This window comes from Camarhynchus parvulus, chromosome 3, assembly GCF_901933205.1.
Source record: "Camarhynchus parvulus chromosome 3, STF_HiC, whole genome shotgun sequence".
Lineage (NCBI taxonomy): Eukaryota > Metazoa > Chordata > Aves > Passeriformes > Thraupidae > Camarhynchus > Camarhynchus parvulus.
This window is the reverse complement of record NC_044573.1, coordinates 51,825,566-51,888,282: the sequence shown is the minus strand read 5'-3', so window position 1 is coordinate 51,888,282 and position 62,717 is coordinate 51,825,566. Positions and strand designations below refer to the sequence as shown.

The following is a 62,717-nucleotide window of genomic DNA, read 5'->3' as shown; positions in this document are numbered from 1 at the left end:
ACTTCCTTGATAAATGCAACAGTTCATGTTCAAGCCCTGCGCCTTCAGTATCCCACAGGTTATGCTGAAAATTATAAAACTGTATTTAAAAAAAAAAAAAAAAAAGTAAAGCCAAATCCAAGTTTCCAAGTCAGGTGATCAGAAAAGATGCTCTTATAACACAGATTAGGGATTTTTCTGTTTTTCCACATGCTTGCTGCACAGTCCTGGGCCATGCAAGTCTCTCCACCATAAAGATTTAGCAAGTGCACCTGTGCAGCTGTGCCTGTGATTCACCTACCAGATTTCTTCAGCACAAGCAGTGACCAGGTGAGAAAGCAACCATATTATCATTCAACAACTTTACAGGGCTGTACTCTGAAGAGTACACAATGTTACACAATACAATACAGAGATGCACACCCATCTTGTGAGCTACAGACACCAGAAGACATGGCATTTGAGAAGTCCTTGGGTGTGAGAAAGATCAGAGCAGCCACTACTTCTCCACAGGTCATCAGGAGGATAATTTTGAGATGAAGACCAGAGACTCGTAGTTAGGAAGTTCAGCATCTGGATCTGCTTTTTCCAAAAGGCCTCATACCCGGTGCAGTTTTCAGACTGTGCAGTTTATCTCAAATTAAGCATGGGTGATACTGATCTGCCTCCCAGAGATGTTATAAAGGGCAACTTATATCAAGATGTAAAAACACCAAGACTACAGTGAAGGAGAAGCAGAAGCAGATCTGTCTTATTTCTCACTCTGCAAGTTTAGTGCAGTTGCACCATTGCCCTCAATACAGGGAGCTGCAAAATAAGGAGGCAGAGCTTCCAGAGGTGAAAAGATGGAGGGGGAGAGCCCTGTTCAAGGCAGGGAGAGGTAAGAAGGGGCTGGAGCAGGCTAGCAGCACACAGTCTATTTGAGCTTAAATAGGAAGGTCACCAACAATTGATTTTCCATTTGATAGTCTAATGAATGACAGTTTAAAATTCAGTGTGCTCCACTCTCTAAAGTGCTTTATCACCCTTTCACAGTATTTTCTAGTCACTCTCTCTGAAAGCACATGGTGGCAAGAGTCAAGAATGCAGCCTGAAGAGCAGGCATACTGAAAAACAAAGCTTGTAGGGAACATGGAGGAAAGGCAACCTAGGGAAAATGGTGCTGAGAGTCAGAGGGTGAAGTGTAGGGGGAAACAGCCTTGTAAATTTTGGCTGGAAACCATGATTAATTAGTTCTGTTTTTTCACTAGTGTTGGAGAAATTAAGGTCTTGAGAACTGAAACTTTCCAGTCCTGCCCAACCCCACAAACTCAGAACTGGAGTCAAGAGGAAGCTGTGCTGCTACACAGAAAAGGAAGCTCAATAATTTGGGTTGAAGATATGAGTGATAGGATCTCCTTTCTTTTCTACTAATGTTTATGTATCATTATTAACAACCCTTATTAAAAAAATATTGATGGCACCAGCAGAACTCAAGTTTAGCTCTGGTATTTATTTTTCCTTATGTGTCTCTCATTTGAGAGTCAAAACTCCCAGGTTGGCACATTATAATTTTTTTAAGCTGAGTATCTCCCTGTTGGGACCAGGCCTGTTTACCTCTGATGCTCTGAGCCCAGTACCCATGAACAGCAGCAAAGACACCATTGGCTGGCAGACACCAGTGATACAACACTGACACAGTATTTGCTAATTCTCTCTGATCATGTCACTGCAGCAAGCTGAAACAGGTTTCACGGCACTTCTATTAATTGTTCTCTCACAGCATCAGCACAAGTAGTACATACACACCTCACTTGGCTCTGTGATTTTTTTATCTTTGTAGTCACACTGATGGCTCTCCATGTCGGTGCTCTTTGTATTTCCATCAGACATCTCAGGGCATTGATTAGCAGTGGCATGATGATTTCTGGGATTTTCAAGGCTATTTCAAACATCTCCATCCCTGGAGATTTTCAAAAGCTGGCAGAAGGCCCTGACCAATCTGATCTGTCTTTGAATTTGTCCTGGCTTAGGCAAGAGGGTTACACTAGAGACCTCCAGAGTCCCTTTCAGTCTAGACTACTCTGTGATTTTTGATGTCTACTTGAAAGCAGTGGCATTTTGGCCTCAAGTAGAGTTGCTTTCAAGACTGGGAGATCCACGTCTTTAACTGCAGGCTCAAGGGGGTAAGACTCACCAATTAAAGTTCCATTTCAGGACCATGGAGAACCAAATCTAACCCAAATTTCATATAATTACACAGTTTTACACTAGGAAAGCATTCCTGTGATTTTATAAGCAGCCATGGTCCTCCTCCAGACAGAAGACAATGCTCTAGCAAGGCATTGTGCCCCTCCCTGTCCTTTTGGACAATTAAGCATTATGCCTAGATCCATAAACCTGCTTCCTTTCTTAATTATGAAATGCTGAAGAAAGTTAAGGAGGTGAAAAGTGGACTCAGCTAGTCTGCTCAGCATTGTATTGTGTAATGAATTATGGCAGAAAGTTTCCCAGTCTAGCAACATCCAAGCTAGAGCCCCAGGAAGACCCAGGCTCAGCTCTGCAGATCCCTCATATTGCATTTCAAGGTGTCATTCACTAGTTACAGATGCATCCCAAGTGCTGCAGGAAAGAGTGGGTGTACATCTTCTGTTACTACACACTGACACCTTCACATTTGCTTTGCTGTGAATAAACTTGTTTCACATCCAAAAAAAGAAAGCCAAGGGCATGCCATAAGGCATGGTAGAATGCCAGGAAATTCTTATGAAAACAAACAAAAAACCAAGTATGTTCAAAGCCTTTTAACAGACCCACAGCAAACCTGGAAGGAGATAAAACCCTCCTTCTGCAGCTTTCAAGTCAGCTGAAGGCACTTCAAAAGTGCCTTTCTTAGCTGCCATATGGGAGATGGGCTGATTCATTCCTTGCTAGCTAGGCCCATTTCCCAGGCAGCACCTCTGGCACTGCGATTGTGCAGGTCCAAGAAAATCCTCCAAAGAATATGTGAAAAAGATATTGCTACTCTAAGATCCAGAAAGCAACAAATGGCAGGAATCTGATTACAATCAATGTGGTTTTGGACCCTGCTCCACTCAGTCTTGTGATGACACAAAGTGTTCCAAAATTCACCAGGTATTTTTAGAAAAAAAAAACAAAACAAAACACCCAAAACCAATCAACCAAAACAAAAACAAAAACAAAAAAACCCCCAAACCCCCAAAAAACCCCCCAAAAGCCACACCAAACCAAACCAACCAACCAAACCAATCCCAAAGAACAAAAAATCCCAAACCAAACCAAAAAAAAACCAACCCAACAAAAAAACCCCAAAACCAACAAATAAGCCCCCAAAAACCAACCAACCAACCAACCAACCAACAAAAAAAAAAAACCAGCTCAAAAGAGGGCAAGGGAGAAAAAGTGCCTTTTTTTTTTTTTTTTTTCCTGGGAATGGCTTTGTCACTTATAAACCTGCAGAGACCTTTGCACTGAACTGGTAACTCAGGAGGTAGCAGTGTTTCACAGAGGAGAGTTGCTGCCATTCAACCAGTGAACATATCAGGTGAATGAGAATTCTCCCAAAAAGTGAGACACCAGCTGGGGCCAGCTTAACAAAATGAACTTGTGATGCAACACCTTCCTCTTCACAAGATTTGTGGTCAATAAGGAACAGGCAACTCCTCAGGAATCCTTGCTCCAGTGGTTACAGGCTGTTTTCTTGTTGTCTTCCTATCCAGTCCATTCCAGCCAAATTTCTAGGCTTATTCAGCAAGCATGCTCTGGACAGCTTTAGACTGACATTTTTTAGGCTATGCTGCAGCTGTTTTTCACATGAAGAGAAACACCAGATCTGTAACAATCCTGGAAAGGTCTACCCAGATTTCCAGTAACCAGTCTAAAAGCAGTATAGCCAACTATATAGCCAAACTTAAATTATCAGAAAATATGAGTCAGGTCTCCAAAATCAAAGGATTGTATTGGTTCAGGTCAAATTTAAGGACCATAGTGCTCTGACTTGACTGGACTGAGAACCCATTCATTAACTTTGCTTGCCCAGACACAAGCAAATATTGAAGGACTGCCTCAAGAGGGTTTTTTGTTTGTTTGTTTGTTTGTTGTTTCTTGAGGGTTTTTGTTTTGTTTGTTTTTTAGTTCAGTGTGGGTTTCTTAAACTTGTTTTTCAGTTTCTCCTGCTCCACAGCTTTCCCCATGTTTTTGAGGCCTCCTGTGAAGTACTTGGGGTGCAGTGGAGCACAGATGTCTGCAGCATTAACGTAACTGAGCTGAAATAAATAGAATTTAAAACAAGAATTACATTTAAACCAAAGGTTTCAGAAACAAAGGGCACGGGCTATTTTATATGCTAAGTCTTGCTAAAAGAATCAAGGCATATCCCTATCCACACAGGTTTAAAAAAAAGGCTATCACTGTATCAGTAACCCTTCAATGCTTTTATGTTTCTCTTAATGGGAATTTTTCACAGAAGCTGAAAACACGTGCTCATGATTTGCCCTGGCAGGGAGCGCAGCTCACCACGGGTGGGACAGCATACTGCGGACTCACCTCATCTTCTCTCCGCCATCATAGCACACCTTTACAGAATCCAAATCTCCAGCTTACGTGGAAAACACAAATTTGGGGTGCAGCTGTTCGAGCCGCTACTTCCAGGACACCGGTACTGAAGCCACCAGCACGGTATCCAACAGCGTTTCGCATCCCCCCACGCCAGTGCCAGGGCACCTCGCGTGTCCCTGGGAAGCTGCGAGTCCCTGGGAGTTGTTCGGAGGCAGCGGGAGGACGGTGACACCTCGCGGTCCGACGCCCTCATTGCCTCGGCCGGGCGGGCCCGCAGCGCTGCCGAGCGAGCACGGAGCCGCGGTGGGTGACGGCGGCGCTTTCCCGGGCCCGGCGGGCAGGCACGGGCCCAGGCCTGGGCTCCGTGAGGGCGAGGGCCGCGCACCGCAAAAGGAAGGCTCCGGGTGTCCTGTCCGCCGCATTCCAGCACCGGAGAGCCGACAAGAGAGCTGGAGGGGGGCTTATTACAAGGGCATGTAGTGACAGGACAAGGGGGAATGCATTCAATCTGAAAGAGGGTAGATTTGGATTAGATATTAGGAAGGCATTGTTTGCTGGGACGGTGGTGAGGCACTGTAGCAGGTTGCCCAGAGTGGCTGTGAATTGCCCACCCTGAAAGTGTTCGAGGTCGGGCTGGATGGGCCTTTGAGCACCCTGTTCTGGTGGGACGTGTCCCTGTCCACGGACGATCCTTAAGGAGCCTCCCAGTCCCAGCCATTCCGTGACGGCCCGCGGCCGCCGGCCCGCGCACGCGCGGTGCGTTGCCCGGGAGACGGACGCCGTTAGCGCTCCGTCAGGCGCGCCCGCCCCGCGGAGCCGGAGCCGCAGCATGGAGCCCACCATGGGGCCCGTGCAAGCGGCCGCCGACGGGCCCTACAGCTTCTCCAGCCAGCCCCGCTCCCTGCCCTCCCGGCCCAAGTACCGAGAGCAGTCCAGTGCCGCCGAGACGTGAGTGCCGGTGTCCGGCGGGCCGCTGCCCCCCTGCCTTCCGCGCCTTTCCCCTCGGGCCAGCTCCTTCCCGAGGAGCGCAGCCCCCGCCTTGCCTTTCTCCCGCCGGCCGGGGGGAAGCCGCAAGCGGCTCTGTCTGTGCTGTGCCGCAGGGAGAAGGTGCGATACGGCAACATCATGATCGACCCGAGAGTGGTGCGCGGAAACGTTCTGTCCGCCCGTCCTTCCCCCACCGCAGGTACGGGGGTTCGCTAAAGTGCATCACGCTCCAGTTTTGTTGGAAAGTCATAGGTAGGGCGGCGAAGCTGTTCCTCATCTATAATGAAGCTGTAATTTAACTTTCAATGTTTCACGTAAGCCACAGGCTCTCCAGTTAAACCAGCCTGTGACTGTTTCTAGCTACTCTTTAAAGCGCCCAGTTTCATATGAACTTCTGCAGTTCTGATTTTTTACCCCACATTGAGTACTTGATGCCTTTATTTTCTTTCTCTGTTTCTTTAGGGTAATGGTCCTGAGCACAAGTCATTACTCCATAATCTGTTATCCTATGCAAGGTGTCTTCAGGGGGAATTGCAGCTCTTGGGAAGTTGAGTCGTGGGGTAGATTTTGGTTTATCCTACCACAGAAGCAGAGCTAAATGATCCAACTGTATGCAAAAGCTGCTTGTGAGGATGCCAAATATTTTGTTTGTATTACTGATATATTCTGATATAATAGTAAATCATAGAATCTTAGAATGGTTTGGGTTGAAAGGGACCCTGAAGATCATCTAGTTTCAACCCTCTGCCACGGGCAGGGACAACTTCCACTGGTCCAAGTTGCTCGGAGTCCCACCCAAATGTGATCCTTTGTTTTCAGAGAATATTTCTACATAGATATTTGATCATACATGAATTTAAAACAATATTTTTAAAAGCTACTGTTTGAAAATAGCTTTGTGTTGTTAAGTAGCCATTTCTTAGAGTAAATTTTGTTTAAGAAGTTCAAAGCTGATGTTTATCTCAATCTCTAAGTAGAAAACTGAATTTAAATGTTATTATGAGTTTCTTTTGTTTCATCTGCAGTAATTGGTCTATAATTTTTATCTAGCAAACAATTCTGTTCATAACATGATAACTGGACTTAAGTCCATTTGACCTCTCAAAATTTGAAAACATACCATTTTAATATACTTTATCTAACAAAGTTCTGTATACAATATTCACTTTCAAATAAGAAAATAATTAATTATTACTCTTAGCATGAGATGCCATTATTGTGTGCCTGTAGGCAGCTAGCATAATTTATTCATTTCATGCCATACAGTCTTTAAGTCTGTGAAAATTTAGGGCCAGGACCCAGGAAAGTAAATCCAAAATGCTAGATAGCTATCATTAAAATCAAAGAGCAACCTTCATTTTTCTGTAGAGGCAATTGAATATAATTTTCAAGTATAAAGTGTATTCTGTTTTGTGGGTATCTTTCTTCTTCACCCCTGCTCAGAGTACCGAGCCCCTTACCCTTGAGGTTAAAAGGCAGAAGAGAGCACAGAAACACACACAGGCCAGAAGGCTTACACAAGAGCAAATTCGACCAGGAACGCCGGAGCCTGTGGAGGGCAGAGTACATGTTCACGTGCAGACAGGTAAAAGGCTGCATTTTTTTTGTATCTGTCTGAAAACAAAAGCTTGTTGATCTATATTCACTTGCTAAATTGGTGATGAAGTTGGTTGAATCACACAGTTTAAAATCCTAGAATGCTGGAATCAGAGGTTCTATATTTGTCTAATTAGTGACATTTTCCCAGAAGGTCTATTTTTCAGTGTACATTCTTGAACACTAGTCAAAACTGCTTCATTTATTCTTTCCATTTTCAGTATAATTAGAGAAATTTCATATATGCTTAAAATGGAAGGTTTTAAAACTTCTACTTAAGGTGAACTACTTCTGTTTTTGGAATCACTTCCATGAAGTGCACCTGACATTACAGAGAACACAGCATCAGATGGCCTTTGCAGCAAATTGTCCTATGTTTTGAGAGGCCTTTTTTCTAACTTTATAAAAAGCATTTTATTGCACTCTTTAGATGTAATTCAGAATATAGAGTCATCAAAAACAGTTGAAAGCTAGAATGAAAGAAATCCCATGTTGAATATTCATTGTGCTTTTGTTTCTAGAACTGTATTTGGAAGAGATTAGTGATCGAATAATAGAGGTTGATGGAGAGTGTCAAACAGATGAATTTTTGGACAGACCTCCCACTCCACTCTTCATACCAGCCAAATCAGGAAAAGATGTGGCCACGCAAATAGAAAAAGGAGAGGTATGAAGTCAGGTCCACAAGTGCTGTCAAAATATCTCTCCCATCCAAAACACATTTCTGATGCAAAATTGAAGTAGAAACAGAAAGGAACAGAAAGCAGTTTCCTCACAGAACATGCCAAAAAACCCACAACCCACCCAAACTCAATTCACCAGGGTTTGCTTTGAGGTTAAGTGCAAAATTAAGGAAGATGTGTTGCCATGTGCACTGGTTCTGCTGCTTTCAGCTAAGCGATACTGTGTTGAGAAATGCTCTCTTCTGTAAAACATGTCCAGCCCAAGAAGGGACTGGGAACACAGAAATATGGTCTAGGCAAGTGCTTAGCTTCTCCCTTGCAGTCCCCACAGGGCCTGTGGGAGGCTCTGTGGTGTCTCAGTCCAGCCCACTCACCACTTAACCCCCAGCAGCACTCATGATTCTCTCTGCCTTAGCTGACACTGGTCCCCCACCTGCACTTCCCCAGCCTGACTTTGGTACAAGGGCTTTGTTCAGCCTCCTTTTCTCCTTGCCAATCCTTGTTATGAGTAATTGTGATCAAGGGACATTTATGTCTGTTTCTCTGACTCTCATCCTCAGTTGTTTGACTTTGATATTGAAGTTAAGCCGATCCTGGAGGTGTTGGTTGGAAAAACAGTTGAGCAGGCTTTGCTGGAAGTCATGGAAGAAGAAGAGCTGTCCCAGCTGTGGTCACATCAGCGTGCCTTCGCAGAGCTGCGTAATGCAGAGTTTGCTGAGTTACAGCGCTTGGAAGAGCAGGACAGGCGAATCAGAGAGGAGAAGGTAGGACTTCCTAAGGGACTTCCTGTCAGAAGGGAGAAAAACATTTCCAGTACTGAACAACAGCCTGTGATATAAGCTGGATATGCCCAAAAGGATCCTGTCAGCTTTGACATACCTTAAAGCATTCTGATGACATACAGCTGCACTCTGCCACTTGCACTCATACAACAGCTCCACACTGTTGTGTTTATTTGGAGCAGTCATGCTTGAGTGACTTGGTGTAGTTGACCTGGTCAAAAGGTCAAAACCAACAGCATTTTCTTCTGTACCTGGTACAGCTGTTTCTTAAGCCTTTTTGCTATAATAGGTGCTAAAAAAATAGTCAGAGTGCTTAGAAGTAAGAGAGACACCTCCTGGTCTTACACACAATGCATGCTCTACTCTATGTGCACACGTCCATCTCAAGATTGGAAAGTATTATGCCATATTAGTAATATTTAGTAAATAGGAATAAACAGAGAAGGCAAGTGTTAATTACTAGTAAATTATTATTTATCAGCCTTGTATAATTGTGTTTTCTAATGGTTTCCTGAACCAGTTTGAGTTTTAATCTTTTGGTAGTTGCAATAAGATATAATATTGGAAGATAAAATGTTTGGGAAATATTTATCCAAACTTCATCGTATTCCAAGGCAAATAACCAGCTTGATCTGCAATAATAAAGCAAAAAGTAATGAGATTAATGTATACTAAGGCATCAGAGAACGGTTTCATTTGGCCAGCTGCAATGCCCTTATTTTACAGACTTGTCAAATTCAGAAAAGGAATACTACAGAAATGGCTTTCTCTAATTTGGGGTATTTTAATACTCAATAGATTAAGTACAAACTTGCTTTCAAGCACTCTTTCATGTGAGGAATTTCAGTGGAAGTTAGAGGCTGCAAATACCAGGTAGAGATCATACTATCTTTGCTATTTATGGGACACACACAGTGATAATTCTTCAAAATCTAGATCAAAGGAGTCACAGCTAAAGGCCTCTAAGTTTTACATGCATAATTGCCTTGACAGGAACGTCGCAGGCTGGAGCACCTGGAAAAGCTGCGGAAACAGAAAGAGACTGCAGAGAAAATTGCAGCTCGGGCATTCGCTCAGCGTTACCTGGCTGATCTCATTCCCTCAGTCTTCAACAATCTTCATGACAGTGGGTTTTTTTATGACCCTATAGAAAGAGGTTGGTTTTGTTTTTTCTTTTTAAATACATGAGCAAAGTTATATAAAGCTCAAAATAATCATGAAACATAGCATATTATCCTATTATTTAGAATAATGTCATAAGACTATTCATTTACATTTGTGGCTGAACACAAAAACCATTATTGCTCATCTGTACAAATAGTGAAGAATAAGCAAGAGCTGACAGTGTGACAATGAGAAGAGCTACTTTGGAGCTAGACAGAAATAAATGGGTGGTTAGGATTGGGTGAGAGATCCAAACTGAGGTACATTTTTATAGATCAGACAAAGAAATCAGTATGTCATTCTGAATATTTTTTAATGATTATCAGAGCAAGTGAAAAATTAGTCAATTAGAATTAGGCCCTGAAAATAATATTGGAATTGTATATCAGTGACTTCCAAGCCCTTAGAATCAGCAGCATTTCTTATGAATGGAGCTATCTTGCTACATCCCACTTCACCAGTCTCCACACTGGCACAGACCACAGCCTGGGAATGGTTACACTCTCTCCAGGGTAAATCATGAGGTCAATGCAGAAACTGAGTATCTTTTGCAACCAGGGCGGGCTTTGGGATCCCAGCGTTCAAAAAGTATCATTTGAGAAACACATAAGTAAGCAAGAGCTCCTTAGTCAGAGAGAACAAATGCCTTCAGCAGACCAAATGTCTTTGGAAAGCAAGGCAGGAAATGTTATTCTTCTGACTTGTTCAGGATAGTTATTTGGATCTCACTAGAACATGACTGTGTGTCTCACCTGTGCTAAGCCCTTCAAGGGTACCAGACCACTTTGAAAATAACTGCAGTTGAGAGGACTCTGCTCTGAATCTATAATGATCATGAACCTAAGTAAGAGAGGCTGGAGATAAGAAACCAAAGAACATCTGAGAGATTTCATGTGACTCTTACAGAACAAGTGCATTTTGACAGGGGGGTGGGGGTGTCATCCCTTAATTGTCGTAGCAAATAAAAAACAGCCACCAAGTCCTGTTGGTCATCCTTTATAAAGTGACAATTTCCCTTTGTTTCTTCCTGCTAAATTCTGACAGATATTGAGACAGAATTCCTTCCATGGCTGATGTCAGAAGTGGAAGAAGAACTACAGAAGAAGGTTCTGGGAAGGACAATGCTTGACTGTAAGTTACCAAATCCTGGAATGTAATCTGGGCTGCCTGATATTCTTGATTGTTTTTTTGCTGGTCAGAACAAATGTCACGTTTATATGGTCGCTGTGGGTTAAGGTAGGAAGTGTCATTTTAGGAAAAACTCCTTGGTCTTTTGTGTTGGGAGTTTTGTTTGTTTGCATTTTTTGTTGATTTGGTTTGTTTTTTTAACTATATTAACATGTTTTAATGTTGGAAAACTACTACTACATACAACTAGGTAACTGATTTTCAGCTGAAATAATGGAAGTGTCAGTCATGCAGCACTATCCACTCTCTTCTGACTTTATGCTGTTTGAGGTTTGTTAATGCTGGGAACCTATTGTCAGGAACAGAGTGGTTAAAGAACACAATTATTTTTTCAGCTATAAAGCTTCTACTTCCTCTGTGTTACACTGCTGGAGTGTTCTCTGTAGTGCAGCTGATTGTGCCAGTGGGAACAGAAAAGCCCATCTTGTGTATTGCCACATGTATACCATGAAAGTGTCTTAATTTGCTTGTGTAACCTCATGGAGCTATGGATTGTTTTCCTGCATTAAAAGGAGGATGATGGTGGGCCACGGCTGACTGAGAAGTGAGGTGACCAATATTTTTCATCAAAACAAGGGCTTACCTCCTTATCAGTCAATAATCATGTCCTTGATTTTGAAATAGATTGAAATACCAGTCTTCTTTGGTTAATTCAAGCTAAATATTTGGCCTTTTTATTAGTTTAGAGGCTATAGTTGAAACATCTGAAAAACCTGGATTCTGTCTTGTGTAGAAACACAAAAGTATGGTATATCTGTGCTCTGCAGTGCACTCCTAGATCAAACCACTTTTTTACACTTTTATATAACATCTTCATTCCTATAGTTTTCCTCTTGCTGGTATTTTGGGTTTGTATTACAATTATGTTTGCTTCCTTTGGTTTATTTTTAGTTTAATTAGGACCCTGAATTTTACTTGTTAAGGTATAATATGATTTGGACAATTAAAGCTGGCATGTTAGGTATTTTATGCTGATACATGTACACTCAAGGATCACTTCTTCATATAGCTCTTCAGAAGAAAGGGAAATGTCTCTTCTTTAAGAAAAAAATATTGTATGTGACTACTGAATAAACATCCTAAGGAGAATGTTGCTGCAGGATATAATATTGATGAGAATATCTATCGTATTCTTGTTAAATCTGTTTAAGTTTTTAACCAGATACCATTATCTTGCTCCAGTCCTTAGATATTTCTTAATTTTCAGAGTTATTTCAGGGTTATTTCCCTATTTAGGGATTTATGGGTCAGTAATATATACAAAAAATTCTCAAATTATAGGGTTTTTCCTCTGTGGTTGTAAATGGTGGCTATCTCTGTTTCAGCTTTGATTCGTATGGTGGTGGAAACACGCTTAGATGAATTTAGCCGTCCACCTCCAGCTGCTCAAACAAAGGGACCTGCTGAAGAGCCTGGGGCAACAGATGCAGCTCCCAAGATGTCTGGTGAGGAGGATGCTGCTGACCAACCAGCTGCAGAGAAAGAAGAGACTGACCAACCTGGTGCTGAGGAAGAGCCTTCAGATTCCAGTTAGAAGAATAAGGTCAAGAAGGAGCAGCAGATTTGGAAACTGAGTAACAAACAGGCAAGTCATCAAGTAAATGGAGACCAGTGGCTTAGAAATAAGGAATTAATTCCTATCTATTTACAGGTGTTGTGCCCTAGCCATGCTGAAGGGTGAACCTAAGCAACAGTAGAGCATTAAAACATGTTTTCCGTATGCTGGAGTTGCTGATTTCAGGCTGCTAGAATCAAGAGAGAAGTTACAAGTGCAATGAATGGCATGGAAATTCTGTCTCCTTTTACAGAATCCAATCCATCAAAAGTTGAAAAGTAATGCTGTCCCACACCCTGTGCTAGAAGGTCATGAGAAGGATGTTGAGAGTATCATAATAATCTTTGCAAATGCTTTGATAATGTTGTTGGAACAATATTTTCTTACTTTCCTTATTTTGAAAGGTAGTTACTACAGCAATTAAATAAATTGCTTTTGACTCATGTTAGTCTTTCCTGTCCTCACAAACTTGAATGGACATCTCAGCAGGTAATAGAGCCAAAGCAGCTGTTCCTCAGGCTTGCTAAGTTCAAAGAGTTACCTGCCCCTGGGAATTTCTGGCTGTGCAAAATCCTTCTCTCAGAGCTCCTCCTGGAGGTGAGGGGCTGGAGCTACACGCTAAGTCCAGTCTCGGTTTTCTTTGTAATCGTCCTTTCCTACCGGTTCGCTGGAAGCAGTACCAGACATGACTGACAAAATGCGCCTTCACTGCCACCATGTGTGGTTAGTTAGTTGTCCGTTCACAGGCCAGTTCCTCAGGTGGGGCAGTCCCCCTCACAGAAGTACGTCTGTGCTACATTGCAGCAGCAACGTGTCGTTGCTGGATCAGTGTTCCCAGCAGCAGCTGTCCCCGGCAGGCACGCAGGGTGGACAGCTCTGCACCCACGGGGGTACGGGGGGTGCACGGGGCTCTGCAGCTCCTGGGTGCGTGAGTGCAGGAGGGAGCCGACAGAGGCCGGGGGGAGCGGGCGCTGCAGGCACTAGAGGGCAGGAGAGCCCGCGGCAATCCGGCTGGAGAAACGCCGGGAAGGACGCTGCTGGTGTCACCTTTTCACATTGCACACCCTGCGCTAGTGACGCCCGTCTGAAGTTCCCTCCTCTGCTGAACGCCAATGATGTCGAACTTTTGCAAAATTTACTAATTTATAGCATGAGGAGCCAATACTTGAATCACCCAGTGCAGTCCGCACTGGCTCATGGAACGACAGAGTAGTTTGAGTTGGAAGGGGCCTTGTAGATCATCTGGTGCAATCCCACGCCTACCCTGAGCAGGGACATCTTTAAGTAGGACGAGTTGCTCAAAGTCCCATCCAGCTTGGTGGTAACGGAGAAGGTGGAATCATCTCCTCAGGGCTGACCCGTGACAGTACAAGAAACAGACACGGGTTGCTTCAGGGGAGGTGCACACCTGCTGGGGTGCGAGTCTGACACCGAACCCCAAGCAAAGGAAGCAAAATCGGGACGTGCGTGCAGGACATTACAAAGGTTGTGAATTGCCTTCCTGGGAAGTTGCTAACCACCAGCAGTGCAAGTCAGGACGTTCTGTGGATCCTCACAAGCACGGGCAACTCCGCGGCCACGGCAGGGGCGGTATCGACAGCCGCGGCACCCGCGCTCCCCCGAGAACGAGCTTCTCGCTAGCGCCGCCGCACAGCGAGCGCCCGGGTCCCGGCGGCGGCGGGGCCGCATTTCTGGGCCATCCCCGCGCTCCGCCCGGGGCTCACCCCCCGCCCGTCCCGGCGCTCCGCAGGGGCGGAGCAGGGAGGGGAGGTGGAGCGGCCGCCCCTCGTCTCGGCCCTCCCCCGGCCCGCCCGCCACCGCCCCGCCGCCAGGCGTCTCCCCGGGGCCGGGCAGCGCCGCGGGGACGGGAGGAGCCGCCACTGCCGCCGCTGCGCTCCCCGGCCCGGCGCTGGGGGAGCGGGCGGCGCCCGCGGAGCTGGGCCATGAGGTGAGCGGGACCGGCGTGCGGGGCCGGGCCGGGGGCGCTCCGCCGTTCCGCAGCGCTGCCGGGGCGCTCGGGGGAGCGGGGGACCCGCTCCGGGCGGGGCGCTGGGGGGCGGGCGCCGAGCGCCGGGGCTGTCGGACCGGGCCCGCCGCCGCAGGAAAACTGTGCCACAGTGTGTCCGCCTTCAGGAGGAGAGTTTCGTCTTTACTTACTTATTTTCCGCTTGTCCCCCTCGACTTTCCTCACGCCTCTGCCGTCGTGCAGGCTCTCCCGCTTGTCCGCCCGCAGCGCCGCGCACCGGAGCCCCTGGATGGGCGTCCGCTCCGGCCGCTCTTGCCTCTGGGCACAGAAAGGCCGCAGGACCGCGAATTTGGAGGACGGGACATCTCATCTCTCCTTGGTGCCTCTCTCCAGCCCCGCAGCCCTCACGGGGCTTTCGGGGCAGGGCGTGGGGCGGCGGGCGGTGCTGTGACCCGCGGGCGGCGGTGGCACCCCCCCCGTGACGAGAGACACGGGTCGCGGTGCGGGAGGTTTGTTCCCGCGTGGAAAAACAACTGCGGCTCCAAAGGTGCGCTCGCCGCTCGCACACGGGTCTCGACGGCTGCATCAAACCCCCGCCGACAGAAGCCGCCGCAGCAGGGTTTACACAGTTTTCCGTCTCTCTTCAGGAGGCTGACAGCTTGCCGAGGTCAAGCTTTGAGCTGTCATTGACTCCTACGGGACACGCAACTTTTAAAAAGAAATATTTAATTTTTTTCCTGTGTAGAAAAGGGATTTACTACATTTACTACATCCTACAACATAGGATTTGTTTTTTTCCTGAAGTACATAACTTGGTTAAAATGTAACTTTCAGTTGTTTTTTATTTCTCTATTGGAAGTTTCTGTCCCTTAGTCAAATGACAGTTCATTTTTGAGAAAGGTGAATATTGGACAGCCAAACTTTTCTCTGAGAGCTGTTGCTTCCTGTCTGACTTTAACACATGTATGTTCCACCTTGCAATGCATGGCCAGTAAGGCAAACTGCTTTTGTAGAAGGTGTTTAAAGTAGTTGATGAAGAGCAAAAGTACTAGCTGCCTTTAAAACGTGAGTTAAAACACAATCTTCCCACCTCAGCTGATCTTTTTAATTTATAAAGGGTTATATAGGACAGAATCCAAGCCATGTTTTTAGGTACATGATGTATCTATATGCATGTTTGTGGCCACTTTGTCTAACATGATGAGGATCTTCATGAATAAATAGAAATGACACATACGTCCTATTTCCAGGAATCAGTAGGAGAGGATGTGCCTGGCATTATTACCAGGAGATTAGCAATCCAGCTCTGACACAATGGGGAAGAGGTTTCCAGTCTGAACACTCAGATTGGATTGCATTGCAGTCATAAAATTAATGTCAGCAGGTACAACCTGATTCTCCCCTGATTCTTCACCTGATTTTGTCCCAAAGCTTAGCAGAAAATCTGGCTGTTTAAGCCTGAGATACCTAATTACATGCAGCAGCACAAGGTGTCCTGTCCCTTCTTGGCACTTTGCAAGAGTGTCCCTTTTTTATTGTGAGGTCTTCAGTATGCCATTGACCCTGCAACAGCTCTCACCCTTCATCGGGGAGAAATAAAGATGCTGTCATTGGGAATTTCCCTTCACTGGTCCTTCCTGTCCCTGTTGTTGTTGTTGGTTTGGAGAAGCAGCTCGAGGAGTGGTCACACGGCACAGCACAAAATGGGGCTGTGCGGGGCAGGTGGCTCTGGGTGGAACACAGGGACTTGTGCTGAACAGAAGTACAGGTACAGTCACAGGATTGGTGACAAACTGTGGTTTTATTCCTTGATATTTTGTGTGCTTGCTGCCCTGGTGCCGCTGTATCTGCAGTATAGTTTCTACCATTAGTGTGTTACTTGCCCTGAATTGTAAGTCAAAGCAGTGAAAATCTCATTTGCAAACCTAATGGGAGCTGAAATAGATCCTGGAGTACTATAACTGTGTAATGGGCTGACTGCCACCACTTTTTGAATTGCTCAGTGCTCTGACGTGTAAATAGGACCTGGTTGTTCTGATCATGCAGATGCTGAAAATTGATAATAGGATTATTTGTGTAAGAAGCAGAAGATGGGATGAGCAGAAATAAAAGAGAGAAATAAGATTAGAAGGACTGTACCAGTCCCTCTGGACCTGTGTATCAGAGTGAGAAAAATAGTGGGAGGTTTGGAGAGTCTGGTACAAAAAAATCACATAAATACAAGAAAGTAATTATTTCTTTCCTAAAGGGGGCCATTAAATTGTGTAGTTTATTCTCTAAGTTTAACCAGGGCAGGTCACAAATTCATGCTCTCTAACTAAAGTCAATAACTTCTATTTCCTCTAATTTCTATCATTTTCTCTGCATCAAGAACCTCCTGTTGTGAAGTTCTGTGAGCACTTGCATGTCTTCTTTCAGTGCTCAGTGGAAAGGAAGTATCATAAGATAATTCCCCTCCCCTTGACTTGAGACACATTTAATCTACAGTGTATTGCCAGGGCTGGGACCTGCTCTGCTGTCACTCCCTCAAATTCCTAATTTCTTGAGTGATGATTAAACCCCAAAAACATCGATCCCCCACTCTGCCCATAAGTGAATACACACACTATACTTGAGGCAGTCATCTTAAGTTTGATGTGTTTGAGCACTTGACCTTACACCTAACTTTATGAATCTAAATCATCCTCTTCAGTAAGAGCAACCTGGCTCACAAAATGTTTTCAAAACTAGAGTATTGCCAACTAGTTCCCTACTGGCCCCTCTGAGCTTTTATTTTAAGATGTTCCTGCTTTCAAAGATAAGCATGAGGCCAACAAGACTGCTCCAAACACCAAGGGATCAGCAGTCACACACTTCTACTTCAGCCTGTGCCACGGTGCAGGCGGCTGCATCTTTTAATTGTCACTAAACCCAGAAGAATCTGTTTGTTCTTTTCTTGCGTTGTGTGGAAAGAAGTAGGAAATCTCTTTGAATGATGCCAAGGATACTGCTATTTTGTGATAACTAGCAGGAAATAACAAGAGTTAGGACAGAAAGAAGGTCAGTTGACTTGAATTCTGTATGGGAAAATCTTGAAAGTTGATCATAAAATTTAATTGCTTACGTATCCTGGGGATAGTCAAATAAATATTTTGCTTCTAATTTTGCTTTTATTTGCTGATTTATCTCTATGTTCCAATGCGTTCTTCTGTATATGGGCTATTTGCAATTTGCTGTGAGAGAGTGTTTTGGGTTCCAGATGTCTCTGACATGACAATCCAGAAGCAAGAGCTATTTCCAATGGACTTTACTGTCTCTATGTTTCTCACATTTCCTCTTTTTTCTTGCTTTTTCTGCTTGTACTGATTGATCTTTTGTAAAATGGCATGAGTTTCAGTGCTAAATAAGGATCAAGGATGCCTTTGCAAACTACTTCTGTCTTGGAGGACAGCTTTTATCTTTCTGTGTCGTGCACCTAGAGCACTATTTTAGAAGCTGTTTCACAAACAACTTGGGATAGAAAAATATAAGCTTAGGAAAGCACTTAGGAAAATATTAGTGTAGCAGTATTTAACCTGTGCTGACATGCGCAACACCAAGGAAATGTAGTGCATTGAGCAATATGAAACTTTGCTCTTCCACTCACTCTCTTGTTTCCAGGTTTCTGTTGCTATTAATGGTGTTGAGGGACTCTTGAGGAGAAGCAAGGATGTCTTCTGCATGAGTGACACTTGCCTTTCAGGGAGAACCACAACAGCAAGAGTCCCATGTGATTTTTTTTTGTCATAAACTGTCACTGCAATTTTGTTGGTGTACTTTAGCTGGAATGTTATTTCAGTCACTGCAGCTGTAAAATGTGATTGACAGCTTTGGTTTGTCCTGTCCTGCAGAAATAAGTAACTTTAGATTCAGTATGGCTTTTTTAAAGATTACAATAAAAGTGCTGTACAATTGAGCAACAAACAAGTTATTTATATAGCATTAGAATTGTATTTCACCAGTGCCTTGATGCCCAAAGAAGACACCAAGTGTCTAATCATTATATTGTCCTGCAATAATAAGCAGTGGAAGGACTGGTGAAGCACATATTAAAGGCATAACTAAAGTAGTTCAATGCTTATTTTGTCCCCAAAGAGGTAGATATTACCTCTTTCCCATGAGCAATTGTCTCTAGAGTCATTGTCACAGATATGGCACACAGAGAACCAAGAGGAGTTTGAAAGGAAGGGAAGTAGAGATGCTCAACAAAGATCTGCAAAGAGGGAGTATACAAAAGGCAGAGGGAAGGTAGTAAAATGCTGAAAAGTATTAACTAAGAAAAAGAAGTTACTAAAAACATAGCTGATGTTTGATTGGCATAACAAAAGAGAAGCTGGTAGATAAAAGTACAAAACCCCCAGAGATATGTTTTGTAATCACAAGTTCTATTTCAATTTATTTTTCATTTAGTCTTAGCAACCAGCTTAACTTTCTGCGCAGAGAGGCAGCCTTTGTAATGCTCCAGAAATATTCCATATAGTTCTAGGATGTTTTCTGACTATTGCTTTTTTTCTTTTTCATGTGCTGAGAAGCACAAAAAGACATTAAACCCTTTTAAAGTGATTAAGACAAACTAAGAAGATGTAACAGAATCCTTTTCTGCTTCACTTAGGTATCTCAGCAATCACCCATATTAATTAGGCAAGTGACTTAATATCTCTCACAGTAAGAAAGAGCAGCAGATTATTTGCCTGCTGAAACACAGTTTTCACCAAGGCTCACCCAAGAAAAGACTAGAGCTGCTGACTGAGTCTAAATGTGCTATGACAAAACCACTCCTCCCTCTTTCAGCAGAAGAGAAATTTGAAAACTAGCACATGAGGTATCCTGAGTAGATGCATAATTTGATTCCTGTAAACCCGGCAGCCAGATAGCCCTTCCTCATCCCAGTGGTCCAGGCACTGGAAAGAGATCACTCAGTTTTGGTCCTCAGTGGTGGATGCCAATGAAAGTAAGAAAAAATGTGTCAGGTGAGGATTTCCACAGTTAGGCTGTTAGAACCCAGCTGAGGGTGAATTAAATTTCTGTTGTCCAGAGATGGGCAACAAAGCTGGTGAAAGGTCTGGAGCACAAGTCTTATGAGGAGCAGTTGAGGAGAGCTGGGGTTGTTTAGACTGCAGAAAAGGAGGCTCAGGAGGTTTAGACTGGAGAAAAGGAGGCTCAGGAGAGACTCGCTACAGCTGCCTGAAAGGAGGCTGTAGCCCGCTACGGGTTGGTCTCTTCTCCCAGGCAACCAGCAACAAAGAGGACATTGTCTCAAGCTGGCCCACGAGAGTTTTAGGTTGGACATTTGGAAGGAATTCTTCACAGAAAAGGTGCTTAGACATTGGTATGGGCTGCCAAGGGAGATGGTGGAGTCACTGTGCCTGGAGGTGTTTAATGAAAAGCTGGATATGGCACTTAGTGTCATCGTCTAGTGGACATGGTGGTGTTTAGTCATGTTGCACTCAATGATCAGAGCTCTTTTCTCACCTAGTTGATTCTGTGATTCTATAACTAACAATTTCAGCAAAATGCAGCACAGCCTGGAGCACCAATTCATCACAAGCCAGTGAAACTGATACAAGTCTGCAGAATGTTTTGGTTTCAGTTAACTCAGGGTATTCAGGCAAAAATAAGTTTACTGGAAATATTTTGACTTGTTCATGACTCACTTGTTTTTACAAATCTAACACTCCTTTCCTCACAAAGCAAGTAAATATGCAGGCAAAGCAAACACATTTACTATAATATCTGTGATACCAAAATTCTGTAGTTCTGAGAGGTATTCTCAGCTTGCCCTTGTTTGAAACCATTTGAGGGGGTCAGGGAGGTGTTCATGTGGTTACACTCACTATGTCCTGGCTTGGAAACATGTTGCTTTGGATTTCTAGTTTTGCTTAGAACAAAGGATTGGTGAGGCATTTTGCATCTCTTGGGGGTTGCAGATGGATTGTAATGATATTCTTGTCACTGGTTGTGCCCGGCAAGGCTTCTGGACCTTGTTACTTCTCACATAGCAGCTGCCAGGGACAAGAATAATTTTCACACTTGGAAATCATCTTTACTTGACTTGTACACATTTACATGCTGTTCTTCTCTTTGAAATACTCTTAGTGTAATTGATAGAAGGAATTGTCTCCCTTTTTAATCACTGAATCTGCTATTTTTCACTGAGTGTGTGGAGGGCTCTGGCTAATAAAAATGCATCCTAATTTTTAAGCATTTATTGAATGAAAAGAAGAAAGCGTGCCCTGGCCAAAACAGAGAGACTGACAAGATAGAAAACAAAACAAGGATAAATGTGAGATTAAATTGCTTTCCACCCTTTGTCTTACTCTAATAGAAAAGGCTTGAAATTAATTTTTTTTTCCTTAAAGTTGTTCTTATTGTTTCAACAATTGTCAGTGTTCATGCCTGAATCACAGAACACTTGAAGTCTTTGCAGGCTTCAGGACCTATACAGCTAAATATTTACAGATTTGTAGTCCTCTAACAAAAATAAAATACTGAATTACAGAGTGTATGCTACGATGTTAGAGGTCATCAAAGTGACCTGATTGAGAAGGGGTTGTGGTCATTACCAGATTTTTGCTAAATTTTTCATACCACTTTTATCAACATCAAAAATCTCAGCATTATAAAATATTTTCAAAATAAGACATTACAAAAATGAGTATGGACTTCTTAAACTAATAGAAAACAGAGAATATGAATAAGATTGTTGCAGATATTTTTTACCCAAATCAAAAAAAGCAGTTCATTAAATTGTTGAGACAATGTAGAATGAGTGTCCTTTTTTTGATCTGTAAAAATATCAGCAGGATATATTACTTTGAAAATTTTTACTTGTCAAATTCACTAATTTTTTCAACTGTATAAGTCTCTGAATTATCTTTGTGGTCAGTGATTTGCACTAATAACTTTATAAATTTATTAAGTCATCATCTTATTTAGAAAAACCCATAGTCACATTATAATTTTTAATATTAAATTCTAGCCTGATAGCAAAAATGGTTGCACATCTACTGAGGTGTTATAGTTGCTATCATACTTTTAATAATGTATTTGGGTCCCAGAATCTGAAATTGCATTAAATTTTAATTTGAATGTCATATGTTTTGACAAGGATACTCTTCCAAAGTTGAATCCACAAAGTTTACCAAATAACTTAAGACAGCATAATTCTGGAGCGTGTGACCAGTGCCTAAGTTTGTCAGCAGAGCACTGACTCTTGAATCATATGGGTTCACGTGAATATGGTTAGCAAGTCATTAGCAACCATTTATTAGAAATCTGTTAGCTTGTTATTAAGATTGTAGTAGATGTTGGAGATTAGAATATCATGGTGCAGCAAGGAAAATGCACTTTGGTAGCTGTTGACAGAAAACATCCAAGTATTTGATAGTGGGCACTTTTAGATAACCCTAAGTTCTTCCACTTGCAGACCTCACACGTTGTATAAACATCGGACAGAATATGTTCATGTAGACTTTTGTAAATTACTAACCCAGCCTTCTGGCAACTTGGGGTGCAAATGCCAACCATCTGAGTTGTTTCAGGTTACTTTTCATTAACTCACAGAACCGTACTAACTGGATATTTCAAAAGTCAGACTTGAAGAGGTCATGCAACTCGGTGAAGGAATGAAGACAAGTGTCCTCTCAGTGAATTTTAATAAAAGGTTGGAGATCACTTAGCTATTTTTTTTCTAAATTATTGTAAGTTTTCTATGTCAAGATCACTTTTAAATGAAGAAATGGTGTTCTTTGCCTCTGTTGCTAGAGCACATGGAGAAGTTAATCAAGTTCCAAGGCTGTCTCTGAAAAATTGGCATACAGACAAGTGACTGCAATAAAAATGCCAAACTGCTGAAATACAAGGTGTATTTTATATCAACCTGCACTTGGCATTCATTAATTTGTGGTGTACCATATTCCAAGCTCTTTATTTGGTACTGACAGGGGATTTAACAGTGACTTGTTTTTAAGTTGTTTTTGTCAGTCTGTGGAGGTAGTGGCTCTTCCTTTACTTTCAGTCTCCACATCATTGACCTTGTTATCCTGTTTTCATAATTCCTTTCACATTCTCTTTCACTGAAAAAAGAACCTTGTGTAGAGAAGAGACAGTCTCCTTAAATTTATTCAAGTTTCAGTTTTGCTGGACAAAACAGTAGAACAACATTGCCCTGCAGGATGAAATTTTAAACGAGCATGAACACTGTGCATGTAATGCCACATTTTTTTGGCTTCTTGTTTGAGTAATGTGCAAGAAGTGGCACAGAATCCCAAACAGGTTTGTATACCATGCAGTTCCAGTCCAGACCTCAGAAAGGCAGGAGTCCAGTTATAAGTCTGTGTGACAAGTTGTCAGTATGGGAGAACAAAAGGTTCAATTAATCTTTAGTTGACAGTGGGGAGCAACATTTTATCTCTTTTTTTATCTGAGAAAGTGGTTACTGGGCTGAATATGAGTAGTCTGCATCTATATCTGCTTTTATTCAACAATAATCTGTGAGCCACAATTTGCAGATTTTTGGAGTGATTAAATGACTTGATAACCAAAGGAAAAATTAAGGAAACAGCCAAGTAATATTTAGGAACATGTGTAGCTTTCATTATTAAAGCATATATGCACCATTTGGAGGATTTGGTTATTATTAGAGTTGTGCAGCACAGACATTCTAGGCACTGCTATGAAAATATAACCCCTAAAACAAACATACCTTTTAAGAAAAGACAATAAGAAATCACTCCTTGAGTTACAGTTTAGTTCCAATAGAATCAGTCCCTGACAATTAATGTGATGGCTAATTTCAGTAAGTTAGTTCTAATAATTGTCCCTTGCCTCTGTACCATCTGAAGTGGTAGCTTGCGTTTCCCATGCAGTATCCCGCTCCAGCCAGTCCACGTGTGAGAACAGGAGGGAAGGGATGTGGGTGGTGTGGCTGCCGAGTTTGCCACTGACAGGTCCAGCTGCTGTCCAAAGGAAATCCGAGCTTGCAGGTTGAAGCAAACAAATGGAGCAACGTGACAGGCAGCTGTTAGCTGGTGTAAGTCTTGTAGAATTAATTGAAGCAAATCAGCTCCTGCTGTCTCTGCCTCGAGTATTAAGTTCTTAGTGAAAACTTTGCCTATGCTTCAGAGTTATAAGAATGTACTTGTGTTATCATTGCCTGCTTCTGGCAGCTCAAGCAAATCTCTGAAGTATAGTGCCTTTGGGAGTGGAGAGGAAAAAGAAAACATTTTTACTAGCCAAGAAGCTGTTAACAAACAGCGAGGCTTATTGTGGAAGAGCATTAATTATGCTTTGCTACATAATTTAGGTATAAAGACATCTGGCTTTTATGAAGCAACTAAAGAGACTAAGCTGCTAAACCCCTTAGAATCGCTGTAAAGATCACTTTGCATCTAAAATAACTGAAAAATACCAATATTCTTGACCCAAAATCCTTTCTCAGGTAAAACTTCCTCCCTTTTACAAGTTTCTGAATGAAGAAGTCATTTCACAGCATTGAAATGTAAAACTGCTGAAAGTGTATGAGAGTGAGCAAAACTGAGAAGTGAAATTTGACCAAATAATTTGAATGTGAGTGTTTTTATAATATAGCAGCAACATTATACATTGTATCACCTTGTTGCAATAGTGCTTAGGTTGCGTGTGGTGTAGATAATGTGCAAGTTTGTGAGCTTTTTGAGGGTGGGAGGTTTTAGATTGCCATAATCTAAGCAAGATGTGTGAGGTAAGGTGTTGGCTTCTAGATGATAAATCTGTTTTTATGATTTCCTGAAATTTACTGACATTGCCAAAATACTGACTGAAAGCATATCCCCTGCTCTGGTCACGGGAGTGACTGTTGCACCATGTGGGAACTTGTCTGTTTGTCTGTCTCTGCTGTGGGTTTTGCTCACCACATTTGGAAAGTTTTCAGCTGCTAGTGTGTGTTATTTGTATCAAACTTGTGAAAGAAGTGAGTGTTAAACCCTAGGTTTTTGTCAAACCTTTTTTGAAGCCACAGACTTGTTGACTCTTTGGGGACAGCTGCTTGAGGATGATTGCAGGAAAGGGACAGGAAGTCTCCCTGCTGACCAGTCTGTCCAGCAGAGGAGTGGCAGTGCCCTTCTTGAAATAAGTGTTGGGATGCAGGCTTGAAGTGATGAAAAAGAGTTTAGCCAAGGTATTGAGGGAGAACAGGAAAAAGTAGTTTTTCACGTGACCTTGTACAAGAGGGTTTGGTGTTTATTTTGTGCTGGGGTTCAGTCCTGAGTTTTAGCCAGTAGACCAGAGTCCTCTCCAAAGGGCTCATTGAAATGGAAATGGTTTTGCCCTGCTGCTGTGGAATGCAAATTATTTTAGGAATGTTCCTGGGTCTTGAGACTTTCTAAAGCTCACACTTACAAGATTTATTTTTTTTAGCTCATTTTATCCAATTCTCATAGGAAAATAAGGATCCAGAAAGATGATTGGTGCCTTGATCCTGACCCAGCAAAATATGAAGTGTAGGTTTGTCTTCATGTGTACAAATAGTTCCCTTCAAGTTAGTGGTGGGAAAACATGGGAAATGCAGAATTGCTTTGCTGGATCTCAGTCAAAATTCTGAGTGCTTTGCAAAGCCAAAAAACAAGAGCAGCCCTCAGTAAGGCAGGCTGGCATGAGATGCTCTTTGGTATCTTTTCCTAGGAGTTTGTCTCTCTTTTGTTACTATCTCTTTTTAAAATATATATATAATAGCTTTTCTTGTTATCAGGGCGCTGGAGATGGGCAAAGACTTGTGTTTGATGCCTTGTCTGCCACAGATCTTCTGCTGACCGAAATAGACCAGTGTCAAGTGATACAGGCTTGGAAAATATGGTGAGAGACAGTGCCATATTTCAGAACAGGAAGGCTTCACTTTGAAACATGGAGTGGGATTTGTTCATCTTTGTGTTTCTGGTATGAGGGCACAGGATATAAGATGTATTTACATTTAATGAAAATTGGGGAGTTTTTTGCTTTAAACTGAAAACAGACTTGGATAGATGAGTTGCCTGTGTGTGGACCATATTTGCTGATGCTGCATGTTGAAGTGATCAGAAGCAGGTTAGAGTATTGATTCGTTGGTGGAGGGAAGTAAGGCAGGATTTTTTTATGTATCCAGATTTAATGCTTGGTATAACTTTGCAGAAATATTGGCCAAGGGATCCAAAAATTTTCAACAGGATGACTCTTGAAGTTACTGGGAACTGACTAAGGGCTCTTAGTTGCTTGCAAACCACAGCATTTAATCTGTGGAGATATGTATATAGTTATAAAGTTTCCTTCAGCAGCAGGACCAGTTTATGTATTTGTATAGTGTTTGTGTGTCTGTAAACACAATTTAAAACATTATCATGAAGGTATACAAAATATTCTTAGTAAATACATTAGAGAAAACATCCTTGAGCACATGACTTTTGTCCGTTCACAGTCTGCCTCATGATTTTGTACAGTTCTTTTACCTCTGCATAGTCCTTTGTAAAAGAGAAAGACATTACATTTATAATATTGGGTTTTCCTTATTTTTTACATTCACAAATAAGACTTACTTAGGAGCCTTCTGCAATATTAGTGAGTCAAATTTCTGGATTGTGAACACAAGCTTTCATGTGTTGTACTTCACAAGCTTTTTTGCTTAATCAAGGAAAAAGATGCAGAATCCTGTACATAAAGAAAAAGATGATGGCAAATCAGTTTTTCTCTTTTGTAATTATGAAATAATACGATGACTTGAAAAAAAACCCCAAGTAATTGTAAAAGTACAAATGATGCTATTTTATATTATAAATAAAGTGATTTATAATTTCACCTATTTTACTAGTGAGGACTTTACATGTGGTAGATTAAAAATGCACAGAATATCACTGTTGGTCAGTGACATCAAACAAATATAAATCTTATGTGTGAGGGGTTGTACTTAGCATGCACTAAATCCTGATATGGAGGTACATGTGGGACTAACACAAACTTTAGAAAATCTGCATGGGTTTCTTTAGATGAAGATTTTGGCTGTGCATATAATTTTCCCCTGTTAGTACTCTGTTAATCTTAGGTAATTTCTACATCATTATTATTGTCTTTCTTGTTCATGAATTTGGGAGAAGAGAAGCTATGTCAGCAGTTAGCCCACCACAAGCAGTAGCAGTAGCCAAAAGAACACAAGCAGGGACATCAGTGAAATGCTAATGCTGTGTGATAGATTTCTTGTCTCCTGAAGGTGTTTTCTTCTGATGGACTGCAACCTGAGTCATCAGGTGTGCTGAAAGTTAAACCCCAGCAACTGATTTCTGTGGTGGTGGAAAGAGAGTCCTTCCTGATTGAATCTCAGTGTAAGTAGGTTAAGTGTGGTTTTCCTGTCACATCTTTGCTTGTGCATTTTAGACATGTGCAACTCTTGTTACTTACCATAGATGTCTTGAAAAAATACATTTACTTGTGTTTTACCTTTACTTAGTTAAAATATGATAAAAGGTACTTAGATAACAATGTCACTTACATGAGGCTGTTGTGAATCTATAAATGACTTGTGCTGGGCATTCTTCTGAGTATCCAAGCAATAGCAGTGTCCCTTTTCAGCTGTATGAGTAAGGTGGACAGATGACTTCACATAGTGAGATTAGTCTTTTGATGACTGGTTAACTAATGTGCCTCTTTGGTGGGCAGCATGAAACTGAGGTGCATTTGGGGGCTGCATAACATCAGATCACTACAAAGAGTGTGCCTGTGTGACAGTTGTCTTTGTTTTTGGACATTGTTTTCACGTGGAAAGCAATGTAAGGAATTCTGTAATAACCTCTGAGGACTTGGTGGGGGCAGAAGCTGGCTGGTCCAGAACAGCCACATTTCAACTCACAGTGGGTTCATAATTCAGAGGCTCTGATCTAGGTCTTTGTCTCTGCATGGCACAGGTCTCTTTTGCAGGCAGTGTGTTCTCCTCTTATCTACAGATGGCATCGTGTTGCAAGTGCAAGGGTATCACCCTCAGTGGGAAAGCTTTTTCTGTTGCTGCCACTTATGTCTCTTCCCATATCTGGGCCTGCTTTTCCCTTGGCTTTCTGTGGTATGATGCCAGGGAAGATAGATGTGCATCTTCTGAAAGAGAGGTCAGCGGAAGAGCTCTGTCACATGAGCCCACGTGAGAATCCTTGGGTGTTACATACAGGGCAGCTGTCTCGAACGGCAAGCTGTAGTCTTATGCTGCAGACATTGCAAAGGTCCCTCATGCAGCACTTTCCTGGCTTCCATTGCCATGGAGTTTGTCATCTGTGGTAAAGATGAGCTTCAAGACCAGGGAAATAAGTGCTTTTTGATGAAACCTTGTCATCCTCCTGGAACTCTGCAGTGACCTGCAGCAGCTGTAGCTGATGGAGTCTTTGCTGCCCTTCTTGCTGCCTCCCAGTGTGAACCACTGGTAAGCAAGGAAGTTATCAAGGCTATTGCTGGCAGCCTTCATGGATGTCTTGTGCATCATAAATAGCCCCATAGGTCCTGTGCAGGCTGGTTTTCCTTGCTGTGCATTTCCTTGTGGAAGTCACCTTTCTTTTGATGTAGCAGTGACTTTGATCCTCATTGTATCTCCTCTTCATGAACCATACCTGGAAATTGATGCCTGTTTTCATTACTTTCATGTCTTCTGCACCAGAGCAGGTAGCAGTCATTGCCTTTCCCGTTGTGGATTCTGGACATCTCAGGGCAGTCCCACCACAGTCATATGTATCTGTTCTGAGTCATACATGCCCACAGTGTGCCCACTACAATAACTTATAAAACATAAAATGCATAGTCTCTGAATTTTTGGCAATGGTGGAGCAACTGACAATAACCCAATCCCTAAAATCCTGTCTCCTACACAAAATACACTGTGACATGTCCTTCTAGGCAGTGCAGAACCCATCCCCACTTCCTCTAATGGGTGCAAACCACTTTCCACCACCACAAAGCATTGAACTTTTCATCATTCAAAGTGCCTATAATCACTGCTTTGCTATCTTTTGACTCTTAACCATCTATTATATTTAACCCATCAAATCTTCCTCAACCTAAATGAATAAGTTATTTTCCTGATACCTGAAAGCCTGTAAAAACCTCATTAGGCTTTGCCTCACATTTTCTAGGCTGCAATTTTCATGTATGGGAAACATCCCCCACTCACCTTCTCTTCCTCTTCTGCCCATTCATTGATGAGAAAGGAAGATACTTAAGAGCAGCTGTGAACAACTTCTTTTGGCTGTGTGGGCAGCACAGCAAATTTGGCCGATATACCTACAGCCCTTTGTCTAAAGGTCAGTGTGGTTCATGGCCAGGCACCTGAGTTTACATGGACAAGTGACTGATGTGGCCAGAAACTGCCAGGCACTGTGCCAGCTTGGCACAGCATCTGTGGCTGCCACAGCTCTGTGTGTTGGAACCCCCTTGGTCAAAGGGCAGTACACTGCACAAGGAGTGCCCTCATATCCTTGAAGAAGGAGAGAGATTTACAGTATGGTTTTGTGCACCTGGGATGGCAGGCAGTTCTGGGTCCCTGTTGAGGATACCTGCAGGTAAGAGCTGGCATAGCTTATGAAAGAGCTCGTAGTTCTGCTTAAACTCCCCTGCCCCTGCAAATGCAGGTCAAGCTTTGTTGTGCTTATCCTCACCCTGTCAGAAAGTCTGAACCAGCTGTTGGGAGAGGAGCAGTTCCTTATGGTGGTGTGCCTGCTGTTCTTCTGTCGTGTGAGTGGGTTGTGTTGCAGTGACTGGGATGCCCTCACAGAGGTGCTCCCTCTTGTTCTGTAGTTTCTATGCCCTTCCCAAGGGCTGGACTTGGGCATTTGGGGTTGCTGTTGTTAATTTCATCATAGAATTGTACAGGGGAAAAATTTCTCAGGCATCAGTGGCCTGTGGAGAAAAACACTTTGGTGATGTATCTCCAAAATGACATCACAGAACAACTCAACCAATTGAGATGTTCATAGACCACAGTGTCACTGTAACAAGTCTGGATGGAGGATATGTGGGGGCCAGAGAGAGCATGGTCACACCATATGTGTGACTATGAAGGTATACTAATGACTCAAACCATATGGGAGGGAAGAGCTTGTGTTTTGGTGGTTTACCAGGTAATTACCCTGCAGATTGAATGCCAACACAATGAAATCATTTTATCACGAATCTAGTTATTCAGTGGGGGAAAAGAAATCTCTGTTAGTTGATGGGACTGCTTTGACAGTGATAACATGTAGCCTGCTGTTTCTGGGAACGACAGAGGCTGGTGTGTGTACAGTCACATATGGATGCCATTAAAGTCCACTGTTCCCTCTGCAAGGGCTATATTTTTAGAAATTAACACGACAGACAAGAGTCTTGCTCTCAGCCAGAATGGCATGAAACTGCAGAATAGATTTTTTTCAGAAATAAAGTGTTTTCTGGGTGATGGAAATCATACTAGGACACTTGTTGCTTAGGAAGCCTGCTGTCAGCATGCCTGTTTTATCTGGAAAGAGGACTCACTGATGCCCCTCTAGCATGCGGGCCCCTTTACTTCTGCTTTCTCTCAGCACAACTCAGTTCTTGCAACCAGCCCAAATTAATTTGGAAGTATCTTACTAAACATCATTGTATTTTTAAAAATGAAGGTTTTTTTGGACCCATTTCAGTCAGTAACAAAATACAGTTGTCTTCATCAGTGACATTTTCAGACAATCGTAGAATAATCTAGGTTGGAAAAGACCCTTCAGATCATCGGTCCAACAATTAACCCAGCACTGCCATGTCTCTAAGCACCATATTTACATGTTTTTAGAACATCCACAGGAATGGGGACACTTCCCATGGCAGCCTGTTCCAGTGCTTGACAACTCTTTTGATGAAGACTGTGTTCATAATATCCAGCCTAAACCTCTCTTGGCACTTCTTGAGGCCGTCTCCTCTTGTCCTGTCCCTTGTTACTTGGGAGAAGAGACTCATCCCACCCGGCTACGACCAGGTGTTGTAGAGAGTCATAAGGTCCCTCATAGCTTCCTTTTCTCCAGGCTAAACAAAGCCAGTTCCCTCAGCTGCTCCACACAAACTCTGTGCTCCAGGCTCTAAACCAGTTCTGTTGCCCTGAACTCACTCCAGCCCCTCAATGTCTTTGTTGTAGTGAGGGGCCCAGAACTGATCACAGGATTTGAGGTGCAGCCTCACCAGTGCTGAGTACAGGGGACAATCCCTGCCCTGCTCCTGCTGGCCACACCATTGCTGATCCAGGCCAGGATGCCATTGGCCTTCTTGGCTACCTGGGCACAGCTGGCTCATGCTCAGCTGCTGACCAGCACCCCCAGGTCCTTTTCTGCCAGGCCACTTCCCAGCCACTCTTCCCCAAGCCTGTAGCCCTGCCTGGGGCTGTTGTGACCTAAGGACAGGACCTGGCCCTTGGCCTTACTGAACATCTTTCATTCACCCTGATTCATATACACACACCCCTTTAAACACTGCCTTAAACACTGCCTGATTTATACAGGGATACATGACATACACTGATGTGATTTGTATTGTTATTTGTGTGTCCCCTTACTAATACATGCATCATTATTTCTGTAGCTCCAAGTAGCTTTATTCAGTCATTGGGATACCCGTGTGTTGGGGATTGCTCAGACAGCTACAGAAAACTCAGATGCTACTCCTATGTGCTTATAGTAAAATACAGGTCAAAAACCTGTAGATGAAAGGGAAGAGAACAAGATGAATGAGTTCAGCAAAAACCAAAAGCCTCCATAAATCCTTCAAGAGAGCAATTAACATGTCTTGCTCTATATTTTAATATTCTTTTTTACTGCGCAAGGCTTGGGACTGTTAGAAATATCAGGCTTAAACACAGAAGAGCATGCAATGGGGTAAAATACATGATGCTTGAAAATTCTGTTGTAATTGATGCCTGGAAGATACATAATAATAAAAGTTAATGAAGATGTAGAATGCAGTGAACTGCTCTTAATTAAAATGCATTACATTAATATTGTCAGTTTACATTGTCTGTGAAACAAAGTGGAATCAGTTTTTCTTTTCCTCTAAAAACTGAAGTTTTTCCTTTTTAGATTTCTGTAGGTATGTTCTCCTTATTTCCTAAAGAACTGAAATACTATGCATGTGATTATTAGCATGAGATGTAAACATGAATAGCCCTAGTTCAGAAAACTGATAATTCTTTTTTCATTTATTTTGTGTAGGTTTCCTTTGCCTGATCTGTAAACATGTCCACAGACCTGCTCTGTAAGTACATTTCCATCATCCCATAGTGATTTTTTTGTGCCATATGTTTTTATTGGATTCCCAGATGTACTCATGATTGATGTCTTTTATCTGAAGTATAAAGTCTGCTTTTACATTTGCGTTTCTTCTGGGACATCTGTGAAACAATATTACCATTATAGTCAATGAGATTATTCTTGGAGAAAAGCATGACTTAATGTGAGTAAAATTGTAAAAATCTGGCCCAAGTATAAGAACAGACTGGTTCATTGAGATTTAAAACTGCAATTCTCTCTGAAATGTTTTATCTATCTTTGGCACAAATACCATCCCAGATTACTACAGAGTGATGTGCTTGGGGTTTTTTAATCATCTTGTGAATTTAACTCTTGTGCTTCCAAGGCATCATTATCCCAGTCACATCCAAATTTCCTGCCTTATCACTATAATTTGTCCTTCTTCTTAACAGACAAGTGCTATATCCTTGTGCTTTGCTGTTGTAACTACCACGGAAGGTTGTTGTTCACATTTCCCAGATACTTGCACTCTGTCACTCCAGCTTAAATTATCTGAAGCATTAAGCACATTTTTTTCTGCTTGTTGATCTGATCTACATGCTTTCTTTTGGAGTCCCTCCAGTGCCTCAGCTGCCTTTTTTTATCATTGCCTCCAAGGGCTGCCCAGCTGCTCACTGTGCAATATAAGAGAGGGAAATTTCAGACACACATTTTATCATTCCTCAGTACTTCCTTAGAGGAACAAGGAAAACAGGATTGGGGGTTTATTCATTGAAACTGCAATCAGTTAATAAATATAAAACCATCAGTGGCTTAATGGAAGGTAGCAATTATATGTGGAGATCAAGTTATTTGTTAAAATGCATTTTTTAAATTTCTTCTGTGAAATGGAAATTTCGAGGCATGCTTAAATGCCATTTAGATACAGAGAGAACTCTAAAACAAGGAATGCAATATGCCTGACTGTATTGTATTAAACAGGCAAAACTATTATCAGGAGTGAAATATTAAAGAAAGCAGAGGGCAGGGTGGCTGCACAGGGGTCGTGGTCAAAGACCTGCTGTACTCAGATGTTTGTCTCTTTTAGCAATTTTATCCACTGGCAGTTTCATTTTTCTTTTTTGCAGCTCAGCGACAGTGCCTTTCTCATGTTCCCCCTAATGATCAGGGAGCTAGAGAAGTTGTCACCTGAGTAGAGGCTGAAGGAGTTGGGTGTGTTCAGCTCGAAGAGGAGGAGGCTCAAGGGGATCAAGTCATGGTCTTTCAGTACAGAAATGGTGGTTATGGAAAAGGAGTTGGAAGCAGCCTTTCCCCAGGCATGCACTGTGACAGGACAAGAGGCAATGGCCATGAGTTGCGTCAGGGGAGGTGCTTGTGGGTGCAAGGAGCATTTTCAGTAGGGGATCAATCAAACATTGGAACTGGCTGCCCAGGGAAGTGGTAGAGTTGCCCACACTGGAATTATTCGAGATACAGCTTGACAAGGCTCTGGGTAATGGTATTAAAGGGCCTGCATTCAGCAGGAGTCTCGGCTAGTTGATCATTACAGGTCTCCTGCAACTTCAGTAATTCTAGAGTTCTGTATTTCCTTGTGTTCTCAGCTGTCTTCTGTGCAGTGAGCTGTCATCCCTACCAGCTGTCCCTGGTCTTCTCAGTATTGTACTGCCTGTGCTGTGCCAGACCCTGTGATACTTGCTCATGTTAGTGGGATAGACATTTGTCTTCTCACTTGGAGACGTGTCAGTGGCCTGGAGGCAGTGCCAGTGCTGAGGGAACTCTCCAGGTTCCAGCTGGTGGGTGTTTGTGACAACCAGGTAGTGCCTTGGTAAAAAGTCAGTGCACAGGAGAATGCTAAAGAATGATATGGCAAATCTCTACAGGTGTGAATTGACTTCAGAGCTTTATGTCTGTCTGTATATAAATAAATATTTCAGGGCCAGCCTGTGAGCTCAGTACTAGCATATACTAACAAGCAACAAACACTAGGGTGTGTGTGAGGGATAATATCTATCAGACTGAGTTCCAGTTAGGGAATTTGGATACAACCAAACTGTTTGTGGGGGAAAAGAGAAGGAGATGAGAAGCATTTAGACTTGTGGAGCTGGTGCCAGGTGGTTTCAGCACCAGGTCTCTTGACTCTTACTGTTTAGCAGTAGATGTGTAGCCTAACCACCAGTCCTTAAACTTGACCATGACATTGTCTTTTGGTTCAATACAAGGTCAAATTTTAGCATTAAAAATCTTGTTCCAAGTTACAATAATGAAGACAAGATGTAGAATGAAAAAAAAGTAAAAATTCTAACCCCCTTAAATTCCTTAGGAAAAAACCCACTGCAGTCTAGGGCAAATTGCACAAAGAAAATATCATGGTTGCACAATACAAGGGCTGCTGCAGCTAGACCTCAAACTCCAGCAGCTGAGTCTTCAAGCTTGTGGAAATAAATCAGAAAAGCCAACATTCCAGAGAAGCTTCAGCACAATGAATTTGAGGTAGCAAACATTTCTCTGGTTTTGATGGAGAGGCTAAGGAAAAAAAAAGAAGTTTATGAAAAGTCTGTCAGCTACTGAGGTTCGGCTGGTCGGGGAAGCAGCAGACTTCCCTTGGAGCTTGTTTTTCTTTTTATCCTTGGATGAACTGGTGTGCAGTATATTATGCTGCCTGAATGTAGGGGTTTGTCACGGTTAGCGCCGGGGGCTGCCCCAGGAATGCAGGAAGGCGATGGGCGTGAATGGAGCGTGCAGCGCTCGGTGGGGACAGAGCCCGCTCTTCGGGAAACCTGTTGCTGCTCCTCTCAGCCCAGCCGGCCAAAGCCAGGCAGGAAAGGAGGTGGGTCTTTGATCTCTTTGTTGTAGCTGCTCCCTGGGAATTTGCTGAAATCAATGCCCTGTTTTCCTGAAGAAATGAATGGCTATGCCTAACTAGCTTTGTGAAGCGCTGGGGAATTCACTGCTTCTGTTTATTGACAGCTGAAAAGGAGCACATGGTCCTGAATGGGTCCTCCTGGGGAAACAAAACAGAGCGGAGTTAGACTTAGTTGAATACAGGGGCATTTGGAAAAGTCTGCTGAAGGAGGATGACATGGTTCCTTACACCCTGTACTAGCATAGCCTCACTTTTTAGTAAAATTGCCATTTAAAATAAGGTAAGGTTTGTTTTGATTTCCATATGTAGTGCGATTATGAAATGTTTGCAGTTCTGTTCTTGAGTGCAAAACCAATGTTTGAGTTGTATTCTGTCGTGGGAAATACCTAAGTAACTCTTGTGCTGTTTCGAGCCTCTGTGTGAGTTCATTTGTTCTTTTTCTAGTGGTGATTAATGAATATGAAAAGTTATAGAAAATCAGTATTTGGGTCTTCCAGTCAGGTCCTGAACATCAATCATTCATGTAGGCTATGATATGTAATTTTTTATACCTTTGAAAATCAGCCGAGTTGCATCAGATGATTTCTTAACTGGTACAGACTGCTGTGTCAATACTTACACACAAGGCAGTGACTAACAAGAGAGCCTGTCTGGCAGAAAATCTGAAAATCTCAAAATCCTTTGAAATGTGAGGATATATTTCCAAACCTCTGTTTCCACGTGTGGACTCCAGGCAAGTGGCAGACTGACCACTATTCTTGCTGCTGGCTTTAGGTGTACACGGGTTTTTTTTGTAAAGACAGAAAAGAATAGCAAGAGGAGGATGATGATGAAGAGGCAGTATTTTCATTGTTCAAGTTCAGAACAGTTTATTAGACCAAGGGCATTTGGTGTGTAATTCATATGTAAATTTTCCACTGAAAACAGGAGAACAAATTGCCAGAGTTTCTATATTAGTTTCTGTGGTGACTGAAGGAAAAGATTTCTGGGCTCATGCAGCTAAAGCTTCCAGGTGTGGCCCAGTTAGGATAGCAGGAAAAACCTTAAGTAATGTCATTTCTTCCTTTGTTATTTTAAGTGTAAGGGCAAGCTCAGAGCGAGTAATTGCCGCCACGCAGCCTCATTCTTGCATGGCAGTAGGAATTGCTGGGGTTTTGTTGCAAACCCCATTAAAAGAGTCTGTGCATGGGTGCAGTAGTTTGAAAATTCTCAAGTACTCCCCTCATTTTGAGAGAAATGCTTGGGAAGTTTTATGTTTTGTTGGAATGGTTTGTGTTCCTCAGTCTGGCATTTTTTTCTTCGAATGATTTTGAGCTAGTAATCTTAACTAGTTTTGTTGCATTTTGTGCTTTTTCCAGCAGATAACTTATCTGCTTTTCTTGGAAGAATTTGGGCTCCATAGGCAAACATGCTTTCTTTAGATTACTTTGTGATCCTTAAAATCAAAATACATTGCTTAACTGTAGAGCATCAATATGTTTGCTTGTAGCTTCTGCTGTTAAGTTTCCAAGATTTTCAGAGAGAAAAAGCAAAAAAAACCCAAGCAAATGCATTTATGATTTTGACTGAGATGTGGAAACACTGAACTCAAGCATGTACATATCAAAGTTTGTAGGCTGTGTTGTCATTATTGTTATCCAAATGTGTCAAGACTGTTTTTTGACCTCACTTAAGTATATTTATGCATGATAGGCATTGGAAGCCATTAAAATGTAAAGCTAAAGCTAGTATAAAGTTAACATTTGAGTTGGACATGAGATATATTTGTAGGTCCTTTTAGTGCTGTAATCTAGATGTGTTATGAAAGCGTTGACCAGTGAGGGTTCCTGGGTATTTGTAGTGGTGCAAATAGAAAGGAATCGCAGTTGCGGAAAGCGCAGTTGATCGGGGCTTTTTTAGTTGGTGTAATGGGGAAGCAAGCGGATGATTCATGTGTGACACGGAAGGTGGCACTTGTTCCCTGTTCCTCGGGCGATAAGACAAGGCAGAGTGTGTTATGTTTAACTTACTGGACTGGAAGGTGCTTGGGCAGATGTGAGTGGGGAGGTGCATAGGGATGTTCTGGCAGGACAGTTGTCCCTTTGCCTCTTCTAACATCTTTATAAAATATGAAATTGTTTTGACCTGTTGGCAGTGTTGAAGTGGAAGAAGTATAAAATGTATTTCTAACCAACAGAGTAAAATATACCAAATATAAGGTGAGATATGTAATCATACACAGCTTTAAGTAAATATGTATGTTAAATAACCAGAGTTATGTAAAGACATATCTGAGGAATGGTGCATTTCTCCCTGGGTGATGTCTTTAACATCTGTTCATCTTGTTCCTAGAGCTAGGAAAGTGAAAACAGGAACAAATTCTTTGCAACTTTGCATTGCAAGATTGCGTCTTAGATTCATGTAAGAATTTATTTGTGCATGTGCGTGTGACTTTTGCAAATAATTTTTTTAAAACTATAGATTAATCAGAAATCTATAAAAAGTGTTTGAATTTTATTTGATCTCAAACTAAGATGACTCTCAGCAGAATAAATAGAGCTGTATGGAGATACTTTATAATCTGAGTTGAGAGCTTAATCTATATAAAAAATCTGCAATTTTTTTAAACCCACAAATTTTTGCAACTCTTATGCAATTCTCTTATAATAATCTATAATAATCTACTTTGTATTTCTGTATCTTACAGGGCTGTTCTTATGCCTCAGGAGAATAGTTATTGTAAGGAAAATGTACTGCACTGCTGTCTAATTTGTTGCTGCCAATCTTATCAGCCTTTTTTAATTGGTCTGTTAAAGAAGTGCAGGTAGAGATAATTTCTTTATTACGGTATTAGCCAAGATATTAGCTAATTATCATATGGTTCCCCATAAAAATATTCTTTGTAGGAAAAAAATAAATGTTGGATCTTAGGAAAAAGAAAATGAGTGAATGGAAACACAGACATGATACTTGCACATGGGAGTATTTTTTCACAGAAATACATTTTTGTCTCTGTTCAGCAGCAAAGCTTCTCAATGCCTATGTGTTTTTTTTTTTAAAGAAATCACTTCATGCCTTAAAAGAGGAAAATAATTTAACAGGGTCATAAAGGCTAAGGATGAGAGTCTCCTACCCATTTTGTTCCCAGAGAGGCTGGGAATCAAGCATGCTTTTCCTGTTGGAAATGAAGCAAGGAAAAACAGAAGTTGTCTGTTATGAAGGGGATGCATAGTAAGAACTAAAGCTGTTCTGCTAAGCTGTTAATGACCCTTCATTTACAAAAGCCAATTCTTTTAAAAGACAACTCCTTCATTTTGGTATTTTAGATATATACTTTAGGGTTCATTGATAAGGAAAAAAAACCAACTTTTTTTTTTCTCTTGGGTGAGTGGGAATATCAGCAGGAAGTTTGGATGGCTCACTGAGGAAATTAACTCATTTTCCAGTTTTATTAATAGCTTCTGCTGAATGTAATGTGGACTGGAGTGTTCTTTTCAGACTCCAAGGTCTCAGCCCTGATCAGTCCTAAGTGTATTCACTTCTCCACATGGACTGCTTTCTTTCATAATGTGGCTACTTGCATGTCAATAGAGCCATGTGCACAGACTAATACCTGCAGAAGTGGGGGTGCAAACATTGTACTTTGATTCCCAGTAGCTGTATTTGCTTCATGTTGTTATATGTGCCTCTAAAGATATCTGCTTCTGCAGCCACGGGATGAATGTGGTATCTCTTCACTCTGCATGCCATGCTTCCTCTTTGCATTCTACAGTAAACTCATGTTACCTTCTCCAAAGTGTGTCTACCTGCCCGATTCATTCTTCCAGTAAGCAGCTGGAAATATATCCCAGCTGCTAATGTCTTTGCTGGTAAACTTCCCACAAGTCCATGTTGAAAGTCACCAGTGGAAAATAAAGAATTGATTTGGGCTGGTTTCCTTAGGAGAGGTGGCTTTTTTCACCAAGTTTTCCACCAGTCTCTTCAACACAACATCTGGATTTGCTGGCCACTAAAAGCCAAGTTCAGTGAAGGAGCGAGAGACCCAATCTAGGGTTCCCTTTTAAGGGAATGTTGCAAGGCTTGGAAATATTTCAACTAATCAATACTAAGCTTTAGTCATTATAATTGCTGCACTTCCTTTATCGGAATTGAAACCGTGGTGTTGACCTGCCATCAATAAAACTGCTGACAGTATTAATGCACTTACTGTGGTGTGTGTGTGGCTGTGTGCATGTGTGTTTATACATACGTGAATTTAGGAAGATCTATTATATGGGGTTTTTTCTGCTATTACAAAGATGGAAGATTCTGGTGTCTGTGTTGAACTGCCATAGTAGCATTCACATTTTCCACTAAAATGTCTCACACTAAAATAAATCATCTGTCCTGCCAAAAATCTCTCCAAAAGGAAAGTGCTTGAGATACATGAAATGCTTCTGCTGTGTAGGTAGAATTTGTGGTGTGGGAGATGCAGTTTTGGGGGTCCAACGTGCAGTCTGGGAGCCACAGGGTGCCTATGAGCCGTTTGAATATGACTCTCCTGGTGGCTGTCTCTGTTTCTGTGACAGGGGGATTTTAGTCTTGCCATCTACAGTATAGAAACAGGGCAGTTTGGACAGTGCTAGTGAAGACCTAAAGCAAGCAGAAGGTGTCACAGACAAGGAGCCACAGCCTTGCACCAGGTTGGACTGCTGCTGGGGAAGATGGGCAGAGTGCAACAGAAAAGCTTCCCTCTCAGTGAGCTTCTTGCTGTGCATTTCATAGGACCATGCTATGCTGACTCAGGTTCTTTCTCGTAAAAAGTAGTAGTTGTTTCTGTGAATTTGCTGTTAACCTCCTTCCCTGTTTCTGGATCTAATTTTATATGACTTCATGCCAAGACAGTGGAGGGAGAGGGAGAGAAGGAAAAAAAAACCCTGGAAAATCCAGCTGCATTTTTCAATATGATTGTTTGAAATGTGCTCAGCTTTCAGCAGAAAGAGAAATCTCTTTGTTTATACTGATTAGAAGCTATTACATGTAAACTACGGGAGGTGACTTCACTTGAACTGTGCTCATTTATGTATGTGGGTTCTGATAACAACCAAGCCCCATGTGGTGTACTGGAAATGTGGCAAGTAAGTTTTATCCCAAGAATAACCAGAAAATGATTATTTTTTAAATTAGCTTTCAGTCAATCAATGAATTTTTTGACCTGAGGTCATTTTTAGATGAATGAACATACCAAGAGCTTTGATAAATGAGTTGATCAGACTGCAGTGAAGTTTGCACCTACATACTTTCCCTCCTGTTTAGTTTGTTGGAGCTTTTTTCTCCTTTAGTTTTGCAGGAAGGATGTGTAAGTTGCTGCCTTTTCAGGTGTTCAGACAGTGAAGGTAACCTTTTTCCTGTGGAGTTTGTAAGATGCAGCAGAGCACGGGTGTCCTTTTGCTGCACAGCCTTCGTGGAACGTACTGGAACTGCTGAATTCCATAGCCCAGCTGTGCTCCTTGAGGTTTCTCTAACTGTTTTGCTCCTCAGATTTGCTAGACAGAACGAGCACGGTAGGAAGCCTCATTGGGATTGAAGTGAGACTGACTTTTTACTGAGAACTATTTAAATTTCTTTGGGCTTTGCCTGTTGTAGTACTTCATGGCCACCAGGTGAAAGACTTACTGTTCCCAGATGAGCTTGATTATGGTCATGATGACTCCCTATTAGGAACGAGTAACGAATCATAGTGTTTGTTATCTTTTGTATGTGTTTGTATAACAAATTGTTCTGCAGCTTGGAAGAATTTACATATTGGAACATGTGCCAGAAGAATGGACATGTGCTTTGTGTGAGGTTTCTTTACAGTCAGATAAGTGCTGAGCCACCCTTCTAGAGGCATTCTTCCATAAGAACAGCTGGTCAGGATCATAGTGCTGTGAGGAAGGAGCAGGTGCCTTGACAGATGATCTCCGACTGCTGAAAACGCAAGGGTGTAACTCTCCTTCCAAATCTTCATTCTTCTTGGGAGCAAAGACAGGCACAGGGAGGATGGAGGTGAGGTGAAGGAAGGTGTCACAGCACATCAGAGGCTGGGTCAGGGTGCTTGAGGGGCAGGTTCACCTGCAGTGCTGGGTTTTAGGGAATCAGCTTGACCTGCAGGTCTGACTGAATGTATGGGGTGGCGTGGCAGTAAGGCATGTTTGCTGTTCTCTTTCTCTGTTTCTGTCTCCAAATATAGTAACTCCTTTTTAAAGTTTTACATTTTAGTAGAGTGAGGTCATGTTCCCATGAATATGTTTAATGTTCAGAATGATTTCTGGGATGTTTGCAAACCACCTACTGTTCTCCTTCCCAAGGAAGGGGCCCCAAGAGCAGTAGGCATTTACGTGCAGGGTGCCACTAATGCCTGAGCAGGACCAGGACTCCTCTTCACCCTTCACCTGTGTCTCAGGAGCTCCCATCCTCTCACCAGAAAGCCTTGGCATGGCAGCACAAGGGTGCTGGCCCTTGGTAAGGGGCCAGTATTGCCCCAGCAGCATGTCCACAGTTTCTGTGCTGGTGCCACCAGGTAGGGGCTGCAAGGCTTCAGGGTTTCTGTGTGTCAAAGACAGGGGAACTCTGCTTGAAATCTGAAGTTTCCCTCTCAAGCACACAGGAGTAAATCTGCCTCCTTTTTTTTTTTTCCCCTTCCTTGTCAGGGTGGTATTATTTTGGGTGCTGGGTTATGGAAAACACTGCACCTGCTTCCCAAATAATACAATGTCATGCACAGAAATGCAAGTTTTCAGTCTTTATCCAGGTGAATGATTATCATTGCAAAGTCAGCCTGTAGTGGGCTTTCTTGATTTACGTATTTTTTCTTTTTTTCCATGCAGAGCTGAGCAGTCATACGTCTCTGCGAATACAAAGTTTTGGTGTATGACATAGAAAACACGTGAAAAGGAGACATTGAGGAAATGTTCACCTATTTTGATGTTGGACTAGGGATCAGTTTTTCCAGTTAACAAGTAAAGATCTTTCTGTAGACAATTTAGCATAATAAAATATCAGAAGTTAATGGGATTTGAACAAAATTATTCTGAATTCTGGTAATTATGACAAGTTCTATTTTACTTCAATATAAATAGAATCAGTTATTAATCAGTTAAAAGCTTTGTTTTGCACGTCAAACTTAGGCTATAAAGCTTCTTTCATTAATGTTTTTTTCAGAGAAAATGTGTGTCAGTGGCCCACAATAATGGGAAAATAACTGTTTGCTAATTGAATACTTTGAATTTTTTGCCAAATAAATTGTAGAACAAGGATTTCAAGTTTTCCAGCACAGAGTGCTGCAAAACAGACCTCAGGCTGGAAACCCTCATGCACCTTTGGCTAAGAGAACCAAGACTGGCATGTGCAATGTACTTCAGAAAATATCCAGGAGGTGTTTTTGCAGTGTTCCTCTCTGTGAAGGCTGAACAAGGCTAACGGAGTGCTACAGTTTTACTCTGGAATAAATTACTGTTGTTTGCTATGCAAATCTTATGATTGTAATTAGGCTAGGATTTCAACTGCTGTGTACACTGATCTTTGTTCCCTCTGCACATGGGAGCTAATTCTAATGCTGCAAAACAGCACAGCAAATGCCAAGGTCTGCTCAGCCTCTGATCGTTTCTCACAGGGTGCATTTGCTCCAAGTGGACAATTGAAAAGAAATGATTTACCTCTGCCTTCACAGGGGACGCAATTGCACCGCAGGCATCTTGTGGGCCGCTGAAATGTTCAGGTACTGTAAAGTCTCACTTGAAAGCAGGGGTGGGAGAAAACGCAGGGAGGAGGTCCTGATAAGCATCTAGTTTCTAGCAAACTGGTTTGAAGAAGCGATGTTCTGCTGCTGACTGGTTCAGGCTCCAGTGGCATGTGTGAGCTATCAGGACAGTGATTGCAGTTCCTGGCATGGCTATGTATAGCTCCTGTTATCTGTGCAGCAGGGCTCTGTGGAACCGCAGCCCATGGCTCCTCGCCCACACTAATGAGCTCTCCCCGAGGCTGGGCTTGTGCCTCTGGGGGTGGCACAGTGCTCCAGCCCTGCTGCTGTTTTGGAAACCAGTTTGTTGACTGTGCTCAAGTCCAGCTTGCCCAAGCTGCCGTGCCAGCTTGGCTACTGTTGGCAGTGGGAGCTTGTCCCAGTGCAGTGTGGTGGCCCCAGAGCTGTGTGGAGGACGAGGCAGGCTGGCAGCTGGGGCTGTCAGGCTGTAGAGGCTGCAGCAAAGGAGAAGTGTCACCTAGACCTGGACTGGGGTGAGGCACCAGCATGGTGAGGCCAGTACAGGTGAGCCACACTCACAGCCCATTCTCCTCCCTGGGAGCACAGCCACCAGTGTCCAGTCAGCTCGTGTGGTGGGAGTGCATCCTGCGGGCAGCGGGTCTCAGTTTTGTGATGACCCAAAGAGCGGGGCAAAGCCAGGGGGTGGCTGCTGCCAACCATGCCTCCCAATATGTGGGAGAAGTGGGAGCAGAGGCATTCAGGTGCAGGGGTACCGGCTGGGGGTGTTGGGAAGATGTACTCACCCTTCTCTTAGCCCCTCCAGTGGTGGCCGGCAGGGGTGAGCGCTTTGTCCTTGCGACTGAAGTGGTGGCTGCACACCCGCAACCTGGTCAGAGCCTGCACCTGCTCCAGGGCTGGGCTCTTCTGTTCGCCTGCCTCCCCTCTGCTGCAGGGAGGTCCAGCAAAATAAAAATCTGAACAGCTGCAAGATCTATTAGCTTGTGCAGTTTTATATACAGATAGATAAAAAGGCATTATTTGGAATTTTTTCAGAATCATTGCGAGGACAGAGGAAGAATGGAGAAGTACCCTCTAGGGGACAATATAGCATTGTTTTTCTAAGGATGTAGTAAATGACACAGTCTGGTTTTTAACAGCTTGTAACTCCTGTAAATCTTGTTTATTTCTTTTCGTTGCCTATTCATCTAAATCACAACAAAGCAGAGGAATAATGGCAGTTTTACTTTTCTTGCATGTTTGCACATGACCTCGAATCCATTAATTTTGTTTGTGTAAATACAATTTAAGGGAGCAAGGAAACTGAAAAAGCATTGAGGTACTAAGATGCCTAGCAAAAAGCAGAAGAAATCTTCTTTGCAGAAAGTAATTCCTCTGACCAAGTGTTTTTAATTTCTTGTGCTAGTACAACAGAGTGTATGTTGTTTCCATAGCTGGATGAGCCCTATTTCAGAACAGGTTAGAGTGTGTTCTGAGGCTGTTGTTGAAAAAATATATTTTACTTAATTAGTCAAGTTAAAAAGTGGCATAAAATCTGTGTGAGCTTTACAAACTGTGCTGTGGCTCTATGTACCCTCCTTTGTCAATGGCACCTGTAATTTAGCATTGAAACACAAAGGATCATTCCTTGGCCTGTTGAGAAAGAATGTGAACTTGACAGTTTTGCGCTGTTAGTTTGGAGGACAGAAATTGCAAAGATCTCAGTTTCCTTCAGTAGCTCCTAAAGTTATTCTATTTGCAGTGTTCTAATCCTGTTTTTCTGGTACACCTGGCTATTTTTAGAATACAATAAATTTGCAGTCAGGGTACTAAGATGTTGGTATGGGGTCAGAAATGCTGTGTAGTGAATGTAATTCCAGTATGTCTGTTATTAAGTAACTTAAGTCATTCTAGTTATCTTCATGACCCGTATACATAGAAAACCTTAGGAGAAGTGTTGGACAACTGGATATTTCACAGAATTGCTGAATATTCTGAGTTGGAAGGGACCCACAAGTGTGATCAAGTCAAACTCTTTAAGTGTGCAGGGACTGAACCCACAGCCTTGGTGTTGTTAGCACCATGCTCTAACCGACTGAGCTAATCTCATATTTCAAGGTGCTGGGCAGCTGTGTCAGGTCAGAATCCCAGGCCATGCTAGCAAGGTGCTTAATAGTGCTTCCAGCTCTGCAGGTAGTTTTGTGCAGGGCTGGCTGATGTTTTTGTGCTGCTGCTGCTGCTGAGGTGTGCTGCCTAGGCAGCTGTCTGTGGGGCTGCCCAGCTTGGAGACCCTTGCTCAACACCCAGTTAGATGCAAAGTGGTTCCTGAATTTAGAGGAGAGCCTCTCTACTACCCATGTGTGAATCATTTCAGACCTTATGTCCTGGATCTGGAGGACCAAGGAGGGTTAGCTAATGGAGCACTACTGCAGAATCTGGAAGCTGATTCAAGGGATGCCCTTTTCCCCCTGCCTGCCCTTTCCAGCCTTCCTGGGAGCTGCCCACCCTAGAGCCTCAGAGGTGGGCACTGCTTTGGGGCAGCTGGAAGGTTTGCTCAGGAGCTTGCTAGTGATGAATCACAGAGGTATGGCATGGATTGATAAGGTCGTGTACTTATGATTAGACACATCCTTCCTCTAACAGCAGTTCTTTGTCTCCATTTTGCTTTTGGTAATGTGTTTTGGCCGTTTGCATACAATGACTCTCCAAGCAGGAGCTGTTTGACTTGAGACAAAGTCACTATTATTCCAAGCAAGCTCAGGAAGCCCTCATAATTTTGTTGCCCTCAGAAGGGTGAATTCTTTTAAAAGCCAATTAAGTTAAATGACCAAGGAAATATTTTTATTTTCTTGCAGCCTAGCTGTAGAGGACTTTTGGTTACATAAACAAATGTATAACAAGAAAAATATACCTGGCAGCTATATTGTTGGGCTCTGTGCATTTTAAGCAATGGATGTAAGGGGCATGTTCTTTATCTGTAGCACTAGCAAAAATAAATGTTTTTCAGCTATTCACAGGGCAGGTGTGCAGCCTGGAAGCCATGGAAGAAGAAAACTTCCATGGTCCACAAATTGTTGAAAAATACTGACTATTGTAGTAGTCAGTAGTCAGACTATTGAAGCCTGACCAACACACAAGTCTATCTATCTCCTCAGCTGGAGTTGATGGAGAGCCCAAAGAAGTAGGTAGGAATACTTTATGCTTATCTGGGGAGATTTTGGACTAGACTCTCAAGGTGCTTGATTTAGTAGTCGAGTGCCTGCTTGTGTTTACAAACAGAAACCTTTTTGAATATGACATTTCTGGTGCTGCTGTCCTTTTTCAAAGACTATCTCTGATGTCTCCTCAGGCAGTGTCTCCTGAGCCCTTTATGCCCCTTGGTTATGATCGCCTGTCTGTGATGAAGCCTCACCTCTCCTGCCCCAGTCCCTGCTACAGTGCTCCCTTGAGCTCTCCTGGCTGTTCTGGCTCCCCTCCTCTGCTCTGTATTGTCACTTACTGAATAGACTTGCTCAGCAGAGTTTTCAGGAGGAAAACAAAATGAGGTAGTCATGGATGACCAATATCAGCTTTTCTTTTTAACTCAGTCGTAAAGCATTGTTGGCTCACTGGTTTGGTTTCTACTGTCTATAAAAAGGTTTTGTGCAACAAGTCCCCTTTTTCCCATCGCCCTGTGTGACACCAGTGCTGAGATGACCTTCTGCTGGAAAGTCTCATTGCTCAGTTTTGTCACTGCTCTGTATGAGTTTCCCTGGCAACTGGTTTGAGCTGCACTGAACCAAAAATATCTCGCTGTGCTGGGGGAAAGTCAGTTTGCAGACATGTATTTCTCTTTAATGAGTTCTCTGGATGGTCCGTGTGTTCAGCCTGCAGATGTCATTACTGGGAACCAACAGCTGGGAGATGCAGTGTGCCCCTTTTCCTTACTTCCACAGGCAGAGCAGCCTATGAGGAGGCTGCCCCTGCATGATTGTCAACTGAGCTGTGGCTGTAGGACCCATCATACTCATTTCTCATGGTACTCTGAGGGTCTCATCTGCTGAGAATGCTCTGTGCAGCAGACACAAAGTCTTTCTTGGATTCCTTGGATCTCTGCAAATTTCAGAATTTCTTAGTCACAGAATGGGTAAGGTTGGAAGGGACCAGCCTTACCTAGGTTATTACTAACAACTCTGTCCACATTTCTGTATAAATATATGCATCTTTACAGCTGGGCACGCAGTAGAGTCCAGTTTTGCTCCAATCCTAGTCTCCAAAGGCACCGTTTGTGACACCTCTGAAGGAGAATATGTCAAAATCTTTGGAGGTCAAGACGCACCAGTTTGCTCAGGAGAGAATGCTGGAGGTGTTATTTTAAACCTTCCTTGTTTAGTTTTGACTTGCAGATAATCTTTTCACTACCTAATGTAGAAGACTGATGTGAAGAAAAGCATTCGTAATTCCAGATGTGTTCTCAACATGACAAAATTAGAAGAGACAAAATTGGAAAGCAGTTGGTCATTTTTAGTAACAGGTTCCCTTTTCTGGATTTGTAGGGTGTGAGGATTGCGGTAAAAGCCTTATAGGAGAATGCAAACTCCACGGACCACTCATCAGGGCTAAAGATAGGGTTATTCCCAGCCGGGCCCGCCTCACCCTACCTCACTACCTCACTTTGCGAGTCTTGGAGCTGAGAGCTGGAAACCAGCAGAGTAAGTATTCTAGCTCTTTTTCCCACATTTGAGAAAAAGGAGACAAAGACACTGGCCTGTTTTCACGAGTAACTCAAGGCATAATCATTGGGCATTTGTGTTATGAAGACAGATTTCAGCTGAGCACAGCTAAAGCTCACAGTCAGCTACTGTTTTTTGTGACTGGTTTCTGGTAACAGACACATCAACTGATGGTGGGACATTAGCCAGAGCTGGTGTGACATTTAGCTGTGAACAACCAGTTAGCTCTGTTCAGTCAATCCATGTTTAATGAATGTTGAATTTGTATCTAATAATAACAGCCATGCACTACTACTTTTTTTTTTCTCTTCTCCCCAAGCATGCAAAACAGGAAAGAGTATTCAATGAAAGGTCAAAAACAAAATGGTAAATGACATCCCTTATCCACCCCCTGCAAACTCCAGAGATCACAGGGGGGTAATTTACCTTTTGCAGCATTTTCAGTTCATATTGTGGAAAAACTGTTGCTTCCTTGTGAAAGCAAAGCAGTTTGAATGCCCAAAATGAACAAAGGAATGATGTTCTTAGTGTGCAAATTTTCCACAGCTACCTGTGTATAATTAGTCCTGCCTAGATTGCTTTTCAGACAGAGAATGACAAGATGCCTACACTGTCACTCCATTGATCTGGCAGTGGAATAACCGGAATGATTAAGCAGGCTAATACTGTGTTTTTATAGATTCTTTCCACTCTTATTGGGAGAGAACAACCTCCCAAATTATGCCAAAAGGCAGAGGACTACAATAACATCAGTTTGTAGATTGAGGAGCATCAACACGTTTGTGTTGCATACTCAGTTTAACATCCTGTCATGGATTTTTGGTACTTTTTTATTCAATGTAAGTCCCATTTAAAAAAAATAAAATCAGTACCTATTTCCATCCTTTTTAGATTCTTCACCTTAGAATTATTTAGTGGGCTTATTTGTCTAGAAAAAGAATCCATGTGTTCTGCACTATTTTGTTTATCTCCATTTTCACAACTGTAAGCATACAAGAAATAATTTGTGATGTCTGTACTAATATTAGACTGCTCTTTGTTTTCTTCACAGTCCTTGGTGTATTTGCAAAGAAAGTAATACAGAAGAGAACACAATTTGGCCCTTATGTTGGTCAACTGTCTACAAAACTGACCTGCTATGATGAGAGCAGACTAGTCCTGCAGGTAAAAACCCACTGCTTTCCTATGGAGTGCATATGTGTCTTTAGCAGCTCATACTTATTTAGGTATTTTAATCAGTCAATTTGCCATCTGATCTAGTTCATTATTTGTACTTTTGATGTGTAAGTATGAGTGTAAATCACATTATTAGGTAGTACAGCAAGTACTGAAGTACCCAAATGTTCTTGTATACTGTGTTTTCTAGAAGTTTGGTTTCCTGCTTTCTAGTTTTACCATTTCTAGGGTGTTAAGCCTATCAGTCTGATAGCTCTTGATAAGTTTTTCAGGGAGCATGGCTACTGACCTTTCTTCCCAGGTAACACAAAAGGATTTGTGCTTTGCACCATACCACTGGTATGAGGTTTGAGTTTGTGCACTGAGTTAGTGAGAGCAACAGAAATATGCACTAAGGCACTAGCTTAGTAGGGAGAAACAGATAGGGAAACACTTCTTAATTATTTTTAAATGTTATTGTTCTTAATTAATAATAATTTTAATTGATATATAGACTTTGATGCACAGTGCATTACCTCAGTTTATTTAATCAGATTGTTATTTAGTGCTGGTACCTTCTGTTGCTGCACACATAGGTACTGATTGTTGCACCTGGACCGTGACACTATTATTTGTACTTTATCCAGCAAAACTGTGGCCTCTCAGGACTAGCCCAGCTTAGACAAATGTACATGGACATCCTTTCCCACAGGAATTCCTTGGGAGTTGCAGTTGATTGCAACCCTCTGGGCCCCAGTCTTTGCATTTTGCTGTCAGGGTCATGGCTGAGCACAGCTCTGTGTCATACAATGAATCCATGGTCAAGCCACAGCCTCTGTCAGGACTTCTCAACAGGTCAAGGCTCTTCCAGAGTTTGCATTTCCTATCAGGCCCTCTCACCCCCGAATAGAGAGGCACCAGCAGCAGCTGTCCTGTGACACACTCTGTGTCTTCATTTGAGCTTTCTCCAGAAGCCTGGGACTGGAAAACACTGTGTTGTGAGGAAATACTTCTGAACTTTAGTTTGAGAGCTTCAAAGTAGTAGTATCTTCAGTAGTTGCTGTAAACTTGATTTGCACATGGAAATCATGGGAATTATCTGCCAGGAAAATAACAGTGTCCTTCTATGGGATTCTCATAGCATGTGAATGCCAGAAAAGGTTTGTTCTTCTCTATTGCTAAATATCTTCAGTCTTTTGATTAGACACTATTAAAAATGCAGAAAATATACTTCTCTAACAATGGATGGATGAGCTAAGCACCCAGTTTCTTCCTTTTCACCAAGCCATTGTAAACCACACCCTATCCTCTATCACTCAGCACCATTTGCTTAAAAGTATACAGTGATAAGCACAGCTCTGGCTGATGAATGGACTGTTTCTTCAGAAGAGGAGATTAGAGTCCCAGATTTCCTACATGACAGCAGTAGCTGCCTTGACTTCTCCCTAGCATGAGTATGTGACCAAACCTGTCCAACAGGCGGGTGCTTTCATCGGAAACATGATGAAGTTAGATAAAATATTTCCCAGAAGCAATGAAAATGCAACTTTTTTTTTGCAGTTACTTGCTCAGTTATGTGGTTAGTAGAACAAATAGAGGCTGTGCTGTCATCAGTTGTGCAGCTTTGTCTGTCCATGCTTGAGACACTGTTGCAGAAAGCAATAGTCTTGTTTGAGGTCGGTAGTTATTGCCTAATAAGGGCATTCTCTTGGAGGGGAATCTAGGAAGAATGAAGTAAAGGAAAAAGAAAAATATCATTCTGGCATAGTTCATTTGTATTTACTTTTGCATTGTTAAGAGGAAAAAGAGAAGACTGTTAAAATGCCATTATTTTGTATGTTACCTCTCTGGACTTACTAACACAAGCTGTACAATTGTTCCATGCAAAATGTGGTACCACTGAGGCTTGAGATTATCGAGTGCTCAGGAAGTAGATTAAGGCACAAAGCTTATCTTTCTACCTGCCTGCACTTAGTTCTAAATATTATCTTTATATAACATAAAAATGATGAACTATAAATGGAAAATACATACAAAGGCCTACAGTTATTTTAGTAGCAGGGTGCTCAGCAGGTATTCGTTCTTCACTTTCTCACTGTTGTACTCAGTGTTCATTAAGAGTGATCTATTTCAAAACAAACATGATTTCAAGGGACATATGACCCAGACAAGATAGATAACTGATGGCTGTTATTGCAAATTAAAGAAAACTAATGTGCTTCTATACAGGACTTGGTTTTATCATATTCATCCTGTTCTCCCCCTTTGTTTCAGGTGTTGAAAGATGGAGGGAAGTACTTTCTGGACACTCCCAATGAGGACTGTGGAAACTGGATGATGTTTGTCCGGCTAGCCCGGAACCAAGAGGAACAGACCCTTGTGGCTTACCAGCACTGTGGAGAAGTCTACTTCACAACAGTTAAGGTAGTTAAACCTACATTGCTCCACCTGTCATCCAAAAGGAAATTTATAGACAAAGGTTCTAAAGGACTAACTCTTTTACAATGACAGATTGATTATGTTCTGCTAACTGGATCATTACTTATATACCAACTTTAATGTCATTTAATCTGTAGTAAAGCAAGCAGTGTATGGGGTTTGCCAAGAAAAGGTGTTGTGTACTTGCTCTTGTGGGTAGTGAAGAAACTGAGCTGAGGGAAGATAAAAAGCATTCATGCTGATAGTGTTCAAACTGAATGCTCTTTAATGCCAGGTAGGTGTATGTGGTGGGATTAATTGGCATTATTACATTCAACAGTACTTCATTCTGGAAATAACAAACAAATTCCTTTCTTTTATTACATTTCTAGACACATATTGTTTTCTGAGCACATTGCTCTGTGCTCAGGAACAAGGTGTTGAGTGAATCTTCATGTACAATTTCCATGTTTTGGCCCTTTTCTTAGGCAGAGTTGGTTTTAATCAGAAATAACTCTTTTGCACACTTGGGAAAAAGAAATCTATCTCTTGAGCATAATGCTTGTATATCATTGTGAGCAACATTAAAATGAAAAAAAAGAATATTAGTGAAAAGTAGTTACTATAAATTAAAATCCAGCATTTCAGTTTCATATCCAAGATTAGCACATATATCTGTGGCATAGTAGTATTTACATTTTTTACTCCATTTTTGTTTCTAAACCTGCACAGTGAGAAAAATATTTACTGTATAGTGGTGATGAGAGTATAACATTTCATACCCTTGAAGTCTTTTATAACAGTATCGAGTATAGTTGATTCTAGGATTAATGTCAACATAATTATTAAGAAAAAAAAGAAAAATGTAAAATAGTATATACTACCCTGAGACATATTTAAACTGTGTTTGAGATTCTCATACAGTCCATATCATTTGAGATTTCAGCTTGATTTGAAATGCATTATATGCTTGTAAAATTGACAGGATTACTAATACTGTATTTAGGAAGCATGAACTTTTCCAAGAAGTAGTTGTTATAAACTAGTAACTTAAAATTTCCAGTGTAATTTAAATTCTATTGAACCAGCTCTCTGCTGTCTTCAGCAGAACTGTGCACATTGGCATTAATGGAGAGCTGCATCCCATACACTGACACAAAGAGTGTCCTAGGATGATGCATGTGTCTTGGAACCTTTGCTGTGCTGTAGGTCATAGGGCATTACTTGGGTTTTATTTCTCCCAAGTCCCAGTATCATTCAGGGTGCTGTGGCATCCTGCAGATTTTGTCCTGATCAATGAATGCGATGGCCTTGTGCTACACTTAGGCACACCCTGCTGGTCATGCTGTGAGGCTGGCTTTGGGCTTATTCTGAAGATACTTTCTCAAAACATTTTTAGTAAAGTAGATTAAGATAGGAGTAGGATTGGCTCCTTTCCCCACTATTTTTACAAAGAAATGGGATTTCAGTGACATGAAACTACAGCTACTAAAGCAGACGTATAAGTGGCATCCTGACACCACCATTAGCTTACTTTCTGACCTAATGGCTGCAGTCCTTAGAAATAAGTGCTTTAAAAGGTATGGAAATAAAAATAATCCATGGTTGCTGTTGGTCTGATCCCAGGAGAGTGTCATGTGTGCACTGCAGTTCTCTTATTGTCACTGGTGGCACAGAGTAAAAGACTAATTGTAGTGGATTTGGATACCGATATTTCATGTCAGTTTTACTGAGATTAGAGCTTTTGAATTACTTGACTGTTTCACACACTGATGCACTTGCTCTCCCTTCAAAGTCGCATTGACCAGCTCTCGCCTTCCCATAAAGGAGATGGCTGCTGGTCTAGGAATGCTGGGCAGAAAGTAGTGACAGTGTCATGCTGTGCAGTTTTTTTGTGGGGATCAGTCTCAGCTGTCACAGGCCAAGGTCCTAAGACATCCTTAAACATTTTGTCTCACAATGCATGATGATCCTCCTACTTAGTGGCTCTGCCTCATGTCCTTAACTGAGTGGAGAATTCTGGACAGACCATTTCTGTTTAGGCCAGGTGTTACCAAAATGTACGCCCAACCCACACTGGTTGTGGTTGGCAGGCAGGCTTGTTGTGCCTGGGAATACAAAAGTCAGTTTTCAGCATTAAAGCCACAATTAACCCCTCAGCTGTTTACATGCACAATCTACATTGTCTTTTCCCTACCATGCTTATCCCACACTAATATTACAGAATAAATGGATTTTATGATGTTATGTTTTCTGGAATAAGACTCGGCTGCTCTGCTGTCTTTCTGGGCTAGTCTGGGTTTTGGGGTTTTTTTGGTTTTTTTTGTTTGTTTGTTTTTGGTGGGTTTTTTGGTTTTTTTTTTGGGGGGGGTGTTTTTTTTTTAGTGGCAGGTGTTTATCTTAGTTAAAATAAAACTACAAGTACAGTGCAGTTTGGCTCTACCCTTGTTGCAGCAATGTTAGTGTTTATTATAGATGAAGAAAATTGTGTACAGGGAGTCATATAAATCATGACCCCAAAGTTTAGTTTTCTCCTTTGCATTTAAAGAACTAATAGATCTTTAGCCAGGGAGTGTAATCACGCCTCTCCTTTTCTCTCTGCTATATTATTGACTGAAAGTATTTGTCAGAAGAGGTCATACTCCAATCCAAGGAGAGATTTGGGCAAGCATGACTGGATGGGAGACTGCAGATTATGGGCTCCCTTAATCCTGTGGGGGAAGGCTTCAGTGGAGGGAGGGCGGAGTTACAGTAAAGCACGCTCACAGCAAGCCTGACACATTAGAGCCAGCCCAGGGAAAGTGCCAATTTGCCTTGCAGCGCACATATTGATCAGCTCTGCACCCATGCTCAGTGGGACATATCCAGGAGGCATCCAAGATCTTGTGCCTTCACAAGGCATTTTTCCTTTGCTTGTACCCTATAGTTAGGTGCTGTGTCCAGAGGACTTCCAGGCATCAAGGAATGGGCATGGGATATTGCTTGGAAAGACTGATGGGTGTCTGAACATTACAGACAAATATGTCTCACTGAGCAAAGGTTATGAGCATTGAGGCATCCCTCCAGCTACAGCCCCCCCACCCCAAATCTCTGTGCATACACAATTCCACTTTTACAAACAGAAAGTGTCAATCAAGAAAGCGGGCAGTGATGCTCAAAAAGTGCTTGAATCTTGAAACTAAGTTACCAATAATTTAAACAGAGTCAAAAATGCAGTTTGGAAAAGGTCAAAACACTGCACCCCCCTGCCCCTGCTATTTTTCTTATTGTTTGGTTTAGGAAAATTGACACAAGTAAAAATGTGCTGGTTTTTCCATTCACAGCCAATTGAACCCCACACAGAATTGAAAGTATGGTATGCTGCCGATTATGCCAAATTTATGGAAGCTTCTGCAGTCTTCATTAAAGAAGAATCAGATGTCTCTCCTTTGCCTCCAGCAGCAGTAAGTAGCCCTACTCTGCATTGAAGCCATCACTAGACATGGTAAATTATGGTTTATTTACATGTTTTCTCTGTTTATATAACTCTAGTAATGCAAGTGTAGGCCGCAGAGTACTTTTAGCAGTTTTAGCCAAGCAGCTACCCAGAGAAAGGCTGATCTTCCTGTCCTGTGTTTGTAATCCAATGGAGCCATCAGATATAGTCAGAAGTGGCACCACTTGATGTATTGGAAAGACTTAAGATGGGCACTAATTTTTGGATAACCAAGCTGTCAAGCCTCAGACTTTTTTCACCATTTTCCTTTCTTTTGCTCTGACTGATTGGCCAGAGTACCCACTAATTATTTCAGTCTTTCCTGTTCAGTAACCCTTCTCTACTAATTCAAATACCTTCCCCTCTGTATCATAGCAGAAATCCTTAAACTGATAGGAGAAGTTTGTTAAGTGTTGAAAACATGGCTGTGAAAATCAATACTTAATCTAGAAAGAATGTGAAACAAATGAACCAGGAATACAAATGAACCAGGAATTCATGTTCCAAGGAGGCTTGTGAGGCGTTCAGAATATTCCCCAGAAGGAGGGTGAGGGAGAGCCACAGCATCAGGCACAAGTCTTAGCAGAGAGGAAGGCTCAGTTTGGAAATAAAGAGGGATTGGATACAGCCTCACCATGCTCTCCAGAGCAAGCTAGCTCAAGAGCAAGGGAAAAGAAGGACAGTTTTTGAGAAACTTACATAAAAGGTAGATGAAGTTGAGGAGGTACATGGTCATGCATTAATTGGAAGTATATTTCATCAGTGATAGGAGTTTTTTGGTAATTGTTTTTATCAGAATTTTTATAGTATCAGTATTTAAAGTGAATTTAACTGAATCCAATAGAGCTGTTATTTCCATGGAAGTAATACTTCCAAATAATACACTGCCTAAAAAAACACAAAGGCTTTAAGTCAGGCTAGGCTTGAGATCCCTGATCCCTAAACCTAAGGTGTTTGTTATCCAATTAATGGAAGTCTAATGCCAGATGTCAAGCTAAGTGAGGAAGCCTCTCCTGGAGCCATTGACCATTGCTGTGTGGTAAAGCATGGAGTCAGCCCAAGACACAAGGAAATCTGTATGACTAAACTACATTTTTGTACAGAAACCCATCCCATTTTTGTGTGGCTGGAATAGCAGATAAACTATGTCAGTCCAAAGATAAAAGTACAATTTACAACTGTTTATGAGTAATTTCATAAATGCAACAAACATAGAGACTTTGAAATTCAGTAAGCACAGATAAACAAAAGTGAAGGACTCAGGACTGTTACAGTAAATGCTAAACAAAAACATATAAACCAGTATTTAGCCAACCTTACCTTACCTTTGAGTTTTTACTCCTAGACACAATCTATTGCCAGTTGAACAACTAGGTGGTAGCACATGGAAGTAAATATCACCAGAGACAATGATGGGTCTTAGAAAAGCACAGGAGTGAGAAGAATATGACCCTTCCTTAGAATGTTTAGTAAGGCCTGTCTCTGTTCTCATTGCAGAAAGAGCCTGTAGACTCTTGGATATGCTCCAGCTGTGGAAGCACTTTTGCAACTTTTGCTCTGCTGGAATCTCACCAGTGCATCCATAAAGACCGAGTCCTTCCTACGAGGTTCAGACCACCAAATAAATTGGGACCTGTAAAAGCAAAAAACAAACTCAAAGGGAAACTGAGAGGAGCATCATTAGGCAAAAGCATTACTCAATGCTTTGGGACCATTTCCTGTTCCTCTGCTGCAAAGTTCAGCTGTGCCAGCTCAGGAAGCACTTGTGGTGCTCTTGTAAGGTTTATACCTAAATGGAGAAATGGTCGGTCTTCACTGCTGAAGGGAAAAGAAGTGAAGCAGCCAGATAGTTTTCCCTGCCGACTCTGTGGGAAGATTTTTGATTCCATTGACAAGCTCACAGTCCACACTTATGTGCACAAAGGGGAGCGTCCCTACAAGTGTTCCCAGCACGGATGCACAAAAGCCTTCATTTCCAAATATAAACTGCTCAGGTACAGCTCTGAAGGCATTCCTTTTCTACTGGGGGTGTGGGGGGAGAAAAACACAGCTTTTTCCTTTGGGGTGTTCTAGTGACAGTTAATCCCTGAGGTTCAGTTTTTATTATTACTGTTTTTTGATAGAATTGGAGAAAACTAGTCTCCCTTAATTATGGTGACTACTCAAAAAGATGATGTTGAGCAGTTTTAAGCTGCTCTATAGTTTATGATTGACACCTTCCTCCCCCTCCCCAAAATGTAGAATTTACTAATAACCTGATAAGTTGTGAAAATGCCTTCCTTTGAGAATTCCAGTATTTTCAAGTTTTGAGGCTGCTAGAGTAAACGTACTAGAATAAATGTGAACACAAATGACTTTTTGTATGTGTGTGTTTTGGTTTTTTTTTCTCTTAGACACTCAGCCACTCATTCTCCGCAGAAATCTCACCAGTGTGGCTACTGTGAAAAGACCTTTCACAGGAAAGACCATCTAAAGAATCACCTTCAGACTCATGACCCCAACAAGATGGCCTTCAAGTGTGAAGAGTGTGGCAAGAAGTACAACACCAAGCTAGGCTACAAGAGACACTTGGCTCTTCATGCTGCCACCAGCGGGGACCTCACCTGTAGGGTATGTGCCCAAGAGTTTGATGGTACTGAGGTTCTGTTGGAGCACCTCAAAAGTCATGCAGGGAAGCCGACTGGCAACATGAAGGAAAAGAAACATAAGTGTGACCACTGCGAGCGTCACTTCTATACCCGCAAAGATGTGCGACGTCACATGGTGGTTCACACAGGCTGCAAAGACTTCCTGTGCCAGTTCTGTGCCCAGAGGTTCGGGCGGAAGGACCACTTGACACGCCATACTAGGAAGACTCATCCGCAAGAACTGCTGAAGAGCAGGTTGCAGAATGGTGACTCAGTGAGTCTCCTTGACCAGCTCTTTTCATACAGACTGAAGGAAGATGCCAGCATGCTGTCCCCTCTTCCTGAAAGGGTCCCTGTGCCAAATGGGATTGTGAATAGTTCAGAAACAGAGGAATACAACTGTTCACATCTTCATTCCCAGTCAAGCTTACAAACTGCTCTTCCTCTTGAGTCTTCTCCTCACTTGCAAAGGATGGGCTGTGCAGACAGCCTCCCGGCTGTCCCTCCCACACCATGTTCAGCAGCTGTCCCTATCAACCTGAACCTTCATCAGCCTAACAAATATGACCTTAGTTCTACCTCATTTGCCGCAGGATCCCTCAAGAATCTACCAATAAAAGTGGATGTTAAAGGTTACAATGTGCATCTTCTTGAGGACCTGCCATTACCAGAACCTCAGTCTCTCCACAAAATCAGTATGGAAGAAGCTTCCTCAGGGCCTGTAGGGGATACTAACAAGTACCCAGTGCACAAAGAGACAGAGGCAGCAGCTGAAACTGCCAGCCTGCCTTTCATGGATCTTACTCATGTGATGGGCTTCTGGCAGCTCCCACCAGGTGACAACCAGAACACTATTGGGGACATCACAATGGCTTTTGGCTCAGAGGAACCATCACACAGGCTGAATGGCCTTGGCCAACAGCAAGGTCTTCAGCTAGCAGCTGGTGGGATGGCCATAAACCAGCTGCACCATCTTCCTCGCTCCTTTCCATCCACTACAAATTCTGTAACATTGCCTCACTTTCACCATGCCTTCAAGTAACCATCATCCTGTGTGGGTTTTTCCCTTTTTTTCTTTTTTAAGACTGTGCTTCTTACTTAAATCTGTTAGGATCGGGGTGTTTTTGTTTTGTTTTGAAGAAAACTGCCCCAGATGTTTTCAAAGCACGTTATGAACATGGTAGTTAAATTCAGGATGTTAATAAACAAGAAGCTCTATTTTTCATACTGTTAGTTTTTTAGCACATGACAACAGTAGAACTAACATGTTTCCCTCAGCTCCCTCTATATTTTTGTTTCTTTTCATGCAAACAACTGAATAACTATCTTCAGTGACAGCAAAGTATCATAACAGGCACAATAAAACTATGGCTGCTGCAATAGGAGAAATATGTTTAGGGTGATTGGGAAGAGGGGGGAAATCACAAAGAAATCAATTTAATGAGCCATAAATCACAGCAAATTTGTACACATGGCAAATGTAACAAACAATTTCTCAACATCAGATAGATTTCTGTTAAGCACTTAATTAATGACATTTATTAATCCTTAATTTAAATCGAAATCATTCCAAGAGTAAATCTTACGTCCTTGTTTCAATTTCTTCAATGAAGTTCATCACTATTATGATTATGTTAAACTAGATTTTGTTTTCTGGCGGGCAGTTCAGCTGTGTGCCTTTTTCCTAGAGCTGGAAATAATTTCCACTTCTGAATGACTGTGTAAGAACTGCTGTCTTGGATACATGCAGTTCTCAGAATGGGAAGTGAATTGTCTCAAGTTAGAACAAAACATTAATTTTCAATTAGAGCTGGATCTGCCAAGACATCAGACACTTCTCTCTCTCTCTCTCTCTCTCTCTCTCTTTCTAGTAAAGTATTTGAGCATTTGCTTAAATTTAAGCTTATGGTATCCCACTGGGTCAACAGCTTGATTAATTCAACACTTAATAAAAAATAATGCATCCTACCTAAGGGGCCTTTATTCACCTTTTGTTGATAAAAATGGCCATTGTTTAGTCTGGGAAATGATTAATAATTGCAACCATCTGAAAATATGGGCTTTCGCAGAAGTCCAGCCCTGGTCCAGAGGAACCTGTGCCCGAGTGGGACCCCTGTGGAGCCAGGGGCAGGTCCATGCACAGAGGGGCTGTGGTGTGAGCTGACACTGGACCCTGTTCAAAACCAGGTTATAAACCTGCCTTACAAGTGTCAGCTGAAATTAGTGAATTTGAGAATGCTTGAAGCCATTTTACTCATGGGGTTCTGCTCAGAAACATCGGGACTGCTGGAGTTGGACTCCAGCCTTTGTTTCTTGCAGACTAGAGCCATGGGGACTTCTGGTTGTTTCCTGGGGTAAATTCCTGTGGACAGTGGGTTGGTGTGACAGTCCTATCACCTGATGCATGAACAAGCAGAAATTATAAAGATCACATTTTTCAGTAGATGACATTATTAAACAAAGAAACAAACTCTTCACAATTTAGTTTGTTGCCTAGAAAACTAGTTACAAAAACATCATAATGGTTTTAGTGGATGGCTCAGTTACTAATGGATTCTGTTTCATCTGAAACAGACACGGAATTTCTGAATCTGAATAAATTCTCAAACCCCAAGAACTACTCTTCCATTAAATCCAAAGAGAGTTCATAGTATCCCATGGCCATTACTAATATAACATGGAGCAAACATGTTCTCCTCTCCCTCATTAATCACAGGAATATTTCCTGAGAGCTTCAAATAAAAAATCATTCTTAAATTATTCCTGTTTTGCTGTTACTGGGCTACAGATCATTGTAGTTGTACAATGTCATTGAATATTCTTACAAGTTGATTGGTATGTGGATTAAGGGTTGTCTTATTGCAGCTCATTAAAGAATATATTCTGCAGATGCAGTGCTAGGGGGTATTTTTTGTCTTGAAAATTTTTGACATAAGACAGACCAAAAGGAATTTTAAGGTCATTCCTGTAATGACAACAGCAGGAGGCAAACAGGTACTTCATAATCATGTCCAGTGAGTAGTTATTTAAATTATGAGTTCCAGAATAGGGAAAAGATTTTAAACAGTGTTACGTGCACATTCTATAGCTAGGCTTTTCATCTGGACTTGGAAAGGGGTGTGTGTGCACTTAACTGTATTTTTTTCCTTGTTTGTGCAAATTGTATTCACTTGGCTTCAAGCAAGCTTATGTACTTGTAAAAAACCACAAAAAACGAAATTACAACAAAAAATTCTTAGCTACAAAAAAAATTTGTAGCACTTCCTGATCATACACATTTTGTCATTTTGGTTTGTGCTTTTATAAGAGGTGTCAGTAATTACCTAAATACTTGTCCTTGAATTTAAATGGGATGTTAAGAAGCAAACATTATGCAGACACTGAGCACGTTCTTCCAGCTGATCTTTCAACCCTGGATCATGGTACCTGAGCTCTGGGCTGCCAAGAGAGGTGCTGCTGCCTGATCTCAGCCTCTTCCAAAATATGGAAAGATGATAAGCATTCCTTACCAATGCATATGTAACTGCAGATTAAAGACCGTCTCGTTCAAATAAAAAGAAAACAACTGCTTTTGATGTATTTTAAAATATTTTAAAAGCACACAGCAATGGTGTCTGCAAGTAAAGCACAGAAGCAAACCTTAAATGTGCAATGCGGCTTAAACCCATCAGCCCGTTCAATTTTATTTTTCCAGATTCTTGGCATCATAAATGTAGCAGAAGCTGATGATGTCCCATGACAAAGAAAGGCAAGCTATTTCAAAAAGTTACATTGTCAAAAAAAATTGTTTTGTTTTAAAATTCTTGCAACTCAAGAGACGTGAGATAGCCCCAAGTCATGTAATACTGTAAGCAGGACTGGGCCTTCTGAATGTGTTTGTTAGGGAGACCTCTGTGAGCGTTTCTCAGAGGCCATCAGTAGCTGAGGCTCAGGCTGCAGGACACCTGTGGTGGCACTGCCTTTGGCTCATGCAGGGCTGTGACAGCACCAGTGTGGGGAGAGGCAGCCCCACATCCACCGTGGGTATGGTGGAGGAAGGCAGCAGCCCGAGCACTGACCAGTCCTCCTCCGAATGTGAGAAGTGGATGTAAGGGCAGAGAACTGCCATGGCCATGGCACAGCAGGTAAGAGATCTGGGAGATCTTAGGCTATTTTACCTCACATTCAAGTAGAGATAAAAATACTCTTGTCTGAACTCTGCTTGAAAACCTGTAGAAGCAGAGCAGTATGTGGTGAATAAACAGCAGAATTACTATAATCAAATCATAGTGTAAAAGAACAAAATTTAGTAAACATTTGGTCTCATAAAAAAAGCATTCTTTTTATGAAATAAGAAAAAAAGACCTGAACCTGCTGAAATAATGTCAAGAAGCTAAAATTATACTACATGGAACAAAAGACTGCATCCTCTATGTAATCACAAGTAGGTCCATTGCTAAGTTCCCATCCTCTATCAGAAACCAAGTTCATTTCTTTTTTCTTCAGTTTTATTTACCAACTTTTCCTGTTGGAACTTTCCATTTCCTTAGTCAATGGGTTGCTGTTACTTTCAGAAAATTTTTCATAGCCAGTCTGAACTGGGGTGTTACATTCCATATATTAATGATTGGTTCATTTCTAGTGGAATGCTTAAAATGCTTTTCCTCAAGACACCATTCCTGCCCTTATATATGTATATATATATATTTTTTTTGTAAGATACTGGAAACTATGCCATGAAATCCTACACTTGTATAATCAGTAAATAATGGAGATACACACAACAACAAATACAGTAAAACTTGCTCTAAATTTGAGGATTCATTTATTTGGTTGTTAAAGAAAGGAACTGTGGTAAGATTGCACAGTATAGTTTGGAATGGGTTTGGGTTTTTTCCGTCTTCTTCCTGGACTGAAAGAAAGGCTGAGCAGCACTGCTTTAATATACTGGGGCTACTGTCATGCCTGCTTTTTCTAGCTCTAGGAGTTACAGTTGCTTCAAGTGTCATCCTTTCTGTATCCATCTAATCATTATTAGCTAGTCTTAGTTCAATTAAACTGTTTAAAATATGGTATTTATTACTGCCATGTCCAACTACTTTTCATTTACTTAATGAGCATTTAATAAGTAAGAAAATTCCTTATGGATTTTAATTTAAATCCTTACTGAAAATTACTGGGCTAAAAAGCCCCTACTTGTTGCATCACTGAAACTTTATGGTGATCCGAGGCTGACAGTGGATCAAGTGACCAAAATAATAAGAAGGGATATACCTCTACAACATTTCTATCTTGTTGATGAATTTTTAAAAGCAATCAAAACGTTTAATGCCAGAATGAGTATGGTTTTAGTCTGAACTCAAAGTGCTTTGAAGAAATGCACAGCATACATGGCCATTTCTTGTGTATCAATCACTATCATTTATTGTTTACTGGAAGATTCTATTAAATATTCACATGAAGTTCCACAATGTCCACTTGTCTTGTTCAATATATCAAAGCATTAGGGCAAAGAAAAAGAAAATCACATGCATCTTCCTACATTTTGTTAAAGCCATTGAATGAACTGCTGGTAATGTCCATCCCTCTAGGCAATCATTTAATTAAATCTTGGCAGCGGATGCAGATAATCTCACAACTTCAAACAGGATAGCATTGTAAGATTTGTAGCCTAGAGAGAAAAAGCCCAAATCAAACCTGAGCCAATGAATTGTAGTTTGGTTATTTTATTGGTAGCTGTAGCATTTCAGGGGGAACTGGTGCTGAAAAACTGCACTGCTTAATATCTTCCATAATGTGTCAGCAGAAAGCCTTAACACATCCTTGCCGACCCATCACTCTTATCTTCTGTTGTCCGCTTGTGGTCTAGAAGCAGCAATAAGCCATATACTTGCTATTTCTTATTATAGAAAGAGCTTTTATATTTTACTCTATTTTCTCCAAGAAGATTAAATCTGTATTTGTGGGAAGGTGATGGAGCAGCTCATCCTGGAAACCATTTCCAGGCACATTAGGGATGAGACCATTTATTTGCACCAATCAAAGCCAGTTTCTCATATCTCCTTTCTCAGCTAAAAAAGGCTCATGGGTAGCTCTGA

General features: G+C 41.9%; 2 protein-coding genes across 6 annotated transcripts; both read left to right on the top strand.

Moving 5' to 3' along the window:
* The first annotated feature begins 5,323 nt into the window (after positions 1-5,323).
* On the top strand, positions 5,324-12,857 carry RSPH3 (radial spoke head 3). Its single transcript, XM_030945812.1, has 8 exons — positions 5,324-5,484; positions 5,637-5,718; positions 6,976-7,108; positions 7,641-7,786; positions 8,363-8,566; positions 9,578-9,740; positions 10,793-10,879; positions 12,262-12,857. Exons 1-8 carry the CDS (start codon positions 5,366-5,368, stop codon positions 12,468-12,470), a joined length of 1,143 nt encoding a protein of 380 aa, XP_030801672.1. The 5' UTR covers positions 5,324-5,365; the 3' UTR covers positions 12,471-12,857.
* Positions 12,858-14,317: 1,460 nt separating this feature from the next.
* Positions 14,318-62,499, top strand: PLAGL1 (PLAG1 like zinc finger 1). Of its 5 annotated transcripts, XM_030945496.1 has the most exons (9): positions 25,278-25,305; positions 26,687-26,798; positions 31,656-31,698; positions 46,789-46,944; positions 48,017-48,129; positions 50,395-50,544; positions 53,862-53,981; positions 55,511-56,007; positions 56,407-62,499. In XM_030945496.1, exons 3-9 carry the CDS (start codon positions 31,680-31,682, stop codon positions 57,680-57,682), a joined length of 2,331 nt encoding a protein of 776 aa, XP_030801356.1. In that variant the 5' UTR covers positions 25,278-25,305; positions 26,687-26,798; positions 31,656-31,679; the 3' UTR covers positions 57,683-62,499. The 5 variants fall into 5 exon arrangements, with proteins under 5 accessions (XP_030801354.1, XP_030801358.1, XP_030801356.1 ...); XM_030945494.1 differs by lacking the exons at positions 25,278-25,305; positions 26,687-26,798 and adding an exon at positions 14,318-14,439; XM_030945495.1 differs by lacking the exon at positions 25,278-25,305 and having other exon boundaries at positions 25,776-26,798.
* The last annotated feature ends 218 nt before the right edge of the window (positions 62,500-62,717 follow it).

Bases quoted from the DNA above. Each gene is read 5' to 3' on its own strand.
- RSPH3 (XM_030945812.1), top strand. From the start codon at position 5,366: ATGGAGCCCACCATGGGGCCCGTGCAAGCGGCCGCCGACGGGCCCTAC. The intron at 5,485-5,636 runs GTGAGTGCCGGT...GCTGTGCCGCAG, and splicing joins CAGTCCAGTGCCGCCGAGAC to GGAGAAGGTGCGATACGGCA. The intron at 7,109-7,640 runs GTAAAAGGCTGC...TTTTGTTTCTAG, and splicing joins ACATGTTCACGTGCAGACAG to AACTGTATTTGGAAGAGATT.
- PLAGL1 (XM_030945494.1), top strand. The intron at 48,130-50,394 runs GTAAAAACCCAC...CCTTTGTTTCAG, and splicing joins AGAGCAGACTAGTCCTGCAG to GTGTTGAAAGATGGAGGGAA. The intron at 50,545-53,861 runs GTAGTTAAACCT...TTCCATTCACAG, and splicing joins TCTACTTCACAACAGTTAAG to CCAATTGAACCCCACACAGA.